The 67,603-nt window shown below is 42.8% G+C and overlaps 3 protein-coding genes across 3 annotated transcripts; 1 reads left to right on the top strand and 2 right to left on the bottom strand.

Annotated features, from left to right (window-relative positions):
- Positions 1–12,467: 12,467 nt before the first annotated feature.
- Positions 12,468–18,145, top strand: LOC137768625 (GTPase IMAP family member 5-like). The gene is made up of 3 exons (XM_068550172.1): positions 12,468–12,639; positions 16,257–16,305; positions 17,265–18,145. The coding sequence occupies exons 2-3, from the start codon at positions 16,263–16,265 to the stop codon at positions 18,143–18,145; spliced, it is 924 nt and encodes a 307-aa protein (XP_068406273.1). The 5' UTR covers positions 12,468–12,639; positions 16,257–16,262.
- A 3,519-nt stretch (positions 18,146–21,664) lies between these two features.
- On the bottom strand, positions 21,665–37,235 carry LOC137768373 (GTPase IMAP family member 8-like). Its single transcript, XM_068549847.1, has 6 exons — positions 37,048–37,235; positions 34,775–34,823; positions 32,925–33,783; positions 28,041–28,326; positions 24,022–24,067; positions 21,665–22,567 (listed from the first exon to the last, which is right to left on the bottom strand). The coding sequence occupies exons 1-6, from the start codon at positions 37,051–37,053 to the stop codon at positions 21,681–21,683; spliced, it is 2,133 nt and encodes a 710-aa protein (XP_068405948.1). The 5' UTR covers positions 37,054–37,235; the 3' UTR covers positions 21,665–21,680.
- Positions 37,236–44,539: 7,304 nt separating this feature from the next.
- On the bottom strand, positions 44,540–52,500 carry LOC137768624 (GTPase IMAP family member 2-like). Its single transcript, XM_068550171.1, has 4 exons — positions 52,387–52,500; positions 47,723–47,783; positions 46,794–46,829; positions 44,540–45,531 (listed from the first exon to the last, which is right to left on the bottom strand). Exons 3-4 carry the CDS (start codon positions 46,819–46,821, stop codon positions 44,540–44,542), a joined length of 1,020 nt encoding a protein of 339 aa, XP_068406272.1. The 5' UTR covers positions 46,822–46,829; positions 47,723–47,783; positions 52,387–52,500.
- Positions 52,501–67,603: the final 15,103 nt, after the last annotated feature.

The raw sequence follows: 67,603 nt of genomic DNA, 5'->3' as shown, positions 1-67,603 counted from the left end.
TCAATCTAAGCTGGAGGACAAATGGAGAAATGTCCTCAGCATTTTGAGGGAAAATGATTTTGAATCGGCATTTTGAAAGTGCAGTCAATCCAGTTCTTGAATGAAGGGGCAGAAAAATACTTTTATTTTCACAACATCTGGAATTCAGAAAGTTTGCCTCCTACTCACTTTTTAGTGATAGCTATTTGAAGGTTTGCGCTGGCAAAACTAGAGAGAGACCCACCCAAAGGAGAGATGGGATCTCCCAGGGGATGTGATCCAAAAGAAGAATGACAAGAGGTGCGGTTGGCGGCAGGAGGGAGGTGGAAGGTGGCGGGGCGGATGAGGGAGGAAGGGCAGGGTGAGGATAACTCATCTTCCGTGTGAGAACCTAGAAAGTCACTCCTGTTGATGGAACAAGACGGGTACTCATAGATAATGAAGGCCTCATTGGCCGAGAAAAAAGTAAAAATGCCAAAGAAAACTCGAAAATAACTTAGAAAGGGCATATATGTACTTAAGTTATGCGTAAATAAGTCCTCAAACCACATCATCTTGGTGTGCACCAACATTATCAATACATGAATGAAACATTCAATTTTGATTAAGCTTTATTATCTATATACTTCATTTTATTTTGAAGATTTATAATTTCAAATAGCATTACTTAGGGATTGAGCCCTAAAAATACAAATGTTAAAGGACATTTTCAAGCACACAAAATTATAGCCAATTGTAACACACCGCACCCACGCACCCTCAGAACACATTTTCTACTTTCAGCGATCAGATCTAGTTTCATCTATATCCCCCTCATATTTCCTCTCTTTGGAGAATTTGTTTTATTGTGAAGGGTGTTTGCTGGTTTCTGTAGTGAAGAGCTGTGTTTAATACCAGATGAGACTCACATTATCTCCGCTTCCCAAATTGATCTTCAGCGGACCTGGTTTCAGAAAAGAATACAGGAAGAGTATTCAAGTAGAATCTGCAAACGTTTAGTGATTATTTCTGGTATTGCATTTCTCATCATTTGTGGACTGATGACCATTTATGGAAGATGCCGGGAGTCAGAGGAAATCACTGCTACCCAACTGGAAGAATTATCGGCATGTGTAATTAACCAGGATCAGATTGAGGCTTTAGCAACAGAGAAACGAACAGATGCCACCTCAGTATGATCTTATATTGAACCTGAACATCTTTGGGTATTTGGGCCTTTCAAAAGTTTCTTGAACACTTAAAACATAGAAATAAATACTGGCATTAAAAACTTAAAAAAAAATCGGATTAATCTTTTTTGGGTGACATCACTAAGCGTTGGTTGTTTTGGCAGCTCAGCATGCATTCCTGCTCTTTCTGGGAACAGGCCCCTGGTTTCCTTTGGAAACAGTCCCCCTCGGCTGCAAGCCCCTGAACCTTAACTAAGTGACTCTGACTTCACCAGCTCTCAACCCGGGACTGGCATGATGCAGGGCATCATGTGATGCAGGGTAATCAGTGTATCCCAGCCCCATGGCTTGGGTATAGGGATGGGCCTGGGCTCCAAGGCTGTCCCACAAGACTCAGTCCTGGGATTTTTTGTTGGAGAGGTGAGGAGAGAGAGAATATAGCAATGACTGAAGCTAGATAAATTTCCTTTTCTGTTTAAGCTGTGTGAGTTGTACTTCTGTTTCCTGCAGCAGAAGGGGCCTGAGGGATTGGTTAGCTTACTTAGAACTAGAAACGAAATTGTAAAAGTGATAAGAATGTTGCCAAGCACACAAAACAGGCCAAGCTGACTGTCATTGCTGAGAGTGGACCAAAAAGTAGGAAAGCACACCAAAATTGGCCAAAGCATCTCAGGTTTCAGAAGGTTCTCCAGAGATATCTGTCCCTGATTCTGGGACCGGACATAATTGCTTAAAAGTAGGTGAGTTTGAAAGACAGCAGCCATCGTGCACAAATTGTAAAAACGTGTAAAACCAATCACTAGAATTAGTAATTTAAAATATTTTTTCATATTTTCAATTGTGAACCTTTCATACTTGTTTTTATTTTCAGTGCAGTATTTTTCTTCTTTTCCTTTCTAAAATTCTTGGTCACTCCTTTGGCCAGCCCCGCTCCTCACTTACTTTCCCATTCCCAAGTGATTTGTCTTAACAGCTGATGCTTGTTTGTACTTTTCTTGGTACTTGTTTATCTTGACTGAGGTATAATTGTTACACAATGAACTGCACATATTTACAGGATGCAATTTGGTAAGTTTTGACATATATACACCACGATTAAGGTAGTGAAAATATCCATCACCTCCCGGAAGTGTCGTTGTGCTCCTAGGCAATCTCTCCCTCCTGGCCCTCCTCTCCCCCTGGCCCTCCTCTCCCCCATCCCCAGGCAACCCCTGATTTGCTTTTTTGTCAATGTAGATTAGTGTATATTTTCTAGAGTTTTATATAAGTGGACATACGATGTGTATTCATTTTGTCTGTTTGTTTGACTTCTTTCCCTCAGCCTAATGATTTTTTTTTCAGTAAACCTGATTTTGTTTTTGTTTTTTTAATTTAATTTTTATTTTATATTGGAGTATAGTTGATTTACTAAGCATAATGATTCTGAGAGCCATCCATGTTGTTGTGTATCAGTAGTTCATTTCTTTTTATTTAGAATAATATTCCACTGTGTGGATATACTGAAGTTTCTTTATCCGCTCACCTGTTGATGGATATTTGGGTTGTTCCCAGCTGTTACAGGTAAAGCTTCTGTGAACAATCAGGTACAAGTCTTTGCAGACGTATGCTTTCTCTTCTCTTGGGAAACACCTAGGATTAGAATGGCTGAAACATCACGGGTGTATGTTTACTTTTTAAGAAAGTGACCAAGTGTTTTCCAGAGCCATGGCACCATTTTATATCCCAACCATTTCCCCCACATGCTCACCAACACTTGGTGTGGTCAGTGTATTTAGTTTCAAGCATTCTAGTAGTCCTTTTTAACGGTTGCACAATATTTCCATGATATCCTTACCGATGAACTTTTACCGCACTACCTGTATTTTTGCCTCTAGAAAAAAAAGCTGTGCTCCTGGGCTGTGGTAACTGGAGCTTTTACTGCTGTGAGATGGAGTCTTTGGAATAGGATCACTCATTGAAGGGTATAGATATTTAAAATTGCAATAAATATTATCAGAGAGCTTTCCAAAAAGGCTGGAATCATTTACATTTTACCAGCAGTGCATTAAAGTGGCCTTTGTCCTTCTCCCTAACCTCACTACTGACTTTTGCCAGTAGTAGATATTGGAACTCATTTTAATTTTTGCAAATTACTTTAATTTTCACCTCCTTGACTATTTCTGAAGTTGAGTATCTTTTCATATATGTATTGGCTGTTTATTGTTCATCTTTGAACAATCTACACATATATTGCCAAGTTTCCTTGATTTTTGTGAGCTTTTTTTACAACATGCATTTTAAGATTTCATCTTTTTTTAAGTCTGTTTTTTTTTTTGTGTGTGTGTGTGTCTTTAACTTTGAGGCCATAATAAAACATTAAAGTATCTTTTCTTTGATAACTTCTGGCTTCATGTCTTGGTTAAGAAAGTATATCCAAGTCTTGTATTGTACATACAGTTTCCTATATTTTATAAGATTTTTGTTGTTTTATTTTTTACAGATGAGAATTTAATCCTCCTTGGATTTTTATATAGTATGGGGTAGGAGCTCTGCTTTATTGTCTCCTAGTTGGAAAACCATTTGGTTAAGCACCACTTACTAAATAAACCATTGTTTCCCTGCCTTTGTCATATATTAAATCCCATTATTAACCGGGATTCCCTATGTACTATGTATATTGTTCTACTTACTGATTTGTCTTTTCTTATGTCAATACCAGACTGATTTCATTACACCAGGCATTTTTCATCCCAAGAAAATACGTAATACTTAAGAAAGTGTTATTTAATTCTACTTACAAAAAGTTGGGATTTCAATTGGAATTAAATTACATATATATCAATTTTGGAAGAATGTATATTTCAATTGGAATTAAATTGGATTTAATTGGAATTTCAATTGGAATTTAATTACATATATTTCAATTCAATTTCAATTGGAATTAAATTACATATATATCAATTTTGGAAGAATGTGTATTTTTATACTAGTATTTTCATACAAGAACATAGTGCTGCTGAAACTGGGCCTCTGTGCAACGGCACCAAATTGAACCTCGGAGACAGAGTTCTGGGTGAAGTAGAAAAGAACAGCTTTATTGCAGGGCACCAAGAAAGGAGTTCAGGGCAGCTTGTGCTTAAAAGGCCAGAACTCCCCGAAGGCTTTCAGGGAAAGGTTTATAAAGACAGGGTGAGGAAGGGTGTTTGTGGGGTGTGTGATCAGCTCGTGGACCTTCTTCTGATCGGTTGGTGGTGAGGTAATCGAGAGTCAGCATCATCGACCTTCTGGTTCCAACCGGTCTGGGGTCTACGTGCTTGTGCGCAGCATGTAGTTAACTTCTTCCGCCTGGTAGGGGTTTCAGTATCTGCAAAACAACTCAAAGGATGTGGCTCAGAATATTATCTATAGCCCTTGAGGAAGAACTAAAGGTCCTTGACTTTGTTTAATGGCTAAAATGCTATTATTTTGTCTTGCTTGACTGTTTTCCTTTCTGCATTTTCTCACTTTACTGATTAAATTTATCCTTTGACTAAAGTTTTTTTTTACAGACAAAAGGCAGGTGGAGGACATGAGAGGGGGTTTATTCTGGGAAGGCCTCACAGGGTCCTGCTCGGTTACAACAGTTAAGTTTCTCTACTAGTTCACATCTTGTTTCATTGCTGTTTGAAGTTCTCCACTCAACTCCCATGAGTTCCTTCTTGATCACATGGCCTCCCTCTCAGCAAGGTATCATCACTCGCCTATCCTTCGTGAAAATCATTCTCTTGCCTTTCCTTATAGTTTTACCGCCTATGTCTGTTGCTCTAAATAATATATGTATTTTAGTTTTGTCCGTTATTAAACTTGACAAAAATGGAATCAGACTCTGTGTTCTCCCGGGACTTTCTTCTTTTGTTCAACATAGTGTATATGAGATTTATCCATGCTGGTGCCGGTAGCTGTATTTTGTTCATTTTTATGGCTGTGCATTATTCCATTGTGTGGGTATTCTACAGTTTGTTTATTCAATCTACTCTTGATGGATATTTGGGTTGTTTCTAGCTTTTTACTGTTATGAGCTTTCTTATAAAAATATCCTCACGTATTCATCCATGTAAGAGTTTCTCTAGAGCAATTGTCTTCAAACATTTTTGCTTGTGTATTCACCAAAAATTTTTTTTGAATCTAGGTGCTCCCTTGAGCATTTTAAACTGAACTTAAATTTTTTTTCATCATGAATGTTTGCAAAGAATGCAATTTCTAACACATTGTAGATATTAGCATTTTAAAATAAAACTGCTACTTTTTAAACATTTTTTTAAAATTTATTTATTTAATTTATTTATTTTTGGCTGCGTTGGGTCTTTGTTGCTGTGCGTTGGCTTTCTCTAGTTGCGGCAAACAGGGGCTACTCTTCGTTGCGGTGCACGGGCTTCTCATTGCAGTGTCTTCTCTTGCTGCAGAGCCCCAACTATAGGCGCGTGGGCTTCAGTAGTTGTTGCACGTGGGCTCAGTAGTTGTGGCTCGCCGGCTCTAGAGCGCAGGCTCAGTAGTTGTGGCGCAGGGGCTTAGTTGCTCTGCTGCATGTGGGATCTCCCCGGACCAGGGATCGAACTTGTGTCCTCTGCATTGGCAGGCGGATTCTTAACCACTGCACCACCAGGGAAGCCCCAAAACTGCTACTTCTTTTAAAAAATAACATAAATAACATAGAAGTTGGATACCGACCATAAGCTATTTAAAAAATACATGAACAAGCTCTTTTATAATAGAAATTTTATACTTGTTCCTTTTTCTCCTTGACTGTCCATTTAAATCCTCCACAGACTTGTATCTTATTATAATGGATTTTTATGCTGGAAGAATCTTGATCATCCTAGCATATATTTCTGCCACAAAAATATATATGAGAATTGAAAAAAGTTCTGTGACTGTAAAACTTTAAGTAAAACATCTCTTCTGTATTTAAGTATAATTAGTACACAATTGATCAAAACAACACAAACATATCACAACATTTGTAAAATAATAACTTAATAAACTTTTTTACTTTGGAAGTGCATCTCTCAGAATCAGTGAGATTTTTTCCCATTTATTTTATGTATGCATGCATGACTATTATTCTCTGCTAGAATGAGACAATGTTCAGATCAATTGAACTCCTATTTTTTGTTTTAATCAGTGCAGGCAAGAGAAACCTTGTTCACATAAATAAATAATAAGAATAAAACCAATTTTTTTAATGGCAAGTCCGCTCAATTCTCTGAACCCCTTCCAAGACAAATGCCCCCAAACCACATAGTGATCTCTCATTAATTTCAAATTGTGTATTAATGGATATATCTGCCTTCTTTTTTGTTGAAAACAAAATAGTGTAAACTGCTTGGCTTGCAAAAGGAGTTATTAGCCAGTCATTTGAGACATTAGATTTTGCAAAATCTGGGTAGTATACCAAAAAGGCTTTACCAAGACCTATCAAATGACTACATTATATCTCTTATTCTTTTACTGAGAGGCTGAAAGTTATCTGTTTAATCTGATATATCTAAAACATTTGGAAAAAAATTGAAAAATTGTAAACTTTGATAAACCTTTGTCAATATATATATTTTTTACCTTCCGGTTTTATTGAGATATAATTGACATACAGCACTGTATAAGTTTTAGGTGTAGAGCATAATGATTTTATTTACATACATCATGAAATGATTACCACAGTAAGTTTAGTGACTATCCATTATCTCATGTAGATACAAAATTAAAGAAATAGAAAAAAATATTTTTTCTTGTGCTGAGAACTCTTAGGGTTTGCTCTCTTACAACTTTCATGTATAACATCCAGCAGTGTTCATTATATTTATCATGTTGTACATGACATCCCTAGTACTTATTTATCTTATAACTGGAAGTTTGTACCTTTTAACAGCCTTCATCCAATTTCCCCTTTCCCACCCGCTGTATCTGGTAACCACAAATCTGATCTCTTTTTCTATGAGTTTTTTTGTTTGTTTTTGAAGTATAATTGACCTACTACACTATGTTAGTTCTTGTTGTACAACATAGTGATTCAATTATTTTGATACATTTCAAAATGATCACCATTATAAGTCTAGTTATTACTCACATCTTCTTTATCCATTCATCTATTGATAGGCACTTAGATTGCTTCCATATCTTGGCTATCGTAAATAATGCTGCAATGAACATAGGGGTGCATATATCTTTTCTAATTAGTGCTTTTGTTTTCTTCAGATAAATACTTAGGAGTAGAATTGCTGGATCATATGGTAGTTCTATTTTTAATTTTTTGAGGCATCTCCATACTGTTTTCCATAGCAGCTGCACCAATTTACATTCCCACCAACAGTCATGAGGGTTTCCTTTTCTCCACATCCTGGCCAACACTTGATATTTATTGTCTTTTTGATAATAGCCATTCTGATAGGTGAGAGGTGATATCTCATTGTGGTTTTGATTTGCATTTCCCTGATGATTAGTGATGCTGAGCAGCTTTTCATGTGCCTATTGGCCCTCTGTATGTCTTCTTTGGAAAAATGTCTATTCAGATCATCTGCCCATTTTTTAATCAAATTATTTTTTTGATGTTAGTTGTTTGAGTTCCTTGTATATCTTGGATATTAACCCCCTTTTGGATATATTATTTGCAAATATCTTCTCCCATTCAGTAGGCAGCCTTTTCATTTTATTTTTTATTTTCCTTTGCTGTGCAAAGCTTTTTAGTTTGATGTAGTCCCATTTGTTTATTTTTGCTTTTGTTTCCCTTGCCTGAGGAGACAGATCCAAAAAAATATTACTAAGACGGGTGTCAAAGAGCTTACTGCTTATGTTTTCTTCTAGAAGTTTTATGATTTCAGGTCTTAGATTTAAGTCTTTAATCCATTTTGAATTTATTTTTGTATATGGTGTGAGAAACTAGTCCAGTTTGATTCTTTTGCATGTAGCTGTCCAGTTTTCCCAACACCATTTATTGAAGAAGCTGGCTTTTCCCTATTGGATATTCTTGTCTCCTTTGTGCAGATTAATTGCCCATATAAGTGTGGGTTCATTTTGGGGCTCTCTATTCTGTTTAGGCTATCTTTTTCTTCTTGAGTGAGTTTTGGTAGTTTGTGTCTTTCCAGGAATTGAAAGACTATTTCACCTAAAGCGTCAAATGGATGGGCATAGAGTTGTTCACAGGGTTTTCTTAATGGCTATTTAATATGTGTAGGATCAGTAGTAACGTCCCCTCTTTTACTGGTGATATTAGTAGTTTGTGTCTTCTCCCTTTTTCCCTTGGAAAATATATTTTTTAAATTTTTTACATAATTTTTTTTTTTTTTTGGCTGCACTACATGGCATGTGGGATCTTAGTTCCCTGAACCAGGGATGGACCTGTGCCCCCTGCATTGGAAGCGTGGGTCTTAACCACTGGACCACCAGGGAAGTCCAGGAAAATATTTTTTAGATGTTTATTAATTGGTCTTTTCAAAGAATCAGCTTTTGGGTTCATTTTGTTTTTTCTATTTTTAATTCCATGATTTCTACTCTCATCTTTATCATTTTTCAATCTTCTTGCTTGCTTTTGGGTTTGTTTTGCTCTTCTTTTTCTAGTTTCTTAAGGTTGATGAAAAAATAGATTTTTTGAGAACTTTCTTCTTTTCTGATATAAGCATTTAATTCTTGCTTATATACAAGCAAGAATTAAATGAATGCTGTGTTCCCCCCAATTCATATGTTGCATTAGTGTGGTACATTTGTTGCAGTTGATGAGCCAATATTGATGCATTATTATTTAATTAAAGACCACAGTTTACATGACGGTTCCCTCTTGGTGTTGTCTAGCCTATGGATGTTGACAAATGTATAGTGAAATGTATCCACCATTATAACATCAGACAGAATAGTTTCACTGCCTTAAAAATACTCTGTGCTCCACTTATTCATCCATCTCCCCAAACCCTGGAACCACTGATCTTTTACTGTCCCCACGGTTTTGCCTTTTCTAGAATGTCGGACTTGAAATCATACAGTATGTAGCCTTTTCAGATGGCATCTTTTACTTAGTAATATGCATTTAAGGTTCCTCCATGTCTTTTCATGGCTTCATAGCTCATTTCTTTTCTTTTTATTTATTTATTTTTAATTTATTTATTTTTAATTTTTATTTTTGTCTGCACTGGGTCTTCGTTGCTGCACGCAGGCTTTCTCTGGTTGCAGCGAGCAGGGGCTACTCTTTGTTGTGGTGTGCAGGCTTCTCACTGTGGTGGCTTCTCTTGTTGCAGAGCACGGGCTCTAGGCACGTGGGCTTCAGTAGTTGTGGCACGCAGGCTCAGTAGTTGTGGCACGCGAGCTCTAGAGCGCAGGCTCAGTAGTTGTGGCTCACGGGCTTAGTTGCTCCACGGCATGTGGGATCTTCCTGGGACAGGGCTTGAACCCGTGTCCCCTGTATTGGCAGGTGGATTCTTAACCACTGCTCTACCAGGGAAACCCCTCATTTCTTTTCAATGTTGAATAATATTCTATTGACTGGATGTACCACAGTTTATTTATCCATTTGCCTACTGAAGGACATCTTGGTTGCTTGCAAATTTTGGAGATCATGAATAAAGCTATTATAAATATTCATGTGCAGATTTTTGTGTGGACCTAAATAATATATTTTTAAATAAAGGGATGAGAAAGGAGGGCCTTCTAAGAATGATAGAAGCCATAAAGAAAATGTTTGTTAAAATTTCCAGACTGAGAAAAAAACTTACCATAGCTAACTTAAGAGATAAACAGCAGGGGGTAGTATCTGCAAGATATTTGACACCAATTGACAGTTCTCTTTTACTGAGCATATTGTCAATTTAAATTAGAGACACAAGTCTCAAACTTTTTTTGACTATTTTATTTTGTTTTATTTTATTACCTCCATGCCTATGGCAGAAGAAAGAAGTATCAGTGATCTCCTTTGGATCTGTCCAAGAAACCTTATGAGTATTTACACTTGTTAGGAATTACTAGATTTCAATTTACATCTCACAATAAGGAAACACATTATTTTTAAAATACATTTATTATTTATTTATTTTTTGGCTGTGTTGGGTCTTCATTGCTGTGCGCAGGCTTTCTCTAGTTGCGGTGAGAGGGGGCTACTCTTCGTTGCGGTGCGCAGGCTTCTCGTTGTGGTGGCTTCTCTTGTTGTGGAGCACAGGCTCTAGGGTGCACGGACTTCAGTAGTTGTGGCGCATGGACTCAGCAGTTGTGGCTTGCGGGCTCTAGAGTGCAGGCTCAGTAGTTGTGGCGCACAGGCTTTGTTGCTCCACGGTATGTGGGATCTTCCTGGACCGGGGCTCAAACTGTCCCCTGCACTGGCAGGTGGATTCTTAACCACTGCGCCACCAGGGAAGTCCCAGGAAACACATTATTAAATAAGACAACCATAATTCTACAAGTTTTGAGAGACAAATGGTTATTTTCACAGGGCAGAGCTACAGTTTTCGAGGACTAGATATCTCACAGACTCTGTTGCAGGAATAATATTTGCTGTTTTTCTCTGTAGCTGTAGGGGCAAAGGAACAATTTCCCTCCTTTTTTATTGGTGGTATTTCTTTCACCAACCATTAGAAGCACTTATGGCTTGAAGAGCCATCACTAGAATTCCAAGAGCTAACACTGAAGGAAAAAGAGGAGCCCTGAATAGCCACAAAACTCTAAATAAAGAAAGGAAAGGGGCAGAAAAGGAGTGTTAGCCGGTGTTATATAGAGTAGGTAGTATTTTGCTTTCTTGAGTAATAAATAAGGGCCTTTCTTGAATCAACAAGAAAAATACATACAATTTAACAGAAAAATTCAGCTAAGTATATGAAGAGGCTGTTTAGAGGAAAAGCCATACAATTGTCACCAGTAGAAGGCATCTCATCTCACCCTATGTAGTAGCTGAGGAAATGCCTGAAGACAGAACCAAGATGATTTTTTCAGTGATTAATTTGCATTTTCTCTAATGCACAGAAAGTAGCCGGTCAGGATCCATAGTCTCTATGGTGTGGGCTCGTGAGTATTAGCCTCAGTAGCTTAAGACAGGTAAAAGGACAGGTTTACCTCAACCGTGAAAAACTCACGAGGCAGGTGTGGATTTGATACCTTTGAGCAATGTCTTGTGTACCAAGTATTTACAAAATATGTGCTGAGATGACTGAATAAGTTGACTTCATGCATAAAAGTATTCATGATAAACCAGTTAAGAGTTGATAAATGTCTAGCACAAAGAGTTATTTTTGTTTTAGAGGAGTTGATCTTTTAACCTTCTTTCCCCTACCCGCCCCCCACCAACTAAAATGAGATATCGGAGGGATTTCTAGCTAGCAAAGAGAAAAAAATGTCTTCTGTATGTTAAAAGCATTCCTTTCTGTCCTCTACAGCAGGAGGGCATGTATCCACCTCATTCAGTGTAATAGCTATTATTGTTTGAAAAGTTAAAATGACAGTATCAATATGGGAGGATATTTTGTAAGTCAGGCATGGTTTTCATTGCAAATGTGAAATGTGGGTGTTATCTGCATTATAAATGCCCTCCTCTCTAAGCAAAGAACCAAGAGTTACTTGTAGCTCAATGTCCTGATTATAGCTGTTTCTCCAACTTACAGTTCTGAACCCAAATGTGCAAGTAATGGTTCCAAGTAATGGGCCCCCAGCAGGGCCTTTGCACAGAAGCAGAGGAGGAACATTAATCAGGACAGTGGGAGGCACCAGGGCACCCCTACCCCCTTAAGTGCCTGTCACTTTGCCTAAATCGCACTATGGGTGGGGTTGGACGTGGCCCTGGCTTCTGTGGAAATGCAAGTCCACCTAGGTGAAGAAACGTACCAAACTTTGTCTCCTCCTCAGGTCAAAGCATGGGTGACTTGAGAGCAGGGCATTTGACAGAGAAACAAGAAGGGGGGCCAGAGCCATAGAAGGTCTCAAGTAAGACGCCTGCCTTGAGTTCAGCCTTCACTGCCGTCTGGAATTACATATAAGAAGCTATCTTTATGCAGGAGAGGTAAATGGTGGGCGTGGGGAGATGCGAGTCGGTCCAGTGTGGGCCAGTGAAAGGCGGCAGATGCTTGGTTTGGGATGCAGCTGTGCCCCGGATGTTCATTGGCTTCCCCGGGTCTCCAGACTAACTCAGGTAGAGACCTTGTTCTGCACAAAAGCCTTACAGAGATGCGGTGGGGAGAAGGAAATGGAACTGTTATTAAAAAGAAAACAAAACCAAGCCAAACCAAAAAAGAAAACCTTCTTCCTCTGGGTCTCCGAGGGCTTTTGAGTCACTCTCTGAGGATGGCTTGGTGAGGAAACTCACACATTGTCCTTTTCCTGCCCCGGGGGACGGGGTCTTTCTCTCTCTCTCTCTCTGGCAGATAGAATTGGTGGCCAGGGTTTTTCATCTGCCACTGCTCTTATGTTCTTGTGAAGAGACTAGAAGCCAATGAGAGAGGCTGCCTGGGAGAGGAGGGAAGATTGCAGCAAGATTGTCTGAGAACTTGCAGAACTTTCCAGGACCTACCAGGTAACAGGGCTTGTTCATCTCTCTACCTCTCTCTTTCCCCTTCCCTCCCTCTCCTTCTCCCTCTCACTGCAGTTCTCCCAGTAGTAATCTGTGTCAATCTGCACACTTGATCTTTCTAAGCCTCAGTTTCATTATTCCTAAATTATTAGGGTCAGGAATTACATACCCTAAAGCCCCAAATAACTGCAAACAGAAAATATTACTAGTACTATATTTTTCAGAACCTAAAATTTTGAACAGAATGAGCTCAGAGAGTAGCCCTTTGGTGATACTAGCTTGCTTATTTCTCACATTTGTGCAAAAGTGTATTCACATATGCACCTAGTGGCTGCTGCACCCACATCTGGGTGCATCTATAGAGTTCTCTGCATGTTGCTGGGTGAGGGAGGATAGTCTGACCCTCCTCCCTGCAACCTGCTCCCAGAAGTCATAGGATACCCTTTGAAGAACGGGCTGAAAACTTGCCTTGCGATTTTAATCTGACTTGATGTCTGTTGCTTGTTTCTGTTGCATACACCGCTCAACTTGAAGGCAAGTTTCTGTTTTCAAGAGGGAAAAAGATTTCAGGAACAGGACTCAAGGTGATCTGCTTGGGTAAAACATGTGCTTTATTTCTGAGAAAGAAATACAATTTATTGTTTTGAAAAATGATTTAACCTGCTCATTGACCAGAATGGAGTTATGAGGGCGTTATTCCTGGAGGATTACCCTGCCTGGCACCCTTTGACAGTGACAGTGTCTCACCATGGCATCTTGTTTATGATTCCTAATCAGCGTGTCACCTTCTCCAACCCTTTCTCGTGGGGCCAGTAGGGAGGAGATCCTGAATACTTTTGGCAAATGAGAGTAAGATAATCTGCCTGGGTTTTGGCCCATTTCAGGCCAGTTTCAGCCCATTTCACAATTTTGCCAAGGGTGCCTCTACCTTTCCTGTCCCCACGTGCTCCTTTCAGCCCTGCCCAGTGGAGATGTTGCAGGAAGTGGGGCTTCCCAAGGGTGGTAGAAGGAATCACCTTCTTTCCCTGTCTTTGGAAGGAGCTGTTCTCTAAACTGGTCCAACCGTCCTCCAAGTGTAGGGAGAGAAGTGTCTAGCAAGGCCAGGTATTTAGTAACATTTTAAATGAATGAATGGAAGGATGACGGCTCTACAATAAGGGAGCTAGGTTGATGGCCAGGAGGAAGCACGATGATGGTGATGTCGGGAGGGGACTAATGTGGCGACAAGGGCACAGGGATCTGCAGGGGACAGAGCAGGGGAGGGTGTGCAGCTGGGAGCCGGTGGCAGCCTTCTGGCCAGAGGTGTGGCTGTTTGGACTAGAGAGGGAAAAAAAATCCTCAAAAAATAATTGAGAAAGATGGTTCTTGAGAAGGAGCCCCTTTTTTCACTTCCCTTTCTGCTCAGACTAGACTCAGAGAGAGCAGCAATTTAAGCCTCTCATTCTTGTTCCAAGATGGCTGGCTACCAGTCGCTTGGCCATACACATCATGTGAGTAGCGCTGCTTGACCCGTTCCCGAGGGTCTGAGGGGCAGCCAGAGGGGAATATCCCTCGCAGCACACAGCGCAGGCGGCACATTCTGGTCCTGCCTGCACTCCCAATCGGCCGGGAGACACCGTGAAGGGGTTGCCATCTCTCTCGGATATCCCTTCAACCCACAGCCCTGGGTGCAGGTGGCTTCGCATCGTTGCTGTATTCCTCGTATATAAAAGACGTGGACATTGTTACCTGATTTCTCTGAGTCCAGGCATATCAGCTCCAGCCCCACTCCAGCTCCCCTTTCTGCAGCTCTTTCAGCATCACCTTCTCTGCCCCTTAACATTCATCTAGACACTTACCTGGTACCAGCCTGGTGTCCTCAGATGCTTGGGAGCCCCTCCTTGCTGGTCCTCTCTGGAGACCACCATTCAAGATGATCCAAGGGCAGTACATGAGAAAAGTACAAGAGCACCTTGGTTTCAAGATCATCAGCACAGAAAATAAGCTGATATCTAAAAATCACCGCTGTCCCCATTTGCCACCCGCTATGCAATCACATCTTTAAAAAAAATCCTCCCTATAGACTTCGTGCTTGAAAAGATCCAGCCAAAGATGAGAATTATTTTCAGGTTTGCTCCTTCTCCAAATTTCAACAGAGAGAATTAGCTGGATCGATGTATCAGTTTTCTCCAGAAAAACAGAACCAATAGGATGTATGTATGAAGAAATTTATTTGAAGGATTGGCTCACGCAATTATGGGGGCTGGTAGGTCCAAAACTTGTAGGGCAGCCTGGCAGGCTGGAAACTCAGACTTGAAGTCTTGAGGCAGAATTCTCTTTTGGCTTGAAAATACCATTAGAACGAATTGCAAGATATTACCGGGAAACTGTCTGATAGAAGCTGAGTTTTGACATTCAAATTAAAATAATTCTCAAGTTATTTATTTATTAAATTATTTTTCCTTCAAAGGTAATCACTGTGGCCAGTTTCAGAGGTGGAGAGGCTAGATAACATCCTATATGGTGTGATCCCAAGGAGCGTGGAGGAAATCTACTTATTCCAAAAAGTATTTTTTTTCAGTTCACCTGTCGTAGGTGCTGAAATTCCACAATTAGAGATTCATTCTTTAGCATTAACTGCTTGAGCCTTAGAAAATACTCTAAAACTTTGCACACAGCGAGGTCCTGATGCAGTTTTGGGAAGGGTCATGAAGTTCTTTCCCAATAGTGAAGCTTGAGTAGTCATCCTTGGGTGGGGCTGAGTGGCCCCACTCACTGAGCACAGGAAGTAGGAAGTAGGAAGAAAGACAAAGATCAAGAAAAAGGCATATGGGGGACAATGAAAGAAGGGGAGTGGACTGGAGAGAGATGCCCCTGAGGTAGCTACTGGTCGAAGACTATTTGAGCTGAGAATATGGAAGCATAGATCTTTGGTAACATAACAGCTGGTCTGAGCCTAACAAATCAGGCCTTCCCTCTGTTTACCGGATGTACGCTCCACCCCACTGCCCACCTGGGGTCATGACAATCTCCTACTCCTGGCGTGACCAACTCGTCCTGGTTTGCCTGGGACTCTCCCAGTTTCAACACTGAAGTTCCTTTGATCAGGGGATCTTCTCAGTCCTGGGCAAACTGGGATGATTCGTGACCCTCTCTACCACCATCACCATGGAAACTTAGGGAAGAACGTCTTTTGTGAGTTTACCCAAGGCAAAACTTTGCCAGGCAATCTTGAGTTTGGGTGCCAGGACTGAGACCCTGAAGACAGAGAGCCAGGAAGCCAGGAAATGACCAACTTCCTTATTTGGTCTTCTGGGTGGACAGCACTTTTTCAGTGCATCCTGTTAGTAGCTAAATACAGGTGGTGGGAAACCACGTGCGGTGCTCTTGTGTTGCGACTGTCTATATACTCTTTGTGAGGAAGCTCAGTCTAGTGCCAAGAATGGCTGAGGGTCAGCAGCCCTGGGTTTTAGTCTCGGCTCATCCATTAAATTATGTGTGACCTTCAGTAGTTGTTTTTTTCTCCCTTCAATCTCCTCACCTATAAAATGTGGTGTTTTGTGTCAGATGTTGCATCCGGTATGCAACAGTATACTCCAGTATACTCCAGTATGAACAATCTCTGCCTGTTTTCCATCTAGAACAAAATGGAGGGGCTTCAGAAGGGTGGAGAAGACACCTGCATCAAAGGTAAGATCTGGTGGAGCCCTGCACAACACCTGGGGACCATGAACTCAGCATTGGGTCAGCAAACTTCCCACCTGTAGTGAAAGGTACAAGACTAGAGTCACCTCAACACAAAGAAAATGCATATCCCCCAAGAAATAGAACTTATTAGGCTATTTGCTGTCATGCTCTCCTTAGTGAGGGTAACTTTTTTCAGATAAAACCCTGCCATCTTGTAAAACAGAGGCCAGGCAGGGATGGGAGGAGTTGAAAGTATGCGACTAACAATTAATTTAGTGGTCATAGGAAGCTCTGAGCATCAGAAAGCCTTCAGGGTGGGAACTGAATAGGGAGAATGTTCTGGAAAGGGTGGAAAAATTCAGCATCCCAAAAGGAGCGATCCTAAAGACTTTGGCCAGCTGGCATGATTTATTCCACCACCCTGCATGACTTCCCTTTATTCTCTACGTAAGAATATTTACTCTGAGCCCAGCCCTGTGGTGGGAAAAGAGAGTGTGATAGCCTTATTGATCCAGGGATGCTATTTCTTCTAGGTCTTTTCCTTTTTATCTTTTGTTCTCTTCCTCTTAAAAAGGCATTTATTACTCTTCTTGTCACTTCAGGCTGCTAAAACAAACACCATAGACTGGGTGGTAATCAACAAATATTTATTTCTCACTGATCTGGAGGCTGGGAGGCCCAAGATCAAGGTGTGGTAGATCTGGTGTCTGGGAAGAACCCACTTCCTGGTTGCTGTGTCCTCATCTGGTGGAAAGAGAGTTCTAGTCTCTTTCTTTTCTTAGAAGGACGCTAATTCCATCATGGAGTCCCATCCTCACGCCCTCATCTAGACGTCATCACTTCCCAAAGACCCAACTTCCAGATACCATCACATTGACGATTAGGGTTTCAGCATATGATTTTGGGGGGGGACACATTCAGTCCATGGCAATGGCACATTAACTTTTTGTGTGCTCTGACAGGTGGAGGAGAAGAGAGCTTAAATCCAGGATCATTTTGGTTGAGGATCATCCTGGCGGGCAAAACAGGCGGCGGGAAAAGCGCCACCGGGAACAGCATCCTCGGCCAGCCAGTGTTTGAGTCCAGGCTGGGGGCCCAGTCGGTGACCAGGAAGTGTCAGGGGGCCACAGGCACGTGGAACGGGAGGAGCATCCTGGTGGTGGACACGCCCCCCATCTTTGAGGCGAGGGCCCAGGACCAGGAAGTGTACGAGAACATCGGGGACTGCTACCTGCTCTCGGCCCCGGGGCCTCACGTGCTGCTGCTGGTGACCCAGCTGGGGCGCTTCACAGAGCAGGACGTGGTGGCCGTGACCAGGGTGAAGGAGGTCTTTGGGGCGAGAGCCCTGAGACACATGGTCATCCTGTTCACCCACAAGGAGGACTTAGCGGACGGATCCTTGCATGACTACGTAGCCAACACAGACAACCTGAGGCTGAGGGGCCTGGTCCGGGAGTGCGGGCAGAGGTACTGCGCCTTCAACAACCGGGCGTCCGGCGACGAGCGGGGGGAGCAGCTGGCCGGGCTGATGGCCGTGGTCGAGGGGCTGGAGAGGGAGCACCAGGGCGCCTACCTCAGCAACGACCTCTTCTTTGATGCACAGCGGCTCCAGCAGGGCGGGGGCGACCCCCGCGGAGAAGGTCACGTGCGCTACCTGGCCAAGGTGCGGTCGCATGTTGCAAAGCAAAAGCAAGACCTGCAAGAGGCCCAGAGAAACTGTGCCTTCAAGGCGCTCCTCCGAGTCAAAAACTGGATCGTTGTGCATGATGAGCTTTGTGTTTGTCTTGTTTGGTGCAGCTTACTTTTTCTTCTTATTCTGCTGATCATCTGGTATCATCTTTAATTCTCTGTCTCATCTGTTTGTCAGAGCCTTTTCTAAAGTATCACCTCAAGGATTCATTGTTCATTTCAGAAATAAATTCTCTTGGTCTGCAGAGGTCATTGTTTGTCATCTCTGCAGCTCCCATCTTCCTTGTAGATTTCTGGCTTGGTTCATGCCTCCACCACCCCTTCAGTGAAGCTATGTGCCTCAGAAGAAGATGACAATGGCTCAGTTCCAGGGATGCCTGGCTGGTCTATATACAATCTCATTTTCTTTGTAGTGAGCAGCTCAGGCATAGGCCTGAGACCCAATTCAGGCCAATGGGAAGTGAGAAAAAGTCTGCAGAGGTGGGGCCAGAAGGTTTCTCCTTGCCCAGGAGAGACCCCCATAGAGAGTCAGTCTCTTCCTCCTCTGAGCATTGTTGGATCTGAGTGTAATGCTTGGAATGACAGCAGCCATGTGGCTACCGACCTGAGGTTGAAGCCAAGCAGAATGTTGGAATCAACCCGAGCCACCGACTCAACCAGCCCTGAAGCTTGCACTACCTCTGGATTTCCAGTATGTCAGCCAATAAATTCCCTTATTGCTTAAGCTATTGGAGTTTGGGGTCTCCTTTACCTGCATTTGAAAACATTTGAACTAATGAAGAGTTCTCCATATCCTTTAAAAAAAAATCCTTAAATCTATCAGAACTTCCCTGTTTTCATGCTTCCTGTGAGTAAGTGAATCGAGACTAAATAAACGAATTTCTCTTTTCTTGTTCCTAGTATCAGGAAGGACCTCCCTCTACAGCTAAATTTCCTGCTTAGAGTAGACATTCACTGAATCCTGAAGAAATTGAAAAATCCCTAGAGTTGTATTATTTTGGAAATGACAAAAGGAGGGGGCAGAGTAAATGGGACGATCCCTAGGTGGGTCTTTTCCATGCTTCCTTTATCCTTTGAGGGAGAAACAGAGCTCATATCTGAACACTTTCCAGGGAATTACTTTGGCAAACATTCATGTGTGAGTAAAGGTTGAGCAAAACCCTTTCTCCTTCTCTGCTGTAAAATATCCTTGGGTTAACCCTCCGGCTTTATTCCTCTTGGAAATCAACAAAGGTGGAATGTCGTCTGGATTACTGGGCAACGCGGCTCCTGGGGAAAGAGATGACTTCTTGGTGCGGCGAGGCCTGGGAATGGACCATCTACACACCTGGAGGGAGACCATCCTCCTGCAGCCCTGCTCCCTAATACTTTCTTGGGCCGAGTTTCTGCCTGGTAGGGATGCCCTCCCTGGAGGGAGGATGAGACCGCCCAGCCCAGAGGGCTTCAAGGACGGCACATCCAGATCCAAAGTCTGCCTTCCTCTGCGTAGACCACTCTCCCTCTGAGGGTCCGGGACAGTGCAGGGAGCCACTGTCACAGGGCGGCAAGACGGAAACCTGGGTCCTTCCCGACCTTGCTGCTAGTGCCCACACTGTGTCAATTCCACCCCGTCGGTGTCGCCCCTCCGCGTTCTCTCCTCTCCTTTCCCACGCCTCGTGTCATGGCGCAGACTCTGATGGCCAAGACGGAATTCTTTTCTTCTTAATGTTATCCTTTGTTCTCAGGCTTACACTTATTTAGTTCAATGGCCACATTGCTGCAGCATGATCTTCCTAAAATTCCTAACTTGCTTAAAAGCCTCGGGGAGATAGCCCTTGAACCCTGGGGGTGACGCCCAGGGCCCCGCCCAACTAGGTCCCTCCCTTTATCCCTCCTACCACGATTCGCATTCCCCTCCTTGAGCGTGGGCTCCCTCCTCCTGAAGTGAGTCCCGGGAGGGAGGGGCCGGCACATTCCTAGAAGCCCAGCCCCACCCTGGCTAGGTTGCCTCTGCCCACCCCCCAACCCCGCCCCCGCCCCCGCTCCGAGCCCGCACCCTCCTTCTGGCTGACACATTTCTCTCATACCCATTTTTATATGCCTTCCTCCCCCTACCGCGCTGAGCATAAAGCCCGACACTCAGTGCTCACGCAAGTGTTGGTGGAGCGGGGCTGAATGATGTCAAGGAAGGGAGAGACCAGGTTAGGTCGGACCGTTTGGGAACACTGCATTGAGGAGGGGGTCCTTGGTCTGAGAACGCAAGAGTTCCTTGGGGTTTCAAGAGTTTGAGGAGCTCAGACAGAGCACTCCTTGCACAAGATTGGAATCAGTTATGGGGTAGCGCTGCAGAGACCAACACGCACCTTAGTACCAGCGGAGGTTTGGAGAATGACGCTTGGGCATCCCAGTGAGTTCCTGAGATTCACTCTAGCATTCATCACTTGCCCATCCAGTCACAGGCTGCCTGGGACGACTGCGGGTCTCCCCTACAGGGTATGAAGCGGGGGTTGGGGGCGGCAGCTATCCCAAAGGAGAAGTTCGGAGGGGCCGCACAGGGCCCTCCTCATCGGGTTTCCTGTTTCCACTGACTTCGTGACTTCCGCTCAGACTTCACCCCAATGTCTGCCCTCTTCTCTTTGCTACCATTGAAATGGGCAACGCCACCCTTTCCCCAAATTTCTACAGGTATCACACACGATTGTGCTGACTTTGGGGTTCAAGATGTTCCACTACATCGCAGCTCAACCCATGATGGAAAACTTCCTAAGATGGGGGTTGGCTAACGGCAGGCTGCAGACCTAATCCAGCCTGCCGCCCGTTTTGCATAACCTGTGAGCTAAAAAAGGGCTTTTACATTTTTTGAAGGGTGAAGAAATCAAAAGAAGAAAATGTTTCACATACGAAAAGTACATGAAATTCAAATTTCATAAAGTCGTATGGGAATGCAGCCTCGCCTGTCACTTCCATCTTGTCCACCGCGGCTTTTGCGCTGCAAGGGGACAGTTGAGTGGCTGCAATGGAGACCAGATAGTCGGCTAAGCCTAAAATACTACCCTTACAGTCTGGCCCTTGCCAAGCCCCGCTGTAAGAAATTCCAGTTCCTTAATTTCCCAGGCACTGACTCTGCACAGACCCCCTTCCTCTTCTTCCCCCTCACCCCCAGGCCCCTCTTCCTTTCTCCCTCAGCCTCTTCACGCCCCAGAGACCACCCCCGCCCCCCACCCCCTGCCGAAATGTCCTCATCTTTCTCTCTTGGGGGGGGGGGTTGCCTTTTTTTTTTTCCCACAGCCTACAAGGAAGTCAGAGTACATTTGTGAATAAAATAAGGAATTCCACTACCAGCTTTTAATATAACATGTTTCTCTCCTCAACAGCAAGACTGTAAAAAGTAGGTCACAGAGGTGAGATGCTCACACAGGATGACGGTCCACTCACTTTCCTTCCTGCAAGCTCCCTAATATTTCATGACTGTATCCAGTTAGTTTATTATTTGCTTTCACCATTTTTAACAAGACAAAAAGGGGATTTTTTTCTCCTTTGGATTTTATTTACCTAAAATGCAGCTGAAGAAAACGGATGGTATGTCTGATGCAAGGAAGGGAAATGGAAAGTGAAATTACCTGAAAAGCAAATAAAGTTCCTTATCAACATAGACAAAGATACTGACTCTGAAAAAATGGAAGCTGATGGCAGGTATCATCTGAAAATTCTCAGCATTCGTGAGTACTACACAAGCTAATTAAAATGGCAAGAAAAATCAAAAAGCATATAACAAGAACAGCAAATATTCCGATGTGAGAAATGATCCAGTTTTTGACTCGGAGGAGCGCCTTGAAGACACGGTTTCTCTGGGCCTCTTGCAGGTCTTGCTTTTGCTTTGCAACATGCGACCGCACCTTGGCCAGGTAGCGCACGTGACCTTCTCCGTGGGGGTCGCCCCCGCCCTGCTGGAACCGCTGTGCATCAAAGAAGAGGTCGTTGCTGAGGTAGGCGCCCTGGTGCTCCCTCTCCAGCCCCTCGACCACGGCCATCAGCCCGGCCAGCTGCTCCCCCCGCTCGTCGCCGGACGCCCGGTTGTTGAAGGCGCAGTACCTCTGCCCGCACTCCCGGACCAGGCCCCTCAGCCTCAGGTTGTCTGTGTTGGCTACGTAGTCATGCAAGGATCCGTCCGCTAAGTCCTCCTTGTGGGTGAACAGGATGACCATGTGTCTCAGGGCTCTCGCCCCAAAGACCTCCTTCACCCTGGTCACGGCCACCACGTCCTGCTCTGTGAAGCGCCCCAGCTGGGTCACCAGCAGCAGCACGTGAGGCCCCGGGGCCGAGAGCAGGTAGCAGTCCCCGATGTTCTCGTACACCTCCTGGTCCTGGGCCCTCGCCTCAAAGATGGGGGGCGTGTCCACCACCAGGATGCTCCTCCCGTTCCACGTGCCCGTGGCCCCCTGACACTTCCTGGTCACCGACTGGGCCCCCAGCCTGGACTCAAACACTGGCTGGCCGAGGATGCTGTTCCCGGTGGCGCTTTTCCCGCAGCCTGTTTTGCCCGCCAGGACGATCCTCAGTGGGGACGAGGCTGCAGACCGCGTATGTTCTGTTCCGCCTAATAAAAAAAAAAAGAGTTTTCCGTGTTTTACTAAGTCAGTGGTTTAAAAAAATTTTTATTTTATCTTGGAGTTTAGTTGATTAACAATGTGTTAGCTTCAGGTGTTCAGCAAAACGATTACGTTGTACATATACATGTATCTATTCTTTTTCAAACTCTTTTCTCGTTTAGGTCATTTCAGAATATTGAGCAGAGTTCCCTGTGCTATACAGTAGGTCCTTGTTGGTAAAGTTAGTGATTCTTAAGATTTTTAGGTCACGGACCTTTCATGGTATCTCATGAAAGCTATGGACCTCTCTCCCCGCCAAATAGTGATACTTAAATACAAATGTTTGCATACAACTTTAGGCGGCTATTGAATGGCAGGAAGCCCACACTGGGAGGCCGAACTTGCACCCATAGCCAAGAGTAAGAACTGCTACACTATGACGGATGCTCCGAGGACTTCATCAGGACCAGGGAAAACACAGCTTTTCAGAAAGAAAAGTGGTCCCTGTGCTTTTCCAGGGATGGTGCTTAGGCCAGTTTCATGCTAAATAAATGTGAGATTAGACAGAGGCGGAGGATGAGAAGTCACAAATGAGAAACTATTATCACCTCTTTTTCACCCACCAATTAATGCCCAGGCACACAGACTGCTAATCACATTCATCTGAACCTTGGGGGCAAAGGAAGTCTCAGATGTCAGAGCTCCAGTGACCTCCCACTGAGGACCAGCTGAAGGTCCCTGAGTTTCTGCTTTTTGGGTGGGGAGTCGGAAGTGAGCCTACAGAAGGCTTGTCGTTAAAGTCAAGGACGGAGTCTGACAGATGACCCTGGATCGGTGGCTGAAGAAGAGATGATAAGACCATCATGTATAAGAAATACATGTGTTGGAAAGATCGCCAATTTGGCTGATAGAATTACAGGAAATTAGAACAAAAGTGGTGTTGTCGAGGGTGACACTGCATCAAGAGCTAAAATCTTCAAGGGATGAAGAGAGTGAGAATCCAAGGATTTCTAGAGCTCTTATGAGCTCAAATAAATTCATTTTAGGCTCCTAGAATCTGTTATTGTTATTCCTTTTATTCTGTGTTGGTTCTTCTTTTCCTCTTTTTTTAGCAAACACGATTACTAAATCTCTATGGGGAAATTTTCCTCTTTTCAGTTGAGTGCAGGCAGGGAAGGATATCGTTTTCACAATTCGTTTCCAAGTCCCCTGACTTCTGACTTGAAGTTTCATTTCCTCATTTCCCATACATCACGGCACAGGGGAGAGCTTCACACTCGGGTGTGTGTGGGTGTGATGATGGTAGGGAAGATAAAGAACATGATAGCTGCCTTTTTCTTCTGCAGTTGAAAATAACTGGGTTTCTTTTCTGTCACTGTGTTTGAGGTGAGGGAGAGGAGGAGAGAAAACAGTGACTCTTCCCTGATGCCTAGAGCTCTTGAGAATTTGGAGGCTTTCTTACCTTCAGCCATAGTCCCGTATCTGCTCCTCTGAAGCCCTTCCATTCTCTTCTGGAATAAAAAAAGGAAAGGAATAAAAAGCAAGTGTCCATATGGGACTTGGTAAGGCCTGAGAACACCTCTAATTCAGACAGCCAAGAATAATTATCCTTAGATGAGGCATTTCCATTGCTAATTTTCTAACTTATATTTTACTTTCCAATATCCATTTATAACCTTAAGCAACCCAGGTGATGCTAGGTTATGTTAACACAATGAACCCTTGCTTTTTCCTCATCCTATAGGAAAGCAAGAAATGTTTGAAAACAAATCAGTTGATTATCTCCCCTCTACTTGAAAAGACATGAAATAAAGAAAGTCTTCTTCTATGGAATGAGAAGCAGGACTTTTTATTGTTTTATTATTATTATTATTATTATTGGAATCAAAGTAAGCAAACTTGCTAGACTAGAGAATAAAAATTGCCTTGCTGTAAATGACATCGGTTTGTTTGAAGTACTGGCCATTTCCAGTCCCAGAAACTCTTTGTATCAGATGGATATCCCAGTAGCAAAGAGGAAAGTACAATGTACCTTCCAATGGGAGTGTGGAATTGGGGGATCCACGGCTCCTTTGAGGATGGACATGAGAGGACGAAGGGAAAGAGGGCGGAGCACGGCCACCATCCTCCCTCCCCTCTGAGCAGCTGGTGGAGAGAAGCTGGTGCCATGACTGAGGGACAGAGTCAACATTCAGGACAAATTCAAGATAAGTTCATTTCCTGCTCAGTTTTAAACCAAATGTCTTTCCTTGTGGGTCTCCCAATACCCACTTAAAAAAAATTCCAGTAGATATGACCAGAAACTGGCAAAACTATGGGGATAAATGTTTCATTCAGATGAGGCATAATATTGTGTCATCCTTCTTGGTGCTAGAAAAGGTAAGCATGCATTAGAAAAGGCAAGCATGCAATATGCCACTATAATTAAGATGATCTCTGAGACTGTATTTTATTTATTCAGTTTTAAAGATTATGCAGTTATGAAACAAACATTTTAAGGGGAGAAATACACAGAGTAATGAAACAAATGCCCACTATTTGCAATGAACAGATCTAAGTATTTTGGCATTTTTACTGCTGCTGTTCGGTTTGATTGAAAAAGTTAAATCATAACACATATAGTTCCATTTCTTTATTTTTTGACTCCCCCCAACCGGTCTCATTCTCCCTCTTCCCTTCAGAGGCAACCAATATTCTGAGATACAAATGTATGTACAGGTAATATATAGTACTTTTTGGTATTTTAATCTTTTATGTCAGTGACATTATTTATGTAGCACTTTATCCAACTCTTTATTAACAAACATTTGGTGTGCCAAAATACGTGCTTGCTACTACAAACAATGCTGCAGAAGAATCCCCCCCCCACGTCTCCTTGTGCACATGGACGATTCCTCTGGGATATATAGTTTCCACCTGACAAGATACTGCCAAATATGACTCCAAGAAGCTTGTGCTGAGTCATACTGGCAGCAGCCACGGGTGAGAAACCCCCAAATCTTCACTTACGCTTGGTGATATTAGATTTTTAATTTTTGGTCACCCTGATGGGCATATATTAGGATGTCTTTAACTGGTTTAAAGGTGCATTTTATTGATTAACATTGAATTCAAAACGGTTTTCATAGTTTATTTGCTATTCAGGTTGATTCTGTTATTTCTACCTTTTTCACATTTTTCTATCCACTCAGTAGGGAAGAATAGAAATGGCCGTCACTAGGGAAACCATCCCTTTTCACATTATTAGAATTTATTAAGGCAACTTCCTTCCTTCCTTTCCTTTTCCTTCTGCACCACTTTCCTTACCTTAAGCCCAGAGAAGAGCATTTTCCTCACCACATTCTCCCACATGCTGTCCTTGCCTCTGGTAAATAATACTCCAGCTTTTGCTAAAACTGCTCAAATTCTCTGACATCTTTTCTACTTCAGATGACAGTTTCTATATATTGGAATCAATATATCGATGTGGTAAAGACGATGACGACAGTGGTGACAATGTTGATGATGAACTTCACCATGGTAATAATCCTCTGTGCAGCCATTTGTAATTTTCAAGTTTCTTTCATGTCCATTCTTTTAATTGTTCTCCTAAATTCCCTATGATGTGATCAAGATAGGTATTAAAATTTCTATTAAAATATTAGGAAACTGAGCCTCAACTGACCTGCCCACGATCACACAACTGCCATGGAGCTAAGACCAAAAAATGGCTCATTTTGCCTGTGTATTCTCCTAGATTTATCAGGGTGGAAAAGTGATTATAAAGTCAATGAACCTCTTGGAACACCACATACCATGCTGCCATCCATGGTCAGGACATAAACTGAGGCAGACAGGCTGGAAACTTACCCTAAAACTAACAAAGAGAACTGTATTGCAAAATCTTGAGTGCACGTTTTCAAAAAAAAAAAAAAAAAAAAAAGATTATTCAAAGATAAAATTGCAGGGGGCAGAAGTTGCTCGGAATGGAAGTATTTCAGTTTAAAGCAATCTGGTGTTTTCCCATGACTTGATGATCAGTGTGACCCAAACGGAGCTCTGTGGCTGTCATAAAAGCCAATCAAAGTTCAGGTTACATTAGCAGAGGCGCACACGGTCCTCCTGAACCGTCTTCTGAGTGGGTCAGGCTGCCGGGGGAGACACGTCCCACCGAGGAGTAGATTTTTTTGGACAGATATTAACAAATAACAAAGTGTGCAGAGGCTAGTCCGAAAGGATATTGATGGAGATGCTAAAATGAGTCCTAGAATATTAAAAGGACAGAATCAAGCCTAGGAAAAGATCGGGAAGCATCCTAAACCGGAAGGAATGAGACACGTGTCAATCACATAGTAGACAGAAGTGGGAGAATCAGGAGTGGAGGCAGATTTCTTCTCCACAAGGAAAACCCTTTTAATCTTCCCCCAGGCGGGATCAGGAATCATGAGAGAGTCGCGGGCAGTATGCGAGCAGAGAGTATAAGAGTATGTGACAGGAACAGCAGGAGGATCTAGCTTAGGTAGGAGGCTGGAGCAAATGAGCCTAATGTACCTCCTGATTTTTACATTATACGAACCTGATTTTATCTTGACGGTACCTTACTTTATCAAACCCTTGGAAAGCAGGCTCTCTCACGCTGTTTTAGGAAAGATAAAAATATTTTCTGTCTGCCTTATTCATATTCTCCTTCGCCCATCTGCCCCCTCCCTCTGTTTCCTGGTATCACTTGTTTCAGAGTTTAGCATTGTGATTTCATAACGCGGCTCTCACAGGAGGTTTAGCAGACAAAGGGATGGTTCCTGTACACACTGGAATCTGTCTGCCATAGGGTCGAGTTCGACATCGTGTCGTAGGAAAAGTGTGGGGTATTTGGGGGCGAATGGGCTGGTTTTCAGAAGATCAGTAGGACAATTTCACTGAGAGGTTTCGTTTGGAGCACGTGGCTCAGTGAGGGTGGGAACATAATGATCCCCTACTTGTCCTGTGGAGCCCTAGGAATAGATTCCCGGTACCCAGGCCTCTCGGGGGCATGGTGCTTGTCAGGGATTGGGTGGGGGGGCTGGTACGGGGGAGGTTAAGAGCTAAAACTGAGACGTACGCCCCTCCTAGTTGGGGCACCTGGTGAGTTTCAGTTTTCTCATCTGTCAAATGGGATGAGAATCTTAGTGAAGCTTTATGAAACCCCGTGAAGCTTATGAAAGTCAGAAGAGCTAAGAAGTTGGCAACTAGACGGAAAAGGCCTCCGCGCTGTGGAAAGCGATGGGCCGTGAACGCGGGGTGAGCGGTTCCCGAAGCCGCTTCCCTCCCGCTAGGAATCCGCGGTTGCCCATAACGCTCACCATCGGCGCCCCGTTTCACTGATGGGAGAGCCCAGAAGTCTGGTAACCGGTGTCAGATCCCACGAGGAATCAGTAGCCCTAACTCAACCGCGGGCTCCAGGACCCCCCCCCCCACCCCGGGTCTCCACCCAGGACGCTGGGACCCCCGCCGGGTTCCCCTTACCAGGCGCGGCGCTGCGGCCTGGGTGCCGGCGGGTCGGCGCGAGCGCGCGGCCGAAGGTTCCAGGGCACGGCTGCAGGGCAAGAAGGAAAATGGGGCTAACGGAGTGCGCCCCCTGTCCCCGCAGCTGGGGACACCCCCTCCGGATGGGGCGAACCTGCTGCCGCGGAAACCGGAGAGCCGCGAGTTCGGAGCGTGGTGCCCCCCTAATGGGATGCTTCCTGTCGGAGCCCGCGAGCGCCCCGCCCCCTGCCGCTTCCTCTTTAAGACGTGTGGAAAGAAGTGATGTCTGGAGCGTGAAAGAGAAGAACACGGGCCCCAATCCCCCCTGTTCCCCCGTTGCTAAAGGCCCCTGTTGCCTCCGCGGGCGTGCGGTGCTCTCCGGCCACCATTCCCGGAAGATCACCGTTTCATCTCTCTTGTTGAGTCCCAGTACCTCTCACTCTAACGCAGACCCCGCTGATCTGAGTCTCCCTGTGAAAGCACCTACAAAGAGATCTACCGAGAAAAGTAGTTATTTTCTTTGGCGCAAGAAAGAATCACTGGCTTTTCAGGAAGGAGGACTTCTCTACCTTCGTGAAAAGCTGGAGCCCAGATGTGGAACAGGTTAGAATGGAGCCTTCCTCCTTTCCAGAAACTCCCCAGGGCTGGGAGTCAGAGAGTGACTACCCTTGTCTTTCGTTTCTTGGGGTTGGGTGTCTCTTCTTGGGTGTGTGTGTGTGTGATTTTTGAGGAGTGGTAAGCAGTTCTCTTCAGCGTATCCATGAGCTATTTCGCTAGCATGTGGAAGAATAGATCTTAGGTGTTTTCAGATGTAGTAAATCCGGGGATATACACGATTTAACACTATTTCCAAAGTAAAAAGGAGTGCCTAAAATTAGTGGTATAAAGAGTGAAAGGAAATATAAAATAAACAAGAATTGGGCCAAGAATGAGATTGAATGTAAGGTATAAAAATAATTAAGACCCCAAATAATAATTAAAAGAAAACATTACCTCATTTTGGAAGATAACTACTTTAAAAAAAAAAAAAAGAGGTAAAAGACAAATTTAGAAAAAAATCTCAAAATATTTTATTGCTGGAATAAGCAATCGCAAATGCAGTCGTATCAGAAAAGGCAAACATTGCCACTATCAGATGAAGGCTCCCAGGGCAGAAAAAAAGAGTCTTGGGTCATAGTCTAGCTCTGGCTTCCCCAAGGAGTTATAGGAATTCCTCTTCTAGGGAATTCAATCCATAGGGTATTCTCTGGAAGGAGTAGTGGCATCTGCCCAGCCAGATGATGAATATTGAATATTGTACAAGAATTGAATATTGTACAAGACTGAATATTGTACAAGACTATGTAGGAGGGTATGCATTGTTTGAAATCTTCTGCTTGAAAAACTCATCATGGGGGCTTCCCTGGTGGCGCAGTGGTTAAGAATCCGCCTGCCAATGCAGGGGAGATGGGTTCGAGCCCTGGGTCAGGAAGATCCCACATGCCGTGGAACAACTAAGCCTGTGTGCCACAACTACTGAGCCTGCGCTCTAGAGCCTGCGTGCCACAACTACTGAAGACCGCGTGCCTAGAGCCCATGCTCTGCAACAAGAGAAGCCACTGCAATGAGAAGCCCGCGCACTGCAACAAAGAGTAGCCCCCTCTCACCACAACTAGAGAAAGCCCGCGCACAGCAACGAAGACCCAATGCAGCCAAAATTATAAATAAATAAATTCTAAAAAAAAAGAAAAAGAAAAACTCATCATGGCCAAAAACAACTCTCAGAAGTAAGTCAAATATGAACCTCTTTAGATAAAATGACAGCTGATCCAGGCAGCAGGGCATGGAAATATAAAAGAAACTTCATCAGCACACGATCAACGAATTTTTATTCTTGAAGAGATAAAAGAAAAGGTGAGGAAAAAAGAAAGAAAATGAGAGGACATGTAAGTAGTCGAGAGATATATATATATATTCACTCTAATAGACAGTTTTTGAGAAGTTATAGTATTTTGACCCTGTGTCTGGTTCAGGAAACTCTTCCTATAGGACAGTAAGGAAAAATAAGTTCCAGTTCTGATTTGCCACGTTTTGCCCTTAGAAAATCACTTGACTCTCAGTACATTACTTTCCTCTTCAAATAGAAGGCTGTTAATGATAATTACCCTTCATACCTCATGAGGTATTTTTCGTCATAAAATATTAAGGCAATAAATTGTTATTATATTATAGTGTTCTCTCTACGGCTTCTGTTTTCTATTTTATGATCAGTCTTGTATAATTTTGCTTTATGATCTATCTTGTATTACATGTGTAACATTAAATTGTGTACATTTAAAATTTTTTTGGCTGCTGGAGCGTCATGCAGGATCTTTGCTCCCGACCAGGGATGGAACCCGTGCCCTCTGCAGTGGAAGCGTGGAGTCTTAACCACTGGACCGCCAGGGAAGTCCCTAAGTTACATTTAAAAACCTAAAAATTGTGTCTTCCATTTACTTACGAGTCATTTTGCACAGTTCTAAATCTAAGGATTAGAAACTAGCAATACTTTAGAGAACAAATACAACTTTGTAAATATATTTGATGACTAATCATGCCGACCTTACGTTACCACTAGCTCCCAACTCTATACGTAGAATAATGTGGAGTAGTTATTATGATGAATAATAAATGCGGAGTATTTATGCGTGTGAAATTTATGTATTTATGAGGATTATTGTTATGAAAAGATTCTTCTTAGACTTTTTGTTTCTGTACTATATTCTTATGGAATTTAACCTACAAAGTGCTTTCACTCATGTTATTTCATCGTACATGAAAGCTATAAGGATTGATATTAATATATACATCTCAAGAAAAGCTGAATCCCCTTGTGCCCAAGGTCCTGCAGCAAGTTCACAGGGGACCGGCTTTGTCACACAAGCCCTCTGCACATCTCCTGCTCTTTCCACTGTCCCCCACAATGGTCCTGGTGATGCCCCAAGCAGGGTGTTTTACCCACAGATGTCAAGCCTTCCTCTGATCCTACACATTTCTATATGCTACAGTCTGCATGAGAATTTTACAATCCTAACACTCATATTTATTTTGAAAATCACATTTCCATTTACAAACAAGACAGAAATAATAAGCAATGACAGAAATTGGAGGGCGTATGTGGACACCCTTACGTGAGAAAACGAAAAATGAAAGAACAAGCAGGTTACAATCAACCCCATGGTAAGCGAAGTCTTTGGCTTACAACGCATGCTCATAGGCACGTGGCCCCGGATGGGCAAGCTGCAGACACAGGCAGTACCCCCTACGTCGGCCCCTTCCTGGGGCCCTCAGGGTGTGGAAAGAGTCCCTCCATGGCTGAGACTTCCTGCATGGGCCCAGCACGACGCTGAAGACAGGAATTGATAATGGACTTTTTTCCAGCCAGGCTTCACAGAGCCCAACTCCCTGACCCACTACTATGGCCCTCAGGTACCCCCCCCACCCAACTGCAGGCCACTCTAAGCCATAGCCATCCTGAGTCTCTGCAGGCCCTCAACCCGAGGTGGCATCGAAGTGCATGCGCATAGGCCCCTTCTCCACGTGGAGCTGGGATGGCCCTAGGACGCCTGCACACAACCTCCCGGCCCTTAGCACCCCTGAGCCCTGGTAGTATTGGGATATCTGCCTCCTCCTGCATCCACACCTCCTAACTAGCACGTGGCTGATAGAAAGACTTCCTTTAAGGTGTTCTGTCACGTTCAGAAATATAGAAATAAACAGATCCTAGCGTTTGCTTACACAAGGTAAGGATGGCATTCACGGACTTCTGTGGGTTGACCCATCCCCTGTAAAAACCCCACGGTACAGCCAAACCTAACCTCTGGTGCTCTGTGGCTCTCTGCCGATGACCCTGCCACCCCTCTCTTCTCCGTTTTGAGACAGGCGCTTTATTATTATTATTATTATTTAAAAACCCAGATAGATAACTACATTGAAGACATTGCATGTTATTTTCCCCAAATCTTACTTCATTTTGGACAAACATGAACCAGAATACATGCTAGAAAGTTGGAAACTGTGTTATTTTCAGTGTAGTTACATTTAACTTCTTGGTACTAAGCTATTGTATTGGTAAATAAACCGATGTATCAGAAGTAAGCATTAATATGTATGACTCTGACATCTCTTTCGTTGATGATAATAAAAATTTACAAGGATCACTGAAGGGAGATATCTACCCATAAGAACTAGAAAATATCAGGAAGAGAGAGTGCAGGCTATGCTCTGAATGTTTGTGTCCCCCTCCCCAGCATTTACGTGTTGAAAACCTAATCTGGAGAGGATGGTATTAGGAAATGGGGTCATGGGGAGGTTATTAGGTCATGAGGGTAGATTCCTCATGATTGGGATTAGTGCCCTTGCCAAAGTGCCCCTTCCATCAAGGTGAGGACACAGCCAGAAGTTGGCAGTCTGCAATCTCAGAGAGGGCTCTCCCCCAAGCCGGACCATGATTTTGGACTTCCAGCCTCCAGAAGTGTGAGGGATAAATGTCTGTTGTCTCTAAGCCACCCAGTCTGTGTTTGTTGTTGTTGTTGTTTTTTAATAGCAGTCCAAAGGGAGGAAGGCAGTGTCTAAACAAACAAACAAACAAACACAAGCTCAAAATAAAAATACCTGTTTTCCCTTTGCTATGAATCCAGTTTCTACTAAAAATCACCAGTCATTCCATTATTTTTCAAGAGAGGACCAAAACATCAAGCTAACTAACACGTTTCAAGGATGTTTTAAAATTGTACAACTTTATTTTAAAACTGTTTACTGGAGGAAACATGAAACTCTTGAAAACTCTGATTCCTTTGAAATCCCCCTTCAGACCCAAGTGTTCAGTTCCTTTCTTGCCAGGTTACCTGCAAGACTGAATATCACCCTGTCACGGCCTCTGGCCGGTGCCTGTAGAGCACGCAGAGCAGGACCAGGGCGCCCAGCAGGGTGCACACGCCCAGCTTACACCAGGTCCCCGGCGCCTTGGGCCACCGCCACAGCCAGGCCAGCGGCCAGCGCTCCCGCCGCCTCTGCGCGCAGACGGCCACTCGCTCCGCCACCCTGCGCAGCCTCTCCGCGGGGTCCGCGCCGCCCAGGGCCTGCGCCAGGCTGTACACGTCGTTGGTGTAGGCGGCGCCGCCGTGGTCCCTCACCAGCTCCTGCACCAGCCCCATCAGCGCCATCACCTGCGCCTCCCGCTTCTCGCCGGCGGCTCGGTTGTCGAAGGCGCAGAATCGGTCCCCGCACTCGGCCACCAGCTCCCTGAGCGCGCGGTTCTCGGTGTCGCGCACGTAATGCTGCAGCGAGCCCCCGGCCAGGTCCTCCTCGCGGGTGAAGACCACGATGGTGCGCGTCACGATGCCGTCCCCGAACAGCGCCTTCACCCCCCTCCAGGCCTGCTGGTCCTGGGCCGTGAAGCGGCCCAGCTGGGTCACCAGGAGCAGGGCGTGGGGCCCCGGCGCCGAGAGCAGGTAGCAGCGGCCTCTCTCGGCGCAGCCCGGGTCTGTCTGGGAGACTTCGGAGCTGAAAAGGTCCGGGGTGTCAATGATTTCCACCACCCACTGGGCCCACCTGCAGCTGCCCGCGGCGCAGGTCCGGGTCACCGACGTCGCCCCGAGCCTGGAGAGGAAGCGCTTCTGGCCCAGGATGCTGTTTCCCGTGGCGCTCTTCCCAGTCCCTGACCTCCCAGCCAGGAGGAGCCGCAGCCTGGGCTCCTGCAGGGCAGACTCGTCGGCTTCTGCACCTGTGAGCACCAATGATGTGTAAGCTCCCGAACCTGAAAGCACCTATCCTGGTGCCCGGGTCCCCTGGACGCCTTTGGACAAAGGAGAACAGAGTGCTTCGACTTTTGCTTTTCGGACCAACCCTTTACTGAGTGCCCTGGTCGGAGATTTGTGAGCTCCGGGGGGATCTCTACCCGTCTATTTCTTCCCTCTTTGACGTCACACATGCACCTGTAGGTGCTCCAGCACCTGGTGAACGTTTCTGTAGAGGACACCCCTGTATAATACAGGCCATTACTTCGTGTGACATGACCTGTCATCCACACTGCGCAGAGCTGCTCCCTATTTGACAGCTTCAGTGGCCTCTGCCATACATTCCCAGATACGCTGCCACTGAAGAAAGGCAGGAGGGGCCGTGGGCCTGGCCGTGAGGGCTGCCTGGTGTCCCACAGCCTGGGTCTGAATCACAGCCCCACCCCTGCCAGCCGTGTAACCCTGGGAAGCTGCTTAACCTAAGTGCTAAACCTCTTCTGCACAAATGGGATCAATAATGTAGCGCTGTCCTCATAGGGCTGCTGGGAGGATAAGATGAGACCATCTCTTCTTCCCTCCCTCTTGCCTTCCTCTTCCTCTCCTCTCTCTTAAACCTGCTGCCTAATAAGATACCTGGTTAACCCTCCATCCTTGTTCCCTAACACCTTCTACCTGGTGAATCATGTTCCCTCTAGTATACAGTTGGATTCCCTCTACATCCCCTTCTGTGGCGATCAGAGGAGGTTTATTCATTTTACCTTGGGGACAGAGGTGCAGGTTAGTCAAAGAACTCAGTATCTCACAGCAGGTCAGGGGCAGAGATCTAGGTCAAATGCCAGTCCCAGGGCTCTTTGCTGTTTCATCCCAGCATCGAGAAACCTCTGGGGCTTCTCCCTGTTCAGTGTTGAGATAGCCCGTCCCCCTTACTACCGGAGCTCATACCTGGGGGCAAACACGCATTGTGAGGCGTGTTCTTACCATAGGCGTTTTCTTCATCTCTTGCTGTCTTCTGTCCTCTCATGATTCCCTGAAAGTGTCCCCAACACAATTTATTTAGTCTTTCATTCGTTCACTCATTCATTCATTCATTCATAGGTAAAACTACCTACTATGTGTCAGGCAAAGTCCAAAATGCTGGTGACACCACAGTTAAAATGTCATAGTTCCTGCCCTCTCCGAGCATCAGAATTTAGGGAAGACAGTGGAAGAGCCTGGTCTGTGGTTGGGACGATACTGTGAGAACACTTGGTGAGCTTGTGCTGTCTTTTCAGGGCCTAGAAATGCACAGAGCAGAGGGGAGATGATAACACTTATTCTATGTCAATGAGTAAGCTTTTGATGTTCATTTTCCCAGGTAATTCTATGTCAGTGACGTAGGTTGTAGAAAATAAGTTTTCCCTGGAGATTCAGCAGCTGGGGGTGGGGTGGGGGGCTTTGGAAAACCCTGAGAACAAGAAAGTTTGCTCACTGACTTAGGACCTACCTTAGGGTTGTTGGCCTGGAAAACAAGAAGAAAATTGGAATTTTGGTTTTGGAAATCGGAAAACAGACGTTATTTCCCAAACTGGTCTGGAGAGCTCCTGTTCTCAGAGAACCGCATGACTTGGCTCGTCCTAATATGTCTACATATGGTGAGACAGGGGTGCTCCCCCCCGGCTCTTTATGTTCTTGCCTCAAACCTGAGGCTTCTCAAGGTAAAGTGATCTTACCCACTCAAACATTATTTAATACAATTAAACATTCTGTGGTCAAGTTTGCCTGATCACAGGAGCACCTGAACACGAGAGCACAGTCTCTCCTCCGTCTACTCCAGCCTCATTTCCACCTAATCCCCTCCCCAGTCAGCCCCTCCACAGAGAGCAGATTTCAGGGCCTTTTCCAACCCACCTCGTGCGTTCATTCCTAGGACCATTCATCCCACCACACATTTCTGCCTGAGTCCTGTCCTGTGCTTCAACGTCCATTTCAAATTCTACCTCTTCATGTCGCCCACCTGGTTCCTACAAGTAACTGTGTTCTCCCCCTACTGGCACCAACAACAAAGCAAAAGCAAAGGGAGAGGTTGGCTGAATAACCTGTCTCTGGCCAAAGGACTCAGATGGCAGGTTTGCCTAGAACTCAAACCAAAGCTGTCGGTGTTTCTGCAGTAACTCTCCTGCCGCTGCCCCCGGTTACACCCCGCCCAAAGCTTTCTGTAAAGTTTACCCCAGGGGTAAATCACATAATGTGATTCGTTATTTTGTGTCTAGAAATCAACAAACTCCCATAATTGACACCAAAGCAGAAATGAAGAAAGAGCCGCAAGGTTCAGAGCCAAGAAGAAAAATTTAGCTAAAGCAAGATGTCCTCGTCAAAGCTGGAAAGGAGGAAGTGAGTTACAGGGAATCCACAGAACTCTCGAGTAGGTGACTGGACTTTCCATATAGTTTGAAATGGGGGTTAAAATCATTTAAAATAATTTTCAAGAAGGAGGTGAGCTCCCACTGAAATCTGGGATGACAAATGGTTCTTAGTTATTGAACTACGTAAAACATGTAGAGTCCTGTATTCGGAATACTCTGAAAATTCAAAGTTCATGTAGTTCAGTGCCTCTCAGACTTGCTGTTTTTCAGAATTACTTGAGTGTTCTTTAAAAATGTCCATTCTGGGGGGACCATGCTCAGAAATTCCGATTTATGAACCTGATGTATCTGATGTAATCAGTCCACAAATCAGAGTTTGGAAACGAGCTATTTATTCAGACCCCTTCACTGTACAGATGATGAAATTGAGGTGTCCCTGCAGCTGGCGTGGGAGAGACCTGAATTAGGGAGAAGACATGTTAAGGGGTCATGCAGGGAGAGGGGTTGAAGACCTAGTTCTGGACCTCTTAAATTCCTTGAGGGTCCCCTCCTGTGGACAGAGGGGAGAGGGAGAATCTGGGGGGTGAATTCTGATGGTATCCTGACTCACCATATTGTAACTTGCTCTGAAGTTAGACTGCTTTGAGGGCCACAGAAATATCTTCTGCCTGTGCTGAAAATGCCGTTTGGGCAATGTTGAATGCCTTTTAAAATGTATTTTATTCCTAGATGTGGTTCCAGCACTCACTTCTCTTACTGTATGGAGGGAGTGTGGAAGGAGACAGGAATGTGTGTCCTCCAGACTGGAGAAGAGGCTCATAAACCTTCTTTTGAACTTCCTCTACTGGAAACTTGTGACATCTTTACAGATCTGGACGCCCCATCTTAATGGCTCCGGCTCTTACTTACCCGCATGGTGCCTGCTGGAACCCAGGTGCTCAGACAGTAAATGCTCTCAGAGCCATGTTCCTTCTGCTTGGTTGCAGCTCCTGTCCCCTGCCGGGGCTTGCCCTTCCTGGTGACAGACTCTGACAGGTGATCTGAGAAAGCCCTGATCTCTGCTTTCCCTTCGGTTGTGAGTGCGGCAGGCTGTTTTCTCCCAGTGTGCACAGAGGAAGTCTCAGACCTTTGAGACTCAGAGCTCTGGAAAGCGCAGAGGGAGGGTTAGGTGGTGGTGACGACTTAAAGAGACAGGAACATTCATTGTGGGCTTAAAGCATTTCCCTTACAAAACCTCCCTCCTGTTGTGACTCAAGTGGTGTGTGTCTCCAGCAGGGCCCCTCGATACCAAATATCTTGTCATACCTGAGGAAGGGAAGGGTGTTATAGGACCCCGAGGCCTGACTCTCCTTCTAGAACTGTTTAGTGATCTAATCTTCAATGACTTTTTACCCTGTAGCATTTTTTCCCCATATCAAATAAGTCCAGAGAGCCTCCTGCCCCAGAACAAAGAACATGGTAGCTTTTCTCAACAGCTGTCCATTGACTGGATACCCATGTGGCCAGTGCTCCTCTGGGGTCCATTCTGTCAGAAAAATCCAGAAGCAGAGTTTTATCTGAGAAAGGAAGTCTCAGCTACTGAAGGACTTGAAGCCAGCCGGTATGTTGAGGATGGATACCTTTACACAATTCCTAAATTAGCCTTACGAGGAGGCTTAGTCTGGTCATCTGTGTTGGTATCAGCAATTCTAGTTATTCTGTCTTCTCTCAAGAGGGCCGTGAGAGTGAGGTCAGCAAAAGAGCCAATGGTGTGGTGAACAGGCTACAAAAGGACTGGCCCTAGGACTGGTCAGGTCACCAACCTAACTCAAGCTTTCTGGAGTTGACTGTCCCTGTGTGTGGGAAGGAGGGCTGTCCTGAGCCCTATTCTACTGACTGGGGCCTGCTTTTTCATCTCTTTCTTTCCAGCCCATTTTTTCAGGTAGGAAAGAGACCCAGCTTCCACTATTTTCCATTCTTTATTTCAGGTACAGAATCTCTCGAGTGACTGACGCTCCCATTGTTTCCATTCAGCATCGTTGAAGCCAGGAGTCTCTCATTCTCCCACTAGATCAGCAGGGCCAGGACTAGTGTGAGGCAAGTTTGGTGTCCAGGGCACAAAGTTGAAGGAGGCACTCACTGCCAAGGTCTCTCAAGTGCCAACCCTACAGGTGAATGGCCCTGGGAGTGAGTACTTCCTTAGGACTGAGGTGCATATGTCTCCTCACTGGCTGCACCCTAGTCCAGGCCACATAGACCAGTCTTGACTAAGTCTTTGACACCCAACCTGTACCTTTCATGAAGATGCTTTCAGTGCCTCTTTGACATCTCCTTGCCATTCAGTGTTCTCATGCACGCATGTGGTGTCTTCCTTCAAGCAGTTGTGACTCTCTGCCTGAGGATTTACCTGGTTACGAGAGGATGCTTGGCTAGTGCACGGAGCAGCCTGAAGTCATCAGAGAGCTAAGGTCCCCAGGAGCAGACCTCAATCTGTGACAGTGAGAAGTTAGGGGATAAATACCCCAGTTTCCTTGCTTATTAAATTGTGCACTGCCCACCAAGTGGGATAACTCTGAGGTATATTCTGGACTAACTGCTGTGGTCCCCGGCAGGATGGAGACCCAGTTGTCTGTGGTGGGAACCCCCTCACCATTGTCTACAGTGGTAACATGCTCAACAACACAACCTGGGGCGGCTCCTTTCCCTTCCCTGTCTCACATTCCCACAGCCCTACTAGTGCTTTCTGGGATCGCCTTCCTGCCCCAAAGTAACTGTCTGTCTCCGTTTTCCTCTGCATTCTGATTAGCTTTTGGTTATTTGCCATTGTCTCTGGGCTTGGTCCCCTGTTATTCACCAATTTGCCATCGGTTTTGGAAACCTATCCAAGGCCAAGGCCCTGAGACTCCTGGGTCTCAGAACCATCCAGGGCTCCTGCTTCCTCTCCTCCCTATTTCCACACTTCCTTCTTCTCCTTTCAGACTTGCATGTATATCGTTTTCTTCTCTATCCTTATAAATCCAGTAAAAATGACACAGAAGGAAAACATCCTTCCTGAACAGACCTTCAGAACAGAATAATAAGAAGTTCAAACCTTCTGGGATCATTCTTCATCCCTGATGTCTCCCTGCCTTTTCTAGATATGGCAAGAGCTCAACTATCAGCATCCCCAGGGCTACAAAGGAATAAGCACTATTCAAATATCATCTCAGGAGAGGAGATTATAGGGAAATACATCTTCAATCAAATATTGATTATCTGAAAGACATTGGCCCCACTATGCACCAGCATTTAGAAGGACTATTTTAGTGTCATGTAGATCCTACTTTCTTTTTTTGTGGGAGAGAGAGAGGTTGTGGCCACCAAGGTTTACTTGTTAGAAGTACCAGTGAGGTAGGTGTCATCCAGGATTCAGTTTCATAGGACAAGCACCAGGGCAAGCTTCCTAGTTTGATAGCATAACATAAAAAGAGATGGAAGTTTATAAGCCAAATCGGAAGTTAAGATGTTGTGTGTTTCATACTCCAATGTTATGTACAATGGGACACTGGAGTGAAAGAAATAAAATAAAAGTTCTGAGTGAGAGAGATGCAAACGTTCTCACAAACCTAGACTTGTATGAGAACCTAGGATGAGTTTCAGTTAATAAAAGACCAAGATAAAGGACTTGGGGGTTTATGTGATGTAATACCAGCATGCCAGAAAACAGCAAATGAATGGGGAAAAACACTCAGATTAAATGTGTAGGATATGAAGAAAAAAGGACTGAGAATAGAACACCAAAGTCCTTATAATTCTGGAACCATCAAGGGGAAAGCAGTACAAATATTTGAAAAGTGGAATGCTAGCTGAAAAGTGTGTTGTTATTAAAGACAAACTGCAGAAAGTCTGAAAAAGAAAAAGAATCCATTAGAATGGGGGACTTTTTTGCTTCTGGTTAAGTTGGAGAAAGGTTTAAAAGCCCTCAGCTTCCACATTGACAACAAAAATTGGACAGAAGGAAAATATACTTCTCCATGTCAAAGAATGGTGGAAGCAAGGAAGCACCGAGGAACTGAATTCTAGATATAAAAGAGCCCTTTATAGGTGAGGAGAGAGCTGGGGAGCCTTCTATACCTGCGGTAAGTACTTGGCCTGGATATAAATATTTGGAGGTGCTGGCTTGTCACAGACAGATTTTGCAGAGTGGAGGAGAAGTCAGATGATCATTTGACAGCAATGTGGGTTATCTAAATAGATTGGAATCTGTATGGTCCTAAAGGCAACGCTAAATTGTCTATCTGGAAAACTCCTCCCGTTCTCATCACAATATTTTTTCCTAAGAAAGCAACAATGGAGAAGGGTCAAGAAAATAATGAGAAATTATTCTATCTCATTAGGCCCTGCTAGTGAAGTAAAGCCATTTAAAATTGGAGCCTTACACCTTTCTCAGTTCAAATGTTGATTAGATAAAATGTTGCTTAGATAAGAGATTGTTATGTGTAGTATGAATCTGAAGTGAACTTAATTGATTCAATGGTGGCTCATTCTCATTTCAACTCAAGCATTGGAGCCAATGATGTGATCAGTGTAATCACTAGACAGATAAATGAACTTGCACTATCCATAAAATAAACCAAACCTGGGGAAACATAAGCTTTAGACTTCAGTTTTATTGTCTGCAACATAAATTTATGTGACATATGAAGAGTTAGGAAAATATGGCTTATAATCAAAAGATTAAACATTAGAAGCAGAACCACAGATGACTCATTCATTGGAACTTAGGACTTTAAAATAGCTATCATAAAAGTGTTAAAGAATTTATAGAAAAATAGATATAACGGGTTAAGAGTTGAAGAATTTCATGAGAGAAATATAAACTCAAAAGTATTAATTCTGGAACTAGAACATAAAATATCTGGAAAATAAAACCTTTATTGAATATGGGGATATATGTATATGTATAGCTGATCACTTTGTTATACAGCAGAAACTAACACAACATTGTAAAGCAATTATACTCCAATAAAGATGTTAAAAAAAACACCTTTATTGGATGGACCTCATAGCATATTGGACATTGAAGAAAGGATCTATGAACTTTAAGACAGGTCATGAGAAATTATTGAGACTAAAGCATAAAAGGAAAATAGAAAAAAGAAACAAACAGCACTAATGATCAGTGGGATAGTATCAAGCAGTCTAATGTAATTAGAATCCAAGAAGGAGAAAAGAAGACTGAACTGGAAGGGAAAAGTATTGAAGATATAATGACCAAAAATTCTTAAGTTTGATGAAAAACTTCAACTCATAAATCCAAAAATCTTCAGTTTATGTGGGAAATACAAAGAAAAGCAAAATCCAGGCACTTTATAGTCAAACTACTGAAAACCAAAAGAAAAAAAAAGAGAGAGAGAGAGAATAATTTAAAATCAACAAGGGGAGGGGAAAATTCACATTACTCACAGGGGAACAACATAAGAAAAATGGCTGCTTTCTTATCAGAAATAATGCAAACCAGAAAATATTGGAATATATTTAAAATGCTGAAGAAAAAGAAAAAAGATCGGCCCAGCAAAACTACCCTCCAAGAATGAAGATTGAAAAAAGACATTTTTTTTTTTTTTAAATTTATTTTTGGCTGTGTTGGGTCTTCGTTTCTGTGCGAGGGCTTTCTCTAGTTGCGGCAAGTGGGGGCCACTCTTCATCGCGGTGCGCGGGCCTCTCACTATCGCGGCCTCTCTTGTTGCGGAGCACAGGCTCCAGACACGCAGGCTCAGTAGTTGTGGCTCACGGGCCCAGTTGCTCTGCGGCATGTGGGATCTCCCCAGACCAGGGCTCGAACCCGTGTCCCCTGCATTGGCAGGCAGATTCTCAACCACTGCGCCACCAGGGAAGCCAAAAAAAGACATTTTAAGATAGAAAACTAGAGAGAATTTGTCCCACTAGGACTTGAGCTACAAGAAATGTTAAAGAAATTCTTTGGGCTGAAGGAGAATACCAGATAGAAACTTGGATCAACAGGAAAGAATAAAGGTTTCTGGAAATTTTAAATATGTGGGAAATACGAGAAGACTACTATTTTGATTATTGCTTAGTTTCTTAAAAAGTGAAATTGACTAAAGCAAAATAATAACTTATTGTGAGTTTCTAACATATGAAGAAGCAAAAAATGACAACAATATCACAAAGGTAAGGTAGGGGCTAGATGCAAGTACACTTTCATAAGATTCTTATATCCTCTTTGAAGTGGTCCACTCTTAATTCAAGGAAGAGAATAATACGTTACAGATAAATACTTTCGTTTCTAGAGCAACCACTAAAAAAAAAAAAAAGGTCAAAAGAGGAGAGAAAATGAAATAATTTTGAAAAGTTCAACACGCAAAAATGAAAAAAAGAGGAACAATGAAAATATGGGGTAAATAGAAAGCAGGAGCAAGACGGTAAATGTAGATGTAAATCCAACCATAGCTATAGCTATTTTAAATGTAACTGATCTTTGACAAAGGAGCAAATAATTTAATGGAGGAAGCATAGTCTTTTTAAATTTTTTATTTATTTTTACTTTTTAAATTGAAGTATACTTGATTTACAATATTATATTAGTTTCAGGTGTACAGCAGGGTGATTCAGTATTTTTATAGATTATACTCCATTTAAGGTTGTTACAAAATGATGGCTGTAATTCCCGTTGCTGTATAATATATCCTTGTTGCTTATCTATCTGCTTCATAACAGTTTGTATCTCTTAATCCCATAACCCTATTTTGCACCCCCCTTCCCTCTCCCCACTGTATCCAGTAGTTTATTTTCTATGACTGTGAGTCTGTCTAAAAGCACAGACTTTCAGTAAATGATGCTGGACACCCACATGCAAAACAAAATGAATCTAGTCACAGACCTTATACACTTCACAAGAATCAATTCAAAATAAATCATAGATATAAATGTAAAATGAAAACCTATAAAATGCCTAAAGATAACATTGGAGAAAATCTAGGTGACTATGCGTTTGGTGACAACTTTTTAGGTACAACACTAAAAGCATGGAAGAAACAATTGATAAGTTAAACTTCTTTGAAATTAAAAACTTCTGCTGTGCAAAAGATATTTTAAAAAATGCTCAATGAAATGGAACATAGAAAATCTAAAGGAGAAAATCAAAGTTAGATTTTTGTAAAATTTATAAAATTAAACCTCTAGCCAGGCTGATGAAACAAAAAGAAATAATCATAAATTGCCAATATCAGAATTCAAAGAGGAACAAGTATTGGATTGGACAAAAAGTTCATCTGGGTTTTCTGTAAGATGTTAGTTCTTGTACATATTAAAGGGATGATAAAATATTTTATGTTTCTGCAAATAAATTCAACTACTTAAGTATAATGGAAAAATTCCTTGAAAAGCACAGCATACAAAAATGAGCATAAGAAGAAATTAAAAAACAGCACATTTGGTTAAAAAAGACTTTAAATATTAATTTATAACATTAGAATTTATAATATTAGGGAAGGTTTAATATAGGTTTGGGTCTGGGGATCGGAGACCTCAGAATCAGCTCTCTGACTTTACCAACAACCCAAGGCTGAGTTTCTTCATCTCGGGATTGATGCAGGCGTTTGTCTGTAGGTCAACCCTGCCTTCTGGGTTTGCCTGTCCTCATGGCTCTCAACTCCCCTTTTAGCTCCACATCCTTTTTATGTGTATTGTCTGCTTCCTTCTTGGAGTTTTCCTAATTTTCTAGTGAGCTCATCAGTCATAAAGCTTGTGTTTATTTTAAAAAATTCTAGTTGCATTTAACAGGATGATGCCCAAAAATATTCAGTCCATCATCTTGTCTGAAGCATAAGCCTCTGTGTGTGTTTCAATGCTAACTGGGAATGGGTACCAGGGATAAAATCTGGCTGAGCCTCTTTCAATGTTAAGCAAATTTGATGCACATAAAACAGACTATTGATGTGTGAGTGTGTCCGTGTGTGATTGTTGAGCATGAATTAGTTGTGTTACAGAAATGAGCCACGTGTTCACTTACCATCTTCTGAGGGTAAAACCATAGCACAGACTTAAAGACATATGATCTCAGGAACTTTACAGCTTACTTGTTATTTTACTGCACCCAGTAGAAATTTTATTGTTATTTTTGTTATATTCAGTAGAAATAGTAATAGTATAATGAAGAAAAGGAGTTTTTAGGAACATAAAACTGACTTTAGAGATTTGCAAACGAGAGGAATTTTATGTTTACAACTTTCAAAAGATATATTTCAAAACAAACAGTAACTTTTAAAATCATTTGGTTCCCTAACAAATAGAATGATGTTAAGACTTAAGCACTTCACAGAATCTCAAACGTTTAGTGCTGTCAGGCACTGTATTTTACAGGGGAGGTACAGTGTGTGATTCACTCACTAAATGACAGTGGATAAAGAACCACTGATTGTAACTATAATATAGGAGTCTTGCATTCCAGTCTAATGGTCTTTCTAAAAATTATCATTAAATTTTGGGGTATAATTAACAGTAAGCTACAGAATAAATTGCACGTGCTAAACAGTAAGCAGTAAAAGAAATTGCACATTCCGTGCAATACACAAAATAACAGAGTTTGCAATCCGACAAACACCTGAATACACAATAAAATACACATCACTATTAGGATTAGGGCTTTGACCATGGTTGAATGTCTCTGAATTTCCATGTACTTTATAAAGCTCTCTTTGAAATCCTGTAATCTCTCCTCTGACTGCACAGTTCCACATTCAGACCCTGTTACTAGGCTGTACAAGCTATTGCTGTAGTGGTCACCCCTTTTCGCCATCACTAGGCTCTCAGTCAAGGCCATTAGCTCCTTCACTTGGTCATCCCGACTGCTCCCTTTAGCACGGTTATTAAAGGCACACACTCGCCCCCCACAAGCAGCCACCAGCTCGCTTAGGGCTTTGTTATCTGAGCCATGGATGTAATCCATCAGGGAGCCTCCCTTGAGGTCTTCCTTGCGGGTGAAGAGGACAATTGTGTGCCTCATGGCATCCTCTCCAAAGATCTCCTTCACCCTCTGCACAGCCCGCTGGTCCTCGGTGGTGAATCGGCCCAGCTGTGTCACCAGGAGCAGCACGTGGGGTCCTGGTGCGGAGAGTAAGTAGCACCTGTGTACCTCTTTGTACAGGGAATCGGAAGGGTCCTTCCCAGAAAACATGTCTGGTGTGTCAATAACAACCATCTCTCTGTCTCCCCAGCTTCCCCGACTTTTACTGCAGGTCTTCGTCAAGGGCTGGGCACTCAGCCTGGACTCAAATGCTTGCTTCCCCAGGATGCTGTTCCCTGTAGCACTTTTGCCGGTTCCGGTTTTGCCCACCAGAATGACTCTCAGCTCCGATCCTCTGGCATGTTGAGCTTGTTGGCTCTTTGTATATGGTCCTGCTAAGAGCAAGTTTACTTAGAAGAAAAAAGACAAATACCATATGATATCGCTTATATATGGAATCTAAAAAAAACGATACAAATGAACTCATTTACAAAACAGGTATAGACTCACAGACATAGAAAACAAACTTACAGCTACCAAAAGGGAAACAGGCAGGGGAGGGATAAATTAGGAGTTTGGGATTAAAATATACACACTACTATATATAAAATAGATAACCGACAAGGACCTACTGTATAGCACAGGGAACTACACTCAATATCTTGTAATAACCTACAATGGAAAGGAATCTAAAATTCTATTCATATATATGTGCGTGTGTGTGTATAACTGAATCACTTTGTTGTATACTTGAAACTAACAAAACATTGTAAATCAACTATATTTCAATTTTTTAAAAAAACTAATTAAATGTGAAAAAAAAGCAAGCTTACTTTTTTTTTTTTTTGACTGCGATGGGTCTTGGTTGCTGCGCGTGGGCTTTCTCTAGTTGCGGTGAGCAGGGGCTCAGCAGTTGTGGCACACGGGCTCAGTAGTTGTGGCACGTGGGCTCAGGAGCACCGGCTCAGTTGTTGTGGCACACAGGCTTAGTTGCTCTGCGGCATGTGTGATCTTCCCTGACCAGGGCTCGAACCCTTGTCTCCTGCATTGGCAGGCGGATTCTTAACCACTGCTTCACCAGGGAAGACCTTACTTTGTTATTACCACACTGATCAAGCCAATGGTATATTTTTAATGATAAGGAAAAGTCTGGGAAAAGATACTCTCACAATATATTGTATTTATGAAATAGAAGCTAACTCTATTATCAAATAAAATAATGGTTTTTAAAACTCTAAATTTCTCTAAGTCTGCAGGGCATTGCCATGTTGGCTCCAAGAAAAACATACTTGGAGGTGAGTTAGAATTAGAAACATACATTGTCATTCAAAACTTGCCTATATCACCCAGTTCTGGCCCTGTAAAAGGCAAATTTTCTGGAGATGAGAGACTTGTAGCCAAGACTGTGGGTTCCATCTCCAGGTGGGGAAAGTAACCTGACTGTTCCAGGGCCAGAGATGTCTCCTCTGACCGTGGCTGGGCAGAGGTGTGGTCCCGACCACCAGTGAAATGGTTGGACCAGGAAAATACTGAAATGAGCATTGTGAAATGATTCTCTCTAGTGAAGAAACTGCTGCTCGCTTATACTTTGCTTCAAGAGGATACCATGATTTTTATGCAAAATAGGCACAGAATGGGTAAAACAGGCACACACAGGAAGTCACTTTCTTACCAGAGTGACTGCATTCCTTTTGGCCCATGGCAGTTCCTGAGGGACAGAGAGACCAGAGACCAATTAAAAAACTATCATTTTTGAGCTACGACTCATGACAGAACCTTATATTTCTAGAGCACGTTCACAACCATGCCTCATTTGTCTACAAAAAGCTGAGGAGGTGGGTGGAAAGAAGTACTATCTCTATTTTACAGAGAAATTTAGTCACTTGTTCAGAGTCAACCCAGTGAGTCAGAAAATGGGTTTCGCTTGTCGCCCCACCTACTTCTTCTTATCTCCATGCCCACCTCTCCTCCACTTTCCCTCCTCCCTGCAGGACCTCCCTGCCCACTCTTGCTTTCCGTGGCCACACACCTTCCCTTCCCTCTGCGTCCTTTCTAGGTCTGCCTTGGGTCCCAGGTTCAGACTGCTCTTTCCTTCGCTCCTTCCCCACCTCACCCAACCCCTCCCTCCACGCTGAGTCCTTGCTGAGAGGCTCAATGAATTAAGAACACGACTCCAGAAAAGTACACTGTCCTTTAAACCAGAAATACACTTCATTTGATCCGTTAATTACTTGAATTTTCCTCTTTCCATGAAGAAGCCTTGCCATTTAGTTCCTTTTCCTACACAGAGAGAAGTAACTTAAAACTGGCAGCCTGTACCAAGCGACAAGGCAGAGAAAATGCATGCGTTAATGACCAAATTCTTCCCAGTTAGCACTTTTTTATTGGCTCTATGCAGAGGAAGCTCTCTTTGCCAGTAATGGGTAATCTAAATTCCATGAAGTTTACAGGTCCTGTAAACTGGCTTCACTTAAGCCAAATGCCATCACTCTAAATTGTTTCCCTGAAAATAGGGCAAATTTGTTTAAAAAATTTTCTTTTTCAAGCATAACCTGGGAGCTAGAAATCAACACTGCAGAACTTTCGTGAGTGTGGGCTTACCTGAGTTACTGTTGAAAGAAACAGAAGCCTCCCTGTTCAAACCTGTGACTTGCCAGTTCAGCTTGAAGAGAAAAAACAAAAAACAAAAAACCATGAATATCTAATCCGCTTCTTCTTCCTCTCTTGAATCTTCACCGAGCTTCCCCACTGCAAGCGAGCCCCAGCACATGCCTGTGTCTGAAATTCTCTTGTTAAAAATAAACAGTTAAAATGGCAACACTTAACGAGTAATTTGTTGTCATGTGAACTGTCTTTTCTCAATAGTGAAGAAAGCCAATGTTTGAATCATTTAAACTGGACAGGAAAAAAAGGGGCGCCAGGGATGCTGGTAGATTTGCTTGCTTCCCACCCGGGCTGCGTCCCCACAGTTACAGGTTTGCCTGAATGAACACCCCTCAACTCCCCCCAGGAGGAACGACACCTCATCCACACCACAGCAGTGACTGTCCTAAAGGCAAGTGCCGCTGGGCTGGGGGGCAGAAAGAGCGTGGGTGTGAGGGGCACAGGACAGGGCACTGTGCAGAGCGGGGAGGGTACAGAAAGGGGAACCCGGGAGAAGCCCATGTCTGTCTGACTGTAACAGTCATGTCCATCAGCGCATTTGGAAATAACTCACTCGTGGTTTCCCTGCTTTTCCTTCCTGCCCAGCTCTGCAATGTCAGGGAGGCACCCCTGGGAAGCAATGATCTAGGCAGTGTCTACAATAATAATCTGAGTCTCTACATTCAGGAAGAATGACCCAAGGGGTTAAAGCTGAAATCACTCAAATGCTTGTATTCCCTTATTTATATGACGTTCACCACAGCAGGGGCAGGGAAAATGTGGGACTTAGATAGCCTTTAAATATCCCAGATTAGTAGTGATGCACTTTGCTTTCTCTCCCAACCACTGATGAGAAAAAATCACAGGTCCCGACCTCATTATAAGAGAGGTTGGGAAACGCAGTGGAGTCCCGGGACACGGGTGGACACCACTGCTTTGTCACACACTAACTATTATCACTGTTTTGCATTCTTCCACATCCTTTGCTATGCAGTCTTCTACTTAATATCAGTAATCTCTTCCTAAAAACAAACCATTCTGTGTCAAAGTACTAACGGACCTATTTCTTATTGTTTTATATGAAAACATATAATGCAATATCAAATTCAAAGCCCATCAATTTTCTAAATCACATGTAAAATTCACTAAAGTACCTATATAAAAACATTTTTTTAGAATAAAAGCTTAAAATATTGCTCTTTTGAATAACCAAAATATTTTTGGTTTATAAAAGAAAGTTATTGGTTAAGTATCCTGACAAATAACTCAATTAAAAAATGGGCAAAGCCCCTGAATAGATATCGTTTCTAAGAAGACATACAAATAGCCAACAAGTACATGAAAAGGTGCTCAACATCACTAATTATCAGGGGAATGCAAATCAAAACCACGATGAGATATCACCTCACACCTGTTAGGATGGCTATCATCACAAAGACAGGAGAGAAGTGTTTGTGAGGATGCGGAGAATTCACATGGTGGTGGGAATGTAAATCGGTATAGCTACTATGGAGGACAGTATGGAGGTTCCTAAAAAAATTAAAAATAGAACTACTGCATGATCCAGCAATCTGTCCTCTGGGTATGCATCCAAAGAAAACAAAATCAGAATCTTGAGGTGATACCTGCACTCCCGTGTTCACTGCAGCATTATTCACTAGTCACGATATGGGAAAAAAATCCGTGTCCATTAATGGATGAATGGATAAATATGTCTAAGCTGTATGTAATGGGATATTATTCAGCCATGAGAAAGAAGGAAATCCTGTTATTTGCAAAGACATGGATGAAACTTAAGGCATATGCTACGTGAATTAACTGAGAGAAAGACAAATGCTGTATAAACTCACTTATAAGTGGAATCTAAAAAGAAAAAGTGGAACTCATGGAAACAGAGAGTATAATGGTGATTGATTACCAGGGGTTGGAGGTTTGGGGAGATGCTGGTCAAAGGGTAAAAGCCTTCAGTTATGAGATAAATAAGTTGTGGGTATTTAATGTACAGCCTGGCGACTATAATGCTGCCGTGTATATTTGAAATTTGCTAAGACAGCAGGTCTTAATCATTCTCACCCCATACACAAATAAGGTAACTATGGGAGGTGATAGATGTGGTAATTAACCCGATTGTGATCATCATTTCACAAAATGTACCTATGTCAAATCATCAAGTTGTACACTTTAAATATCTACAGTTTTATTGTCAACTGTATCTCAATAAAGCTGGAGGAAAAAAATAAACATTTTAAAAATAAAAAATAAAGATAGACAGCAGGGGAGGATGTGGAACAATCAGGAATCTGCATTGTTGGTGAGAGTGTAAAGTGTTACAACACTGTGGGAAAATGTCTGGCAGTTTCTATGTCTTTCACTAGAATATTATGTCTCTCTTTATGTAGAGCACACATATTTCTTACCAAGTTTATTCCTTAGAACTTAAGTTTTTGTGTTGCTATTCTGTCATAATTTCCCCTTTCACCCTGTTTTCTGAAGGGCTTCTATTTTGTATGGAGGAATAAAATAAATTTTAATAAATTCGTTTTATAGCCAGACAATTTACTTTTTCCAGTATTTCTAAAAATAGTTTTTCATTTCCCTTTGATTACCGTGGGTGTCTGGGTTTATCCTAGACTCAGTTACAGGTACTGATAGGTGTCCCTCACCGTCCAAACTCCCACAATTTGAACATTTGCTATAAACAGTTTTACCCCAAATTCATTATCTGAATTGCAAATCCATTACAGCAAATCCGACTGTGCATACTAGTAAAAATGATCACATTGCATGTGAAGCTGGGAAAGAGGATGTAGAGTGAACTGCGGTCCTATCTCAGCTGCTTCCTGACAGGATCCTGTCTCCTGCCCATGTTGCTTAGCTATGTTTTTAATTGTTGGAATCATCTTCTCCGCATCATTCCATGAAAGGTTAAATATACATTATGAATTCAAGTTACACTCACAAATTAAAAGAAGACAAATACGTAATTTAAAACATGTTTATGTACTGATTAGAGTTGCTTAGGAGAGGTTTGATGCTTGAAAAGATACATGCATCCCAGTGTTCCTAGCAGCATTATTTACAATAGTGAAGATATGGAAGCAACCTAAGTGTCCATCCACAGATGATGGAGAAAGAAGATGTGGTGTATATACACAATGGAATATTACCCAGCCATAAAAAAGAATGCTGCCATTTGCAGCAACATGGATGGACCTGAGAGTATTATGTTAAGTGAAGTCAGTCAGTCAGAGAAAGACAAACACTGTATGTTTTCAATTATATGTAGAATCTAAAAGAGATGCAGGTAACAAACAGGTGGTTACCAGAGGGGAGAAGAGCAGGGGGAGGGACAAGATAGGGGAAGGAGATTAAGAGGTACAAACTACTAGGTATAAAATAAACAAGATACAAGGACATGATGTACAGCACAGGAACTATAACCAGTATTTTATAATAACTTTAAATGGCATATAATCTGTAAAAATTTTGGATCACTATGTTCTACACCTGAGACTAATATAATGTCGTAAATCAACTCTCCTTCGATTTAAAAAGAGAAGAAGAGAAAAAGAAAAGAGGTTTGGTGGAGGGTGGAGGGAAATCAAAGACCAGTCACAATGGCTGTTCAGTGGAGGTGAAAGTGTGTGGGGTGAACTGGTGAAGCAGGGAAGGAACGATGGACGCCTGACTTTCAAAGTTTCACCAAAGTGATGGGTGCAAAACAAAAACTCAGTGAACAAACAAATAAACCCCAACAAACAAACAACAAAAGACCCAACCTGGATCTTTTCAAAGAGGCTGGATTGAGCGACTTGTCTGCTGAAAAGTGTGAGGAACTGTTAGCTTTACATTGCAAAGAACTAGCTGCCGAAGACCTAGTTCCAAAGGATGCTCAGAGTTGTAAGAAGGGTCATCTCATGGAATAACTGTAAAGATTAATGGCTAAAAAAGTTTTAAAATATTTATTTAGGCTGCACTGAGTCTCAGTTGCGGCATGCGGGCTTTTTAGCTGCGGCATGCGAACTCTTAGTGGCAGCATGCATGAGGGATCTACCTCCCCAACCAGGGATCGAAGCCAGGACCCCTGTATTGAGACTGCGGAGTCCTACCCACTGGACCACCAGGGAAATCCCTAATGGCTAAAATTTTAATTTAAAAAGTTTTAAAGACATTTTACATCAAACAAAAGACATCAACAGAAGCATTCCACTAAAAGATGCAATTACCAGCAGTGTTACATTACAAAAAAGAGGTATATGTGCAAGCAAGGGAACCCAAAGAGATGTCTATTTCAAGTTTTCTTCCATCACATTGCTTTGTCTATGGTTTCAAATGATGGCTCACAATCATCTCCTTCTGGAACATCTCGTACCATGATGTAAAGATAGTTGTCAGCTCCTTGGAATTGGACATGGACATACCTCAAGTGTGGACTGTTCTACCCACGCCTTCACCAGTTCATTCCCACACAAAGTCACCCCCACTCAGTAGAAACAGTGACTGCTCTTTGATCTGCTTCCTCTCTCAGTGGACAAAGGTGACAATAATCCCTTTAAATTCCTCTGACTTTACATTACTATTGTGAACTCAGGAATCAAAACCACCAGGAGGAAAGTGCTCACCTTGGTGAAGGTGTGAAGAAGCCATCTGGAACATTCCAGCCCCAAAAGATGCAACAGGGAGGAATCAAGGAACACAGTTGACCAGCAGGGAGGCACAGAGGTGTGGAGCTAGGCCCAGGTCCCCACCAACTGAAGCCCCAGTCTGCATGAAGAAGAGGCAGGGGAAAACTTCTGTGCTCTGCTCGACTTCCTGACGCACAAAATCATGAGCATAATAAAACTGCTGTTTTTTGCCACTGAGTTTTGGAGTGATTTGTTATATAGCAATAGATGATTGGATCACCTGAATAGATTCCTAGAAATGGAATTGCTAGACAATTGGTAGAGGCATTTGTAATTTTGATAGATATTACTGGATTGTCCACAATAAAAATTTTAACCAAACTAGTTACACCAGCATTTTGTTAATTTCCCCATATCCTTGTTCATGATTTTATCTGCCAATCTGATCAATGAAAACTTGTATTCATGTGATTTTTTATATGCATTATTCAACATGAATGTGGTCGAGTTATTTTTCATATGTTAAAGAACTATGTCTTTTTTTATTATCCTCTCATATGTTTGTTACTCATTTTTAAATTCTGTTGTTAATCTTTCTGATACTGATTTGTAGAAGTTCTTTATGTGGCCGAAAATGATCATTTTACCTCTTCCTCTTGGAGTTTTGAAAAAAACCATCCAATTTTGTCCACTGTTAGTTTATTGTGGCTAGTATCCAGAAGAATGTTCAACAATCCCAATATAGTAGGCCTCCTTAACTTGTTTCTAACTTTTGTGGCAATACCTCAATGCTTCCAGTTAAATAAGGTGTGGGCTTTGAGGTTGAGATGGAAATTTTTATTATTTTTAAAAAGTAACCAGTTATTAGATGCTGAATTTTACCAAATTACCTTCCAACACTAAGGTGATCATTGGATTATGTTGCTCCACAGCTTTATAATACATTAAATTATATGAAAATATTTCCTGATATTGAACCTTCTTTGCATATTTGGGACTAATCTTTCTCATCTAAGTTATCGCTGGCTTCTATTTGGTAACAGTTTATTTAGAATTTTTGCATTTCTTCATGAGTGATCTTATTCATTTCTAAAACAAAGAAAATTCTTTTTCCGTTGATTGCCGTGGTCCTAGCTGTATCTGGTTTGGGGGTTTCATTTTCCTTCCAAACGTATCAACCATGGTGTTTTTCTCGAATAGATACTTGCACTCCAGAAGAATTCTGGTTCTATCTTTTAAGAAAACAAGATTTTTACCATCACTACCTTTCACCATCACCTCTTCCTTTCTTAGGCCAGCCTGATGTTGAACAAAGACTATAGCATAGTGAATGTTATGAAGGAAAATGCCAGGGTGCCATTGGGAATGTATAAAGGATAAACTAAACTAATGGGAGGGGGTAGCCGGGAAAGACTTCTGAGAAAAAGTAAACTTGTTTGAGCTGAACTTGAAGAGTGAGTGAGGAAAGGGACTGGAGGTGTTTCCAGGAATAAGTAGCAGCATATTCCAAGGCAAGTGACAGCATGGAACTCTCAGGTATTAAGGAAGGCAAGGATGGCTAGAACCTAGAGGCAGGAAGTCAGATTGTGTAGAAATGAGGCTGGAGATTGAGGCAGGCATTTGGCAAGTTTGGATCCTGAATGTTTTCTTGCAAAACAATGGAAACTCACTCTGAGATTGACTTGGGGTCATAGTGCCATGGCCCCGATTGTGAGTTATGTGAAGAATGGATTCGAAGGCCTTGTCCCTTACCCTGCTTTACATCATCTGCATTTGGGTATCTTTTTTGGGGTCCTCCTCAATGTTCTCTCTCACATCCTCTGCCTCCCCACCCACCCCACCCCCTCAGTGCACGGAAACAGAACTAGTGTGGTTCAAGTGAGCTGGAGAAGGACCCTGGCTGTGAGCCTTGAGGTGAGCCCACTGAACTCTCTGCCCCAATCTATTTCCTAACACCCTCCCCAGTGCTCAGCACCCTGTCAGCCCTTCATTTCCTTTCCAACCACTTCTTGCATAAGACTCTTTCATTTTTCACTTCTCGTTCTAAGTTCAACTATGTCTTGAGAAGAACTAGGTGTCTGGGTGTTTCTTTTTAACCAAGAGTGAAAAATAACTGTTTGCGATTCTGTCTGTGAAAGGAAACCACAAGACCCCGAGCTGCTCCTGAGGCAAGCTCCATCCTGCCAGAGGGCAGAAAGCCTATTTATCTGGTATGATCTGAAGGGACTGAAATCCCCTCTGCCAAACATCAGCTGCAGCCCACTATCCTTGAACTGTCACTGCTCTCTTCTGAGTAAAGCTCTTGCACCAGGAGGGTGCTTAGGCAAAGAAAACAACACACAGGGAGAGACTTGGAAGGATGTCAAAGGGGCTTGAAGTAGTTCAAGCGAAGAGTTAACGCTTCAAGTCCTCAAACACCAGGTATAGGCTGGAGGGTTCGGTTAGTGTAGCCTATGACCCACTGCTCTCAGATGTGCAGGATATTTTAAAAGAGATGGGCACCTCAGATCTAACTTGCTACCAGGTCCTGGATTTGAATATTATCCATTGAAATTGTACAGATTGCTCTATTTGCTCTAGTTCTAACTTCCTGTCTTCCACCTGTCCCCCCAAACCGCTCCGTCGTTTTTAGTTACCCAGGGCCCATCAGTGACCGCCGACGACCAAAAGACATCCTCCGTATACTCAATGGGGTTTTGGAATCTGACCGTTTCAATTCCTGTTGGGCCATTAACCAGCTATGTGTCCTTAGGCAATTCTGACCCTAATTTCCTTCATCTTCAAATGGGAAAAAACTTAAACTACTGATAGGATTGTCAGCATTAAATGGAAAAATATATGTAAAGCATGTAGCCCCAGCACCTAGCACCGTGGTTTCCAAGCCTTAGCCTGCATCAGAATCGCCTGAAGAACTTGGGAAAACACATAGGGCTAGGCAACATCCCTGGAGTTTCTGAATTAGTAGGATTTGGGTGGAGCCTGAAAAGTGGGAGTTCTAGCAAGTTCCCAGGTGATACTAATGCTACTGGCCCAAGGACCTCACTTTGAGGACTACTGCCCTAGGGCATTGTCATCATTTTTATTGTTGAAGTTGGGTTACCATCATGTGTCCTCTACCCAACTATAAACAGAAGTAGGGGCTTTATCTCTGAGGCACCTTAACTTTCTGGCTTTCTCCCTACATAGGACATCTAGGACATTTCCTGATTGCCCAAAGCACTTCTACATTTTCTTTCTTTTAGGTTCATCTCAGATGAGAGGGTCCAATGCTGACTTTCTCACCCAAAACCTTGACATTTCAGATGTGCTTTGTCTATCCCGTTTATGGTCTCCCGTTAGCTGATTTAATCCGAGGTGAAAGACCTTCTATAGAAAATGCCTTAGCCGAGTGGTTCTGGGATTTTACCTTGCATCAGACTCACTTGGAGGGTTTGTGAAAACACAGATTGCTGGACTCCCGGAGTTTCTGGTTTGGTAAGTTTGGGAGGGAGCCCAGGACTTTGCATTTCTAGCGAGTTTCCAGGTCATGCTGCTGCTGCTGCTGGTCCGTGGCCCACACTTTGAGCAGCGCTGGCCTAGTACACAGTAAGTCTGCAAAGTAGCTCATCGGGGTAGTTTCCATGACTCTGGGGATCAGAGTAGGTGGCCATTTCCATAAACAGTAAGTAGACTCAGATGTCTCTGATGTGCCTGTCATGAGTCAGAGGCTGATGTAAGGGAAAAAAGAAGAAACCAAGGTGGCTTCATCTCTGCAGGTGTCCTCATATATTGATGAGAAGACAAGGACTGACACCTGTGGAAAAGAGGCGGCCAAGGAGGGAGTGTCTGATTGACAGGGGAACAGGATGATCAGTGATCTCCAGTTGCCGCGCAGGAGGTCAGAGAGGAGGTTTTCTCTGAAGGATGGGAGGATGGGGTACGTGGAGAGCTTTGGGGACAAACAGACAGGTGGGAGGAAATGGCATGAACGATGGTTTGAAGGTAGAAGTAAGCATTGCATGGGTGGGAAAAAGTGCACAGGTGAACTACGCTACGTGGTGGCATGAACTACGCTACCATGTAATTACTTCTGGCTGAACATTGCGTTTCATATCTTCTTCTCATTTAATACTTAACAGCCACACTGGGAAGTAAAGATTATTATCTCCATATCTAAAGAAGTAAAAATAAGATTCAGAAAATTGAATAACTTGAACAACGTTGCTTAGAGAATGAGTTTGGGGCCGGAGCGGGGAAGGGAACTTTCAGGACCCCAAGCCTATGGGTGTGTCCTTCATAAGGTAGCAAAATAGAAGGAGATGGGGCTGCGAAGAAAGTTTGCAGCCTGATATAAATCTGTCAATTCCAGGCCAAGAAGTATGAACTGTGACCTATAGTGGAGGGGGGTCTCTTGAGCAATAGACACATGAGAAAGCTGAGTTGCATAATCTTGATTTGGTACATGGAGATTAAATTAAAGAAGTGAAACTGGGACAAGAGGGAAGTTACCATCTATCTCCGTGGACTCCCATTTTCCTCTCCCTTCCTCTTTTTTTCTTACTCCGCCCAATCCTGTGTTACCCAGTAATAGTCTCTTTCACTTCCTCTCCTTCTTTCTTGCACAATGTCTTTTTTTTTAAATTGAAGTATAGTTGATTTACAATGTTTTCTTAGTTTCAGGTGTACAGCAAAGTGATTCAGTTATACATACATATATATTCGTTTTTCAGATTCTTTTCTGTTATAGGTTATTACAAGCTACTGAATATAGTCTCCTGTGCTATACAGTAGGTCCTTGTTGGTTATCTATTTTATATATAGTAGTGTCTATCTGTTCATTTCCAAATTCTCAATTTATTCCTCCCCCCTTTCCCCTTTGGTAACCATGTTTGTTTTCCATGTCTGTGAGTCTGAATCTGTTTTGTAAATAAGTTTATTTGTATTTTTTTTAGATTCTACATATACATGATATCGTATGATATTTGTCTTTCTCTGTCTGGTTTACCTCACTTAGTATGATAATCTCTAGGTCCATCCATGTTGCTGCAAATGGCATTATTTCATTCTTTATTTTATGGCTACGTGGAATTCCATTGTATATATGTACCATATCTTCTTTATCCATTCATCTATTGATGGACATTTAGGCTCACAGTGTCATTTTTAACACTCCTGACCGCAGTTCCTTACCCCACTACATCAGGGAGTCTGAAGTACCCAATCTTAGGAGAACACACTTCCCTTCAATCCTGGTTTCCAGTCTTGACAGATTCCAGAATTGATGAGTCTGAGGGTCACAAAGAGTAGAGCAGAGGCAGTAGCTTTTCTGGAAAGGCCATTCTAGACTCTGCCCAGGCTGCTCCCTAGAGAGTGCTGCAACCGAAGTACACACACACACACACATACATACATACACACACCCACCTACTGTGGTGCTCAGCCCCCAGCCTGTTCCCAGCCTCTTCTGCTTTCAGGTCTTACCCTTTCTGAGGATTAGCACCTCTGTGGAGGAATTTGCTTCAGAGGTTAATTTGTTCTGGACACTGGGCCATGATTTCCTTTTCCAAGAGATGGAGGACATTTCAGGGAGCAGGCAGACTGTTAAGCTAGGGTGATTAGAGATGGTTGCAAGGCCCCCTTTCCTATAAACGTGACCCACTGGCAGTGAGACACACTCACACAATGACAGGAACTTGAATTCCTACCTGGAGAACTATACTGGGGTTAACAAAGGGGAGTGTATTAACTCCAAAAGCCCTTGTTCTACTGCATTAAGATATATAAGGGCTTTTTTCTAGCCTTTCCCTAAAATCGTCTCCACCTCTTCCTACTAATACATTAGATCTTCCCTCTCTGAGTGTCACCACAGTACTCATTATGCCTGTGAGTGGCTTTAGGACTTTTCCGTCAGCTCAGCGTTGCTGGTTTTCCCCTGTGAGCCCCCTCAGTGTTGGACTTTCCCATTGTCACCTCAGTACTTGTGCCTCCTGTTAATACACAAGTAGAGTGGAAAGAACACGGGTTGAGGGCAGAAGATGAAGACTGTGGGCGTCAGGCTGCCACTGTGGTTTATGGGCAAGACCCATAAGGCCTCTGAGCGTCATTTGTTTATGGTTAAAATTAGGGTTGTGGCCAATGATCTAAGGCCTCTTCCTACTGTGACATTAAAGCTCCCCAATACTTCTGACCATATCCAGGGAGCCTGAGACCCCGGCTCACCCAGGAGCACGGTCCCCAGCTCACAAACCCATCAACGCTGACTCGATCCTCAGAGAGCCGGTCGGAATGCAGTTGTCACTCTGCAGGGCTGGTTCAGAGACAAGCGATCCCTGAACAGGTGGGCGTAGTTTGGTAAATGTTCACCATCAGTTGTTCATGTTAGGAGTTAGTGACCGAATCTGTCAGCCACGTTTCTGGGTGATATTGCTTACTGGCACTTTGGGCAATAGCCGTTCCTTTGGTATGTGTTTGTTTTTATTCTCGTCCTTGTTTAACCATTTAAAAATGTTAATGGTCCTTTCCATTTCTCACTTGAGCCTCATGAAATAAGACAGTGCAAAAATGGGCAAATATCACCGGAAGACCAGACAACAGAATCCTTCATAGCCAGGTGGGGCTATGGGGTGCAATTTTCCCCATTCAGCACCTCACCACTCAACCTTCAAGCCTGCATGTCAAGTTTGACTGGAGAGGGCAATGCCTTCATAAGGTCTCCTTAGGGTCATGTGGGTGAGATGGCTCTCCTATCACTCGGAACAGAGATCCAAACCTGACCTCCTGGTGTGCATTCATTTCTCTCAGGCCCATTCCTTTCTCCCCCTCACACCCCGTGCTCCGTTCCCTACAACCATGTATCTTGTATTAGTAAATATTTCACATGTGCTAAACCAGGGGTTTGTGGAGTCATAATTAATAAAACCCTAAGCAAGTGATTCCTAAGAGTTAGAAATGTAAGCACTGGAGCATATTTGCAGAAGTTACTTTTGAGGGTGAAGGGGGCAGATCAAAAAGTTTGGCTCTCAAATCCTGCATTAATCTTATATTGTGTTAATGCTATAGATGACTTGTTGTTAGACTGAAATCAGAATTATCAACTATAAAATGAGAAACACATTAGCATTCATTTACACTACTCTCTTACGCAAGACCTAACCTCGTTTTACACATGGTTAAAATCATCAAACTTTACAAGGTCTCTGTTCAACTGTAACCTTCTCTTGCTGATGGTACCCTCTTCCATTTTTGAACACCTTATTTAGATTCTCCTTTTGGTGGAGAAATCCTGAAATATGTGCCGTTTTGTCTGTTTTCTGCTTTACACATCCACAGCCAGCAAATTTCTTCAGATATGCCTACCTGCCAAGTATCTTCTTCTTGAAACTCTTATTCAGTTCCTTCATTATTTTCTGTATAGTTATTTTATACACTTTAAAAATATTCTTTGCTACACTCCCCTGAATACTCCAAATTGTCAATACCATCCAAGATCTAGTCCCTGAATTGGCTATGTGTTTCTATGTGTTGTCTGCTCAACACAAACAGTTGGCAGTATTATTTCCTGTCGGATCTGGGCTTCTGATAATAAAGTCTGGGTTAAAGGGGCTTATTTTTGATGAAAGCTTTTTTTGCATCATTGGTTCGTCTTCAGTGTTAGCTCACAGAAAATTTCCAGGTTAATAATATACAGTGAAAATATCCTATTTTTTAACACCTCCAGTCTGTTCTTCTAAATTTATTTTTGGAAGAGCTATCATTTAAGAATTTTTAAAATAATTATTCAGCTGGTTTTAGGGCAGGATTCTAGCTTGTCAATATCACTTTGGTTCCTGCCCATAATGCCTTGTTGCCAATATTATTTAGAATACTAGTTGTTTTCTGGACAATTAAGGAGAACATAGGTAAAATAGAAGCCTGGACTAGACATCGACTCCATAACCAACTGTGTGACCTTAATACATCCTTCGAACCTCAGGTTCCTAATATTTTAACAGAAATTGTAATATCTAATTGGACCGTATCACAGGGATCTTGGAAGGACAATTAAAACAATGGAGGTAAGAGAATTTTCCAAAATATGAATTGCTTCATGGAGAAGGATAACTAGAAAAGTGGTAAAGATGATGATGGTGACACTGTTGATATTCTTTGCCGTCATCACCATCTTCTGCAACATGGTAATCTGGGGATTCCAAAGCCTGGAGAAAGCAATCCAAATTAGAAGAAATTTTTAGGAAATAGAGAGAATACCACTGATCATGGAATGGGACATTGTAGAATGTGTTCCACGGCTCTGTGATGAGAACTCCCATACCTTGGCTTGTGACCAGGACCAGCCGTGGGAGAACTCTCTAGAACATCTGGCTTATCTTTTCATCCTCCTTTCTGCACTTCTATTCCTGATGGCAACACCTCATCTCCCAGTCTTCATCCCTGAAAACCCAGAGCTCACAAGCTCTCTTTTGGTGTCCTGGTTCCCAAAGAGAGAGGGCGTGGAAACCATTGTTAGGGCACCTGAGGTAGCCTTTCTAGAACGAGATGGCTCTGGAAGAGAGAGGGAGCCTGGTCTGGACGTCCTGAGGCTTTGATCAGAAAAACTTGGATGTTGAGGCCAAGAAAGGACCTTCATACATTATTGGAACCTCAGTTCAGGAAGTCCTGGGGACCTGGCGCCGTGAGAGGAGAGGAGGCCCGCGGGACTGTGTGGCGGGCAAGGGGTCCTGGTTAGACTGTAAGGTGGGAAGGATGGGGTGTGGGTGCAGTGGGGGCAGCCCAGAGAACAGGATCCACGCTCAAGACCAGCATTTCTCACCTTACAATTTTTTGCCCGTGGCTACTCTTTGTCAGCAAGTTTATATCTCACAAGGGACACAGAGGCCATGGTGTCAACACAAAACAGTCCTCATGAGCAAGGTGCTTCCTGCAGTAGTCAGTGTAAAGTCATGCCTCTGCTCACAGACAGGACTGGCTCTGTCCTTGCCACTCTATCCCTCCCCTTTCCTTTTCATCCCATTTTATAACATTCCTTCATACAGCTCTTCACCAGGCACCTCCTGTGTGTTCAGCTCTGTGCAGTGGTGTTTATAAGAGAAGACCTCAGTCTAGGGGGGTGGATGAGTCTCATGTACAGGACATAAACACAGGATAAAATAAAGCGGCAACACATGTAAGGACCCAGAATGCATGCAACAGAACTCAAGGGCTAGGGGAGGAGAACAGCAGGAAGCTGGCCTGTATTACAGGGGATGGGCGGGCGAGGTGAAAAGGCAGCTGATAGTTCTTCAGGGAGCAGGGCCCTGCTGGCGGCTCTGAGAATCTCAGACTTGAATCCCCCTTCCCTTCCTTTCTGCACATCACCCTGCCCTGGCCCTGCAGGAGGGGCTGAAGGGAAAGCACCCCAGTTAGAACAGCTGTGAAGTTCAAGTCAGTATTGTGTGAATAAACCAGGGCCTCCACCCCTTCCCACACTGCGTATGTCCTTGAACTACATTTAGGTCTTCTTCTAATTTATAAACTTCTCACTGAAATTTTAAAGATACATCTGAATTCAGGGAATTCATGTTTTATCAGAAATCAGAGCAGAGTAGTTTGTAATACCCCTAATAAATGAAACTATATTGAGAACTGAATAACAATGAAACAATCAAAACTTTTGGACTAAGCTACAGCCATATTTAGAGGGAAATTCATAATCTTAAATATGTATACTTGAAAATAAAAAGCAAAAAAATTAAAAAGGAGAGCAGAGTAAAACCAAAGAACAGAGAAGAAAGGAGATAATAAAGAAAGGAACAGAAATTATTGAAATATAAAAGAGCACAAATGAGCATATCAAAATTTAAAAACTAAAGCTGATCTTTGGAATGACTAATAAAGTTCTGCTAATATGGATCAAAATCAAAAAGAGAGTGAACACAATAAAAATACTAAGCATTAAAAAAAAGAGTGTAACTACATATTCAAAGGAGATATTAAAAATATTAAGAGAATTCAATGAATAAATTTATGGCAATAAATTTGAAAATATAGATGAATGGATAATAAAAAAAGATAAATAAATAAACTATAGAATTTCAGGTAACAAAGAAAACAATGGTATTATTAATCCCATGGGAAGAAATACTTTCTTGCTAGTTCCAAAACTGTATCCTTTAAATATATGATTCCTTTAAAATGTTTTAGGAATATAGACCTACTGTAAACAAGACCAATGTGTTAAGAAACATACCAGAGACTATGCATCCCTATTCAACAATTACTTTATTTTAACAGGGTTTTGTTTTGTTTTGTCAGATTATTACCAACACTCAAATCTGTCCCCTTTGAGCTTATAAGGCACGCGATCTAACCCTCTTTCCCCTTCGCACAATACATCTGGAACTCTTCCGGTAACACGCACCTTAGAGTGAGGGATGCCAAAAGAGAATTAGTTTGTTTATTTTATGGCTACCTCTTACAGCTTTACCATTGACCCTAATCACCAGACTGGGGCATTTTTGAAACCTAAAATTCATTCCCAGGTCAAGCTGTGATCCCAGAAAGCAGTCAAAAGTTTTGCTGCAGACACACCACAGGCTTGGCATGACAAGACTCCTACACAGGTATATTTTACTGGTCAGATCTGAGAGCCCCTGATGCCTGTGGCTGGACCTTTGGTTGGAGGTGGCAGCTGCTCAGATCGGACCAGGCAGAGAGGGATCCAGGAGCCAAATTCCCTCATCTAGTTCTCTAGCTCCCACAGATCCTCTGCTGCCCGCCCCACTGGTGGGGCCTGAGAGAGAGACAGAGAACAATGGAGTCCACTGATGTGGTCCCCGGCAGGGCCAAAGAAGGACCGAAAAGGGAAGAGAGTGGATCTGCAGGGGGAACTGGAATGTTTCTGACACAGAGCTATTTGAATTTATAGGCAGGAGAATTTTAAGTTGGCACCTAGAAAAGGAAAGCGGAGAAAAATAAGAGACTTGGGCAATTGTTTTTTGAAATGGGCCTTTGGAATTATTGTTTATTGGAGGATATTACAAACGTTATTATTTGTCTCTTTGTTCATTTGTTGAATGAACAATATACTGAAATAGATCAAAGGATCTATAGTAAAAAGTAAGTTTCCTCCCACCCTGATCCCCAGAATCTGAAGTTCCTTTCCCAGCGGCAAGTGCAGTGGCCAGTATTTAAAGACATATTTCGTATATATGCATAAACGAACATACATCTTGTACTAGTTATCCACTGCTGTGTACCAAATTACCCCAAAACTTAGTGGCTTGAAACAACAAACATTTATCAACTCATGTCTCAGAAACCAGAGAACAATGCTGCTGGGGTAACTGGATAATTTACTGACAGTTACAAAATGCTCACAAGGGGCCCGTGTAATGTGCTTCACAGGTAGTGTCAACACTCAATACGGGATGCATTTCGGCCTTCAAATTCCTTCCATTTGAGTCTTAAAACCATGCCCAGTGAACAAGGGCTCAAACTTGGACTAAATAGAGCTTATAAATATTGACTCCATTAGAGGCATAAAGTTGAAGTAGACCAGTGATCATGGAAGAATGAACAGAGAAAGCAGTCGAAGTGCTCCCCACAAAACATCATCAGTCCCAGATGGCTTCACAGGAGAGTTCTATTAAACCTGCAGCAATCAGAGAATCCCAACTTTACTTAAATTATCCCTGAATATAGGGAAATAAGGTAAACCTTCAAATTCTTTCTAAGAAGTAAATGTAACTTTGAGCTGCAAATCTGACAATGATTCTACCAAAAAACTACAGATGAATCACATTTACGAATATCAATACAAAATCCTAATAAAATATTAGCAAAAACAGAATCTGAAACATTTAAAAAAGGGTTACATTATAATCAAGTGGGATTTACTCTAGAAAACTAGAGAGGGGGGGATGTTCATTAAGAGGAAAATTATTAACATAACTCACCAATAGCCATTCTCAGTAAAAACATTCTGTAAAATATGAATTGACACATACTTTCTTATCTATTTCTCTACTCATCCTGAAAGCCAGCAACTTACTTAATGGGGAAATACTTTCTCACTAAAACTAAAACCATCTTCAACTCACTTTCCCGTGGTATTTGAGAAATCAGTCAATGCAAAGAGAAGAAAAAGTAATTACAGGAATGAGAATTAGAAAAAGAACAACAGGGAAGGCCAGATAGTACACAATATTGTAAAGCCCCTTAGAGTATTGGTGCATGAATAGAAAGACCAGTGGGAAAATCAGAAAATCTAGAGAAACACTCATTTGCATAAGAAAATTTAGTGTATAATAAAGGCAACATCCCATATCAGGGGAGAGCAGATGGACATTATAATGAGAAGTGTTGAAATAACTGAATAATCATTTGAAAAAGTGTTAAAATTGGATTCATTCCTCATACCAACCCAGGAAGTATTCCAAATGCCTCAGATATTTGTTAAAATATTAAACTATGAACTATTAGACGAAAACAGACAAATTCTTTCAAAACCTGAGAGTGAGGAAAACTTTTCTAAATTGAACTCAAAATACAGATGCATATCTGCTCTGTAAACACGTTCATAGCAATCAGTTTTTTTCAATGATCAGTGTAATAATAAAATATTCTAAACAGATCAGTATAAAGCATTTTGCCTCTGCTCATATTTATCAGCTAGAAATAATTAACTAAGGAAAATTAAATCATTATCAAAAATGATAAGATTTGTACCTGCATATCCAATATATTGAGTGCAACTTAGAATTATTTTTTATGTATTGCATTAGAAGGGAGTAATAAGGCCTTAGGACTCCAAGTACAGGTTACTTTGTAACAATTTTCTCTTTTCACTTCAAGCTTTGTCACTGGACTAATATATTTGGTTCCTTATTATGTTTACTCAGCGATTTCACAATTACCAGGAAAATAAGTTAATTCTTTGTAGTTTAAAACAACAACAACAACAAAATACAGATGCCATATGGAATCCATTTGATAAATTTGACTTCCAGATTCCAGTTACATGTCAGGAGCTTGGAAGTCACTACTCCATCCTAAGAATAAGTGATAAGCTGAACAGAGTGAAAAGGCAACTCTTCTTAAATCCTTAAGCGATCCCTTTGAGGACACAGGGCAAAGTGCTGCCCCCAAGACTGGAGAACAGACAGGCAAATGCAGGGAGTCCTGGCTTTGCAGAGCAGAGACTCGCCACGGGCAGCAGTGCTGGGCAGGGAGCCCTGCTGTGATTGACGGATTGCTCGATGGTCAGCGTGGAGTTAAAACTCCAGGGGGACCCAGTCATGGGGGGCGTCTCCACACTTTTGTGAGTTTCACTTCTAAGAGCTCCACCAGGTTCTCACAGTAAATATCGGGAAGAAAAATCCCCTGTTGCTTCCTGCAGGGGGAGGGGCAAAGGAACCATCTTAAAATAGAGCAGAGCATCTTTTTCTCCTCAACAAGGCTTGCCCTCAGGGGAAACCAGTTAACCAGAGCCTAACCTGCAGGGGTTTTGTCGGAGCCTACCTAACCTGGAGGAAGAAAAATCTACAACTACAGTCAGCGCTAAGCCTTTCATGTAGGAAAAGGGAAATACCCACCTCCAGACCACTGGAACCCTACTGTCCCACCCAAGTGGGGAGAAAAAGACTGAAAAACACTGGTGAGGTTCACAGTCCAGAGGCAAAGGCTCACTAGAACTGAGATACAATCACAGGACTATAGAATACTTCTCCTGCCCCAGCCCATCACCCCATTACTAAAGGCTTCTTTACAGCAGTTCTTGTTCATGTCCAGCTAACAAGAAAAATTACAAGGCGTACTAAAGAGCAAAACACATAATTTGAAGAGACAGAGCAAGCGTCAGAACCAGACATGGTAGGTGTCGACCGAACAAAAATGCACAACCTAAAAGTTGAGAATTCTGTTTCGTCTGAGGAATTACTGAGGACTATAGCTGGGGAGACAGCCGCTCAGATAGTTCTGAGGAACTGTTCCAAAGAGGTAGTGGAGGAGCCAGGAGATATAGGAGTTTTTGTTGAAAACAAAACAAAACAAAACAGATATGTAGTCAAACATCAAAAGGTTACTGCTAGTCACACAAAAACCAGACATCTCAAGTTAATGATGTAGTGCTATTCTATGTCTGGGAAGATGCAAGAGTCTGGGCTCAGGGAAACCATTCCTTTGATATGCATCTTAGCTATCTAAGGACAGTATCCTGCTTTCCTCTATTCTGAATTCCCCTCAGGGCCCACTGTCAGGGGGCTGCAATGCTGATGGCTTGATGGGCAACATTCATGTTTATTGAAATTGCAGGCAAGATTGTTTTGTCCACACAGGAATCTTGGTATTATTAAACCAGGAATTTAAAACAACTAAGATGAATATGCGCGGACTCTAATGTAAGAACAGATGAGCCATGTAAGCAGAGACATGGAAATCCTAAGAAAGAACCAAAAGTAAATGCTTGAGATCAAAAGCGATGTAACAGAAATGCATGCCTGTGATGGGCTACTTAGACCAACCAGATTATAGTCTTCAGGACCAGTTTCTACTCAAAGAAACCAGGGATTCTTGGAGAAATGACTGATGCAAAGTCTGAGGCAGGAAAGGCATGAAATGACCTGGGATCATCTTATAGGACCTTTTTTTTTTTCCAACCTGATTCAAACAAACTAAACTGTAAATAAATTATGAGATAATCCTTGAAATCTAAACTCTAATGAGAGGATATTTGATAAAATTAAAGATTTATAGTACCTTTGATGCTGTGGTTGTGTTTTTTAAAAATCATCTTTCTGTTTCAGATATGCATACTAAAATATTTATAGGTAAAATGATACAATGTCTAGTATTTGCTTCAAAATAATCCAAGGTTGGGATGGGAAGTAGGTTGGGATATACAGGAAACATGAATGGTCAGAAGTTGATATTTGTCAAAGCTTGGTGATGGATATATGGGTGTTTATTATACTATTCTTCTGTAAATGTCTGAAATGTTCTATAGCAAAAGGTTTAAGATGTATGTATGCCTTTGCAACCACTACTGAGTATATACTATATTCCAGACACTCTGATATGCATGTTTCATAGGAATATTTACTCCTTATAAATACTCTAGGGTGAAGGTAGTATTATTATTCTAATGTTATAGGTAAGGAAACTGTGGTTCAAAAGTACTGAGAAACTTGCCCAAGGTCATGGTGCTAAAAGGTACTGGGCTGAACAAGGATTTGAGTCAAAGACTGTCTGACTACCGTGC

The sequence above is a fragment of the Eschrichtius robustus genome, chromosome 8 (genome assembly GCF_028021215.1).
Source record: "Eschrichtius robustus isolate mEscRob2 chromosome 8, mEscRob2.pri, whole genome shotgun sequence".
NCBI lineage: Eukaryota > Metazoa > Chordata > Mammalia > Artiodactyla > Eschrichtiidae > Eschrichtius > Eschrichtius robustus.
This window is presented reverse-complemented; position numbering and strand designations above follow the sequence as displayed.

Excerpts from the sequence above, each read along its gene's own strand:
- LOC137768624 (XM_068550171.1), bottom strand. The coding sequence starts at position 46,821 with ATGGGCCAAAAGGAATGCAGTCACTCTG. Across the intron at positions 45,532-46,793 it reads AAAGGAATGCAGTCACTCTG|TAAACTTGCTCTTAGCAGGA; the intron begins GTAAGAAAGTGA and ends TTTTCTTCTAAG.
- LOC137768625 (XM_068550172.1), top strand. The coding sequence starts at position 16,263 with ATGGAGGGGCTTCAGAAGGGTGGAGAAGACACCTGCATCAAAG. Across the intron at positions 16,306-17,264 it reads AGAAGACACCTGCATCAAAG|GTGGAGGAGAAGAGAGCTTA; the intron begins GTAAGATCTGGT and ends GTGCTCTGACAG.
- LOC137768373 (XM_068549847.1), bottom strand. Across the intron at positions 33,784-34,774 it reads AGATGAAGAAAACGCCTATG|GTGCAGAAGCCGACGAGTCT; the intron begins GTAAGAACACGC and ends TGGTGCTCACAG. Across the intron at positions 22,568-24,021 it reads ATACGGGACTATGGCTGAAG|GCGGAACAGAACATACGCGG; the intron begins GTAAGAAAGCCT and ends TTTTTTTATTAG.